The sequence below is a fragment of the Notolabrus celidotus genome, chromosome 8 (assembly GCF_009762535.1).
Source record: "Notolabrus celidotus isolate fNotCel1 chromosome 8, fNotCel1.pri, whole genome shotgun sequence".
Taxonomy (NCBI): domain Eukaryota; kingdom Metazoa; phylum Chordata; class Actinopteri; order Labriformes; family Labridae; genus Notolabrus; species Notolabrus celidotus.
This window is the reverse complement of record NC_048279.1, coordinates 1,431,745-1,503,833: the sequence shown is the minus strand read 5'-3', so window position 1 is coordinate 1,503,833 and position 72,089 is coordinate 1,431,745. Positions and strand designations below refer to the sequence as shown.

The 72,089-nt window shown below is 42.2% G+C and overlaps 2 protein-coding genes across 2 annotated transcripts; one reads left to right on the top strand and one right to left on the bottom strand.

Moving 5' to 3' along the window:
* The first annotated feature begins 51,688 nt into the window (after positions 1-51,688).
* Positions 51,689-62,534, top strand: LOC117816935 (G2/M phase-specific E3 ubiquitin-protein ligase). Its single transcript, XM_034689335.1, has 13 exons — positions 51,689-51,733; positions 51,879-52,003; positions 52,088-52,394; positions 52,957-53,054; positions 53,216-53,259; positions 53,401-53,434; positions 53,540-53,610; positions 53,874-53,960; positions 54,346-54,671; positions 54,747-54,928; positions 55,324-55,496; positions 55,827-56,041; positions 62,509-62,534. Exons 2-13 carry the CDS (start codon positions 51,926-51,928, stop codon positions 62,520-62,522), a joined length of 1,629 nt encoding a protein of 542 aa, XP_034545226.1. The 5' UTR covers positions 51,689-51,733; positions 51,879-51,925; the 3' UTR covers positions 62,523-62,534.
* Positions 57,809-61,639, bottom strand: LOC117816936. The gene is made up of 4 exons (XM_034689336.1): positions 61,258-61,639; positions 59,968-60,709; positions 58,724-58,942; positions 57,809-58,301 (listed from the first exon to the last, which is right to left on the bottom strand). The coding sequence occupies exons 1-4, from the start codon at positions 61,358-61,360 to the stop codon at positions 58,091-58,093; spliced, it is 1,275 nt and encodes a 424-aa protein (XP_034545227.1). The 5' UTR covers positions 61,361-61,639; the 3' UTR covers positions 57,809-58,090.
* Positions 62,535-72,089: the final 9,555 nt, after the last annotated feature.

Genomic DNA, 72,089 nt, shown 5'->3' with positions numbered 1-72,089 from the left:
TAAAGAAAACTGAACAAAAATAACTTAACGCTCCAGAAGTTATTGAAACTCTGGGCATTTCTAAAGTTTCCAGACATGCTCCTTTTTCTGCTCATAGTTCAAAGCACTCTGACTGTTTCCTTCCATGTAGAAATATTGTGCCCAAATACCAATCAGGGTCCAGGTCCCATTAAAGTAACTAACCCAACTCAACTCAACTTTATTTAGAAAGCACCTTTCATACATAGAAACATGTAGCCCAAAGTGCTTCACAGAGTAACAGACAGTGAGAAAACAACAGCGATGGTAGAATTATAGAAGGCATGAAAAAAGAAGAAATACTTAAAGAAGAAAAGAAAATCAACACAGTAAAATTAATAAAATAAGTAAGAGTGGAAATAAAAGTTAAAAATAAGGTAGAGTTAACGAGATCAGGTGAACACAATAAATAAATAAGATAAATAAATACATGTTAAAACAATGGTTTAGATAATAATGATGAAAATAATAAAAATGATAATAAAATAATAAAATAATAATAATAATGATACTGATAATGCAGTCCAGGGCTAAAATAAATTACTCCACATTAAAAGCTAGATTAAAAAGGTAAGTCTTAAGTTTACTTTTAAAAACACCCAGAGAGCTCGCTGTTCTAATGTCCAGAGGCAAAGAGTTCCATAGCCTAGGAGCATAAAAACAGAAAGCCCTCTGGCCGGTACCTGTGTGAGACACACGAGGAACATTTAAAAGGGAAGCATTCGAGGACCTCAGTGATCGGGCTGGAACATAAAATGACAGGAGATCAGTGATGTATGGAGGAGCAAGGCTGTTAAGAGCTTTAAAAACAAGTAAAAGGACTTTAAAATCAATTCTAAAAGAAACAGGGAACCAGTGCAGAGTTTTTAAAAGAGGAGTTATGCGGTCAGTTTTCTTTCTCCTCGTTAAAACTCTAGCTGCAGCGTTCTGAACAAGCTGCAGCTTCCTGAGAGATTTTTTGGGCAGGCCCGTAAAAAGGGAGTTGCAGTAATCAATGCGGCTTGTAATAAAAGCATGAATTAAAATTTCGGCATCTTTCTGCGTTAAAAAAGGTCTGACTTTTGCAATATTTCTAAGATGATAAAATGAAGTACTTACGACCTTGTTAAAATGAGCATTAAAATTAAAATCTGGATCTAAAACCACTCCCAGGTTTGTGACCTTTGGTTTAATTTGACTGTTAAAATCTCTCAGTGTAGTCTGGAGTTGTTCTCGGGCTGCTTTGGGTCCTATTAAAAGAATTTCAGTTTTGTCTTCGTTTAATTTTAAAAAGTTCTTGCTCATCCATACATTGATGTCAGAAAGGCAGGCGGTGAGGGAGTGAAGAGCATTTGGGTCATTGGGTGAGACAGAGATGTATAGTTGGGTGTCATCTGCGTAGAAATGGTAATTGATGTGATGACTTGAGATAATGTGTCCAAGGGGTAAAATGTATAAGGAGAATAAAATAGGCCCAAGAATGCTTCCTTGAGGAATCCCATAGTTAAAATTGTGCGTCTGAGACACACAGGCACCGAGGCTGGTAAAAAACTGTCTGTTAAAAAGATAAGAACTAAACCAGGATTAAACATGGTCAGAGAGACCATAGACCTTTCTGGAGTCCCTGAGCTCCCTTGTCTCGTAGGTTCCTCTGGATCTCTGCTGCTGTGGACGTGCCAGACTCCAGCTGCTACAACTACTACTATCCGTCTCACCACTATTATCTCTCTCTCTCTCTCTCTCTTCACCTCCCTCTATCCCCCTTTCCAACTCGGTCTCAGCAGATGTGTGTCTAACATGAGTCTGGTCCTGCTGGAGCTTTCTACCTGTTAAAGGAAGTTTGTCCTTGCCACTGTAACTTGCTAAATGCTGCAAAGTCCTGTCTGTAAGATGGGACTGGATCTGATCCTGTCTTGATGTTGGGTCTTTGTTAATAATAGGACATAGAGTACAGTCTAGCCTGCTCTGTTTGGAAAGAGTCTGAGGAGAACATTTGTTGGAATTTGGAGATATATAAATAAAGATTGATTGATTGACATGTCTTGAAACCAACAGATAGAAGCCACCATATTGGCAAAGTTGACTTGAACTAACACTGGTTCAGGAGTTTAAGTATAACCACCTGGCAAAAGCTATGACACAGCAGTCTTCCAGTTTAATCATCCATGCCTCTATTTATGCCTCATTTTACGTATATACAAGTCTTAATATGTAATAAAATAATCACCCTCCTCATCCGTTATCACAAAGAGACCCAAACAAACTCAGCGTTCATGTTGTCTTCACGTCCTCTGGTGTCTGCTTCTCCATGAAGACAGAAGTTGATCTGCCTCTATGGACTCAGATCATTTCTGGTGCACAGTAACACCATGTGAGCACGCAGCTGCAGGCAGATGGTTCTACACGGTTAATTAGTACAATGATAGAAATAAACAATTAAGAAAAATGTTTAGTGAAGCTGCCATATGTTTGCATTAATCTGAAGCTGTTATACTCATGATTTTACTCTGAAAGTTCCATGTCCAAGTTCTTTATCAGATCTTAACTCAGTAAGGTTCCTCTTAAACTTATTCAGTGAACCTCACTCACATGGAAGGGTGTGATAGAAGGAATAAGTCACTGATCTGATTAATGTAAAGGTATGATTTCAAACATCCCACAGTTGTTTGCATGTGCAGTTTACAGTGTATTCAGTTCATTAGATCTCTGCAGACTTCTGAAACAACTGAAAGCAGAAAGGTAGAGCTTCTTTTGGAGGGTTGAGACTTGATACAGCAGACTGTCATCTCTACCGTCTTGAGCGGGTTCAGCTCCAGATGGTTCTGACTACACCAGAGAGCCAGCTGTTCCACCTCCTGTCTGTAAGCAGACTCGTCTCCGTCCTGGATGAGACCGATGACAGTGGTGTCGTCTGCGAACTTCAGGAGTTTCACCGAGGGGTCCCCTGAGCTGCAGTCATTGGTGTAGAGGGAGAAGAGCAGTGGGGAGAGAACACATCCCTGTGGGGCGCCAGTGCTGATGGTCCGGGTGCTGGATTTGATGCTCCCCAGCCTCACCTGCTGTCTCCTGTCCGTCAGGAAGTTGGTGATCCACTTACAGATGGAGGGCGGCACTGTGAGCTGGGTGAGTTTCTGGTGCAGGATGTCTGGTATGATGGTGTTGAACGCAGAGCTGAAGTCCACAAACAGGATCCTAGCGTAGGTCCTGGGGGAGTCCAGGTGATGCAGGATGTAGTTCAGACCCATGTTGACTGCATCCTCCACCGACCTGTTTGCCCGGTAGGCAAATGTAGGTTTAGTTACCTGGAGTGAAGGCATTACATTGAAACATAGGTGTGAGATATCCATTCACTATTGTTAACCCTGGGATTATCTACAGTTTTCATCTTAAAGGATTAATGCTGTTCTTATGTTCTATAGGTCCAGGTGGGAAATAAAGACACATATACAATTTATTCTGTGTCCATTCCAAGCAGCAACCTCCGGTCTCAAAATATGAAGCCCATGCAGAAGTGTTTTAAACTGCAATTCATCAAGCGTCCACTTGAGGCTGGCTGCAGAAACACAGGAAACCACATACACACCCATTCAAAGAGACGATCTTTACAGCAGAAATAAACATGTTTTACAGCCTGGTTCAAAAAGCATCTTGGCTCTACATAGTTAATTTCTCTATCAGCACACACTGTATGGGGGGTGAATTTATTTCTAACGACGGTTCAGAAGATATTGAGATTATGAGTTTTGCCCAAATAAGGACATGAAGGACACTGTAGCTGTTGGCTAGGAGGCTCAAACCCCGCCTCTTTACCTCACACTAAAGGCTGATTTATACTTCTGCGTCGAATCGACGGCGTAACCTACGCCGTAGGTCCGCGTAGCTCCCGTACCTACGCAGAGGCCTACGCACGTAGCTGACGTGCACCTCCTCCAAAATGTAACTACGCGTAGAGCCGACGCGGACCGCAAGCTCTGTGATTGGTCCGCTCGACGGCTTTGTCTTTCCCGCATTCACAGCACTCCCGGGGTCCCGGACATCGGCCACACATCGGCCGTGTATTTCATCTCCTCCTCTCTATTCTTCATGTAATCATGTCTGTATGATAAACAGCAACATGTATCAGCTGTAGATTAACAGAACACGCTCTGAATCGATGTGGAAAAGTAAACAGAGATCGTAGCGGGACCGGAAGCAGGCGACCGGCTATCAGAGAGACCGCACTGCCCTCAGGCGTTTCGGCGGAGAATTGCTGCGCGACACAGACACACCGACGCAGAAGTATGAGGGGCTCATGTCCGCGTCAGCCCCTGCTGCGTAGGGCGACGCAGAAGTATAAATCAGCCTTTAGTTTGGTCGAGTTCAGCATTTCCAATATGGCTCCCGTCAATGATCGGCTTCAAAACAGCACTCAGGAACAGATGGGTGACGTCATGGAGACTACGTCCATTATTTATACAGTCTATGGTCCATTCCTGTCATTTTCCTGTGGTTTCTGGACTTTTGGAGACCCCCTCCAGTCAATCCTGGAGGAACTGCAGTCCCTTGCACTGGCTTAATTTTTCAACACCTGAGGTTGCTGCTTGTTTTTTATTTATTTATATATATATATATATATTTTATTCTCAAATAGACTACCTTACCCTATAAACCTGTCCTCAGGCACTGTACAGGAATAGATACACCATCTGAGCTCTGTCTCCTGTGATTGGTCCAGTCGATCAATCCGTCGATCATCCGTCAGCCTGTCAGAGCGTCAGTCTGCGGCTGCTGCTCACTGATGTGGACCTGATCAGAGCCAGTCCCTGCGGACGCTCAGAAAAACACCAGTGTTACTGCAATCATTCCAACAGTGTGAACTTGGCTCCACAGACCACAGCCTGGCCACAGGGGCACCCAGCAGAGAGCGGGCCGGGTGGGAAGGAGGGAGGGGCGGGGTGGTGCAGAGAGGAAGTGACTTGTGCCTGAGGTGGTGCCATTCTGGGAGCAGCTGGTGCCCTGGCAGGATTAGATACAGAGGAGAAGCCATGCTGACAGAGAAAGATGGAGGGCATCATCCGCCCACACAGTCATTCCTCCCTCCACCTCCTCCATCCCTCGCTCTCCCAGGGTAAACAATTCAATAAAAGCTGTGCCAGAGATAGCACTGATGCCCACTGTGATGCCAAGCCCTGGGCCCTCCAACCATCTGATCCTGACAAACAGCCGGCTCCACACCAAGGAGCAGATTTCATGGAGCTGCTGGGCTGTTGGCTCAGTGTAAACGCACACCGCGGGGGACACTCACAGGGTGGAGGGTGAGACAGACAAATACTGTATGTTTCTTTTATTAACTTCTCCACATCGACGTTCAAACAACCGCTTTAACATGAGCCATCCAAGACCGAGCCACACAAACACAACCGTTCTGACACCTGTACTCTGAAGTGTATGCAGTCTGCGGGGAAATGTGCAGTATGTACGCCAACGTCATCAGCAGGGCTATGTTTTTATTATTATTCTGTTTGCTGTTGAGAAGCTCCACTCTGTACATTTATGTTTCTGTGGAATTCCAAGAGATTAATGAAGGCTGACTGAAGTAACATTTTTGGGAAAATATTGAAAATTAAAGCGTCAATGACCCAAAATATAAGTACATTTAAAATACATGTAGAGGACTTGATATGGAAACAAACAGCTATTAGCATTTAGCATTCTTTTTTTTTTTTTTTTTTTTTTTTCTCTTGTCTGCATATATATTTCTGGTTTGTGTCATGTTTGTCACAAACTGTCAAATATTAATGCAATTTATTCTTGCAGCAAAAGAAAAGAAAGAAAACCTTTTTCTTCTGTGCTTGTGACTGTGTGCATGCAACCATCACCATCCCTCTTAGAACTCTGGCCTATCTTTTATTGGCAGCTAATATCATGTTCTGTAAAAGAGGGCGTGCACACCTAGGTGGACCAAAAAAAAAAAATTTAAAAAAAAAGAGAAAGTGAAAGAAAGATTACATAAGGATATACAAAGGGACAGGGAGAGAGAAGGAGAGAGAGACCTAACACACTTAGATGGAGAGGGACCATCTCACCATGATGCCAAAAAAAAAAATCCGTGTGGTGATACTAATGATTAAGCAACCCTTAGTGTCCACAATCATTACTGAAGCTTGGGTCGCAGAGGGTTGCCGCCGTGCTGTGTTCTATTTGTGTAACAAGACCACCACTGGTGCAGATGAAACCACCTGGGTCAGATCAGCCGAGCGGTACGGCTCGGCACCCGGGCCGCGAGAGCAGTCAGACCGAAGGACCCAACCCGCCGCGGGAGACCCAGGCCAGGGGACAAGCCAAGGACCCAGACCGGAAGCAAGCAGGTACCGCCGGAGCACCCAGGGCGACCCCAGGTCACCCAGCAGGAGGAAAGGGGGGCGAGGGGGGAGAGATCCCGCAGCCCCCCCAAGGGACACCCCCACAACACCGCCCCCACAGCCCCCCAAGACGGAGCCAAAGGAGCCACCAGGGCCGAGGGGGCCCGGCACCAGGAGCAGACAGCCAGGCAGACGGGCAGGACCAGGACCAGAGCCCACCAACCGGCGCGCCGGAGCATTTAGCATTCAGTCTTGCTTGCACTGTTGGACTTGGAGTTTTCCTTTTGGCTCAACTCTTTTCAGGCCAGTGAAGAGGACACCTGCTGCTGGCTCACCTGTTTGGACGTTCTCCATAAGGAGTATCCAGAAATTCCACATCTATCCAGAACCTCAACCCCGGCCGGCAACACCGTCTTTGATATCGGATTCATTTGAAGTGCAGGCATTTGGTAACGTTATAGTGTGGGCACACATCTTTCTGGGGCGCATTTAGCATGTTTTGAATGACCTTCATTGGCCACTGTGTTCATAATATCAGATGCTAGTGTAGTTCATTTACAGTCAGAACCTGATGGAGCTGGGGTTGGATACACACAGACGTGTCAACACGTGTGACAGCATGCAGCCACAGACGCCATGGTTCTGTCAGGATTTTGTAGAACTTGAGCTGGAGTATGAGTTCTGACAAGTGACCACGCATGAAGCAGACGTTTTGATACTGGTCACAGTTTCAGTTCATTGTTTAAAGCTTTGTAACTCGTGTGGGTGGATTGAGTTAAACCTCATTTCCTTTGTTGCAGTTCTGAAGCGTCCTCTAAAGAAACATCTGTCTGGAAGAATGAATCTGTTGTCATTTTAATCACATGAGACCCTCTAATTAAAACTAATAGAATCATGTTGTTGATACAGCTCCTTCAGTTATCAGTGGGGATGTCCATTATGGGATTAAAAGATTTGTACACTACCAGTCAAAAGTTTGGACACACCTTCTCATTCAATGGTTTTTATTTATTTTATTATTTTCAACATTGTAGATTAATACTGAAGACATCAAAACTATGAAATAATCTGGTTTTACCATAATCTGGATTACAGCAGTAGTCAAATAGGGCTATCCATTGTGTACTAACCCTACCTCTGAACAACACAACTGATGGTCTCAAACACATTAAGAAGGCAAGTCATTCTACAAATGAACTCTTGACAAGGCTCATGTTCATTAGAAACCATTCCAGGAGACCACTTCATGAAGCAGACTGAGAGAATACCAAGAGTGTGCAAAGCTGTCATGAAGGAAAAAGGGGGCTACTTTACAGAATCTAAAATATAAAACAGATTCTGCTTTGTTTAACACTTTTTGGTTCATTCAATAATTCCATATATGTTCTTTCATAGTTTGGATGTCTTCAGTATTAATCTACAGTGTTTACAATCATTACAATAAATACAAACCATTGAATGAGAAGGTGTTTCCAAACTTTTGACTGGTAGTGTATATGAACATGAAAAATATGTATCTGCGTTTACAACCTTTGATTATGGCAACCAAGTGCTTTTGAAATTTGGACATTGCAGACATTCAAAGAAATATGCACAACCCAAGCTCAAGTGCAAAACCCAATAGTACAGTTCTAAACCCCATGCACTTACTGGCAATGAACCATTAAGTGTTACAGTGTCGTCTACAGAGGGGCATTTCTGGATCTTGAAAACGTTAGTGCAAACTCAACATAATACAAGTTCAGACAATTTTTCCACATCAACACTTAAACAGAGGCATGAATTAAACCAGGACTCTGCTCCATAAACATGAAGTGGATTCAAAAAGGCCTGAGATCAGCTGCAACTTACATGGTTTTCAGCAGAAGTCTGTTTCTAAGACCATGCACCAGAGAGGAACACTGCCCTGCACCGATGTTCATGAGGACTTTTTGAAAGGCCTCAAAGGTGAACCTGAGACACATCAATCAATCAATCAATCAATCAATCAATCAATCAATCAATCAATCAATCAATCAATCAATCAATCAATCAATCCTTTAACAGGCAGAAACCTCGAGCAGAACCAGACTCATGTTAGGCAGCCATCTGCCTCGACCGAGTTGGGTCTGGAAAGAGGGATAGAGGAGAATAAGAGAGAGAGGGAGCGGTGATAGTGATGAGACGAGTAGTAGTAGCTGTTGCTGCTGGAGTCCAGCACGTCCGTATCAGCTGGAGTCTGGAACGTCCACAGCAGGAGGACGTCTACGGCAGCTCAGAGGAACCTACGAGACAAGGGAGCTCAGGGACTCAAGAAAGGTCTATGCTTAGTAACTTTAATGGGACAGGGAGAGTTAAAGGAAGTGATGAGGGGGTTGGGGGGAAGGGGGTGAGATAGGATCCCAGTGTGTCAGTGTGCCAATTCCCCCAGCAGTCTAAGCCTATAGCAGCATAACTAAGAGCTGGTCCAAGCCTGATCCAGCTCTAACTATAAGCTTTATCAAAAAGGAAAGTTTGAAGCCTACTCTTAAAAGTGGAGACACAGCAGCATAATTATTATTTCAACTCAGGACATGTGGACAGTATCTGAGGATCTAAGAGATTACTCCTCTGCACTTTACATCAAAGAAAGGTAAGATGTGATTCACTTTGCTGCTGGATGACCTGGCTGTATTTTGTAGGATGCTGTCTGTGTAATGGATATATTTCACTCTTTATCAATATCTGTGGCGTCGTGATCCATGGCACCAGGAGAGATGTTTAGGGATTATAAAAATGACTGCTTAGTTGTGAGTGTGTGTGATTGTGTGTGTCTGTTTCTGCATGAGATGATGGGGAGCTTGGCGACGTCTCTGTAGTTTTGGTCCGTGCAGGGCCGGGGATCAGGCAGGTGTGTGAAGAGATAGCAGTGAGGGTGTCCTCGTCTGGCATCTATAGATCAGCCCAGACTGTGAGCTGTGTTAGGATTCATAGAGAGGAGGGGGGATACTTCTGTCTCAGTTATTTCACTGTATCAGCAAAGCCACTGATACTTTATTGAGTGTGAGCACTGCTGTGTATCTGTTTGTGTGTAAAAAGCCAAAGACTGTGTGTTGTGAACACTAATGGCTGTCTTACTGTCCTTCTGATGTGCCCTCTAAGTACTAGGTGAGGACCGCGCCACTCCCTCCAGAGCTATGGCTTAGACCAGGTTTTTGTACGTCTCAGGCACAGATGCTTTCTGTGTCACTAAGTTAGCAACATGCACCTAACCACGCCTCATTTCAAGACCAACACACCGATGGGTGCTAATGTTTCAGCAAGTTCACTTTCTATTTACACAACCTGAGTGCTGGGCGTTAAAATGAGGAGTGCTTCAGGTAGAAAATAATGACACTTGGGCTGCATGCCAACATGCTGCACCAGCTATACGATAGGGCACAATAACTTTTCTCCTCTCTAGATACTTACAGCACATGTTTTGTAAAGTGCATCCACAATTGATCCGCTGTGGATGAAAATGCTAGACTTCCACCAGAGTCCGTCTCTGGGGTCCGTCAACACCCACCGGTTGCATTTTCAGAATACAGCATGGAGCAGGACCTCCGGACAGCTGGAGTCATGTGACCGAGGTTTTCCCGTGGTAATCACTGAATCAAGACCTGCCGGATCAGAGACGCAGCCAGAACGCAACGGAGCGGATCCAGTGGAAGTTAACACTTTGACTAGAATAGAAACCTATCAGATCTGGTGCTGTGACGGATCAGAGATGGACCAGACACGGATCTGGTGGAATTTTCAGAACATTTTTGTAACCAACTCCTCGTTTTTGGGATATTTAGTTAGTATTTGTAATTATGTGTCCATATATTATCAGTGTTGTGACTTTGTGGATTCTGGTGGTAAACATGGAAACTGGAGAACTTGTCTAACATCTGGGTGTTGAGGTTTCTTTAAATATGTGGTCCATGTAAGTTCTGACCTGAAGTCTAAACTGTGTTCCTTGGACTTGCAAGGAGGAGCTTTCCTGCTCTAGTTGAAATCCATCCAGATGCTGTCCTTTCTGTTGATTACCACAATTTCACAGTTCATGTGAAAGTCATCTAAAAACCAATTAAAACAGGTTCACGCTACATTCCTCCTCATTTCCACAGATCACAGGGAGCTGCCAGCAGAATTAAAAAGTAAGATCTGGTAATTACCTCCAAACCGGCCAAAAATGTTCAGATCTATTATGTGATTTCTCCAGTGGGCTTATCGCTGTCTTATCAGACTGCAGGCTGATTACTGAGCACAACCTGCAGATGAAAAATGAGGGAGAAATAGCTAAATGGAGTGTAAAATAACAGAAAACATCTCTCTCTCTCTCTCTCTCTCTCTCTCTCTCTCTCTCTCTCACTCACACACACACAATCACACACACACACACATACCAGCACCCCCCAGGTGCCGAGGTGATTGTGGATTCTGGATAAAAACTCCCCAGGCGCCCTGCTTCTCCTGGCAGCAACAGACGGATAGAAAGATGAAAGGACGGATGGATGTGTGGTGAAATGAAAGGGAGGAAGAGTAGATGAAAGAGAGGGGGTCAAGTGTGAGAGATGGAGTGACAGGTTTTCATCATCCCTTTTTCTTTTTTTGGGGGGGGGGATTAATGGCCTGTCACCTCGCAGCCCTAATTAGCCCGGTTTACTCTGCTCATTTACAGCGTGTGATGGCTCTTTACGGGTGAGTCGGCTCACATCTGGTGGCCACAGAGAGATAAAGGGAGAGAGAGCGCACCGCTGAGCGAGATGAAAAGACTGAATCAGCAGCTCGCTAACAAACATGAGGCTGACCAGTCAACGTCTAAAGATCGCTCTCTGCTGAGTGTTTAGGAACGCTGGATGTGGAGAGGTGACATGTTGTTCAGGCCGGTTCACCTTGAACAGACGCAGATAATTACCACAGTCACCAGAACCATGTTTATCTGACGTCGCTTCACAGTTTAAAGATGCTGAGGTTTAGTTTTGTTAATCATATTAAGAGGATGAATTGATATAATTTTATGATGTCTTAGTTGAGAAGCATCCAAAACCCAACAGGGAGTACAAACCTATCAGGCTATATTTCAATTAAGAACAACATATGTGACAACCAAGAGTACATAAACACCTAATGTTAGCGCTCAGCCAAATGCTAGCTAACATTAACCTCAGCTAGTTGCTAGGATATGCTTAGCTTGGATATCTCTGAGCTCTTATATGTTGCTTGGAAGAACAGAGCTTTGATAAGAGTGTGGCTCCAATCGCAAACTCTGGATGAGAATGATACTTTCACAGACCTGCCAACACTCCTGATTTAGGCGGGACTCTACCACTTCTTAACTTATTCTCCAGCTGTACTCAATAAAATAAGTTTCCCTCAACTTCTGTGGCTCGTGCCCCAACAGATATTTTAATACCTTCATTTCTTTAAAACCTTAATTTAATTTATATGCTATATTTTTTATTAGGGTCTTCTAATCTCTAACCATTTTTCAAGAAGTCCTCTACTTGAGCCTTATATTCAAACCCCGAAAACCTCCCCCCCTCCTCTCCCTGTAGATGGTTTGATCCAAAAGACGCTGCATGAGATGGTTTCTGTCAGCAGGTAAACACAGACACAGAGGGACAGGTAGATCTGTGACACCGGTAGCTGAAGTGTTCATTAGACGTATTGTTATTGTTCAACAATCTTCTGCTCTGTTTAAAGATTTGATCCATCCCTCATTAAAGTGGTTCAGCCCTGTTCTTAAGTTGTGACGTGCAATAATGCAGCATCCTCTTTAAAGTTCATCAGGAGAGTTTAGAGCTGTGTGAATCTGATGACAGAGTGCTGACAGTGTCACTATCACAATATCACAGGTGAAGTTATGACATCACTAAACTCTACCTAGACGGCATTAGTCTGGCATCCAGCACCTCTGCTAGGAATCTAGGAGTCCTATTTGATCAAGATTTATCCTTCAATTCCCAAATTCAGCAAATCTCAAGGTCAGCCTATTTTCACTTGCGCAATATTTCTAAAATTAGACACTTCCTGTCTCAGAGCGACGCAGAAAAACTAGTCCATGCATTTGTTACCTCCAGGTTAGATTACTGTAACTCCCTCTTATCAGGCTGCCCCAATAAGTCTCTAAAGGTTCTTCAGCTAGTTCAAAACGCCGCAGCTCGAGTACTGACTAGAACTAGGAAGAGGGAGCACATCTCTCCAGTGTTAGCTTCTCTACACTGACTCCCAATAAAATGTAGAATAGAATTTAAAATCCTTCTTTTAACCTGCAAAGCCCTTAAAAATCAGACACCCTCGTATCTTAAAGAGCTCATAGTGCCCTATTACCCCTCTAGAACTCTACACTCCCAACATGCAGGCTTGCTAGTTATACCTAAAATCTCTAAAAGTAGTATGGGAGGTAGAACCTTCAGTTATCAGGCCCCTCTCCTTTGGAATCATCTACCAGTCAGGGTCCGGGAGGCAGACACCCTCTCCACTTTTAAGAGTAGACTTAAAACTTTCCTTTTTGATAAAGCTTATAGTTAGTGCTGGATCAGGCTTGGACCAGCTTTTGTCATGCTGCTATAGGCCTAGACTGCCGGGGGAACTGGCACACTGACACACTGGGATCCTATCACACCCTCTTCCCCCCAACCCCTTCATCACTTACTTTAACTCTGCCTGTCCCATTAAAGTTACTAACCATAGACCTTTCTGGAGTCCCTGAGCTCCCTTGTCTCGTAGGTTCCTCTGAGCTGCCGTAGTCGTCCTCCTGCTGTGGACGATCTGGACTCCAGCTGATACGGACGTGCTGGACTCCAGCGGCAACAGCTTCTACGACTCGTCTCATCACTATCACCTCTCTCTCTTACTCCCCTCTCTCCCTCTTTCCAGACCCAACTCAGTCGAGGCATGATGTCTGTCTAACATGAGTCTGGTTCTGCCTGAGGTTTCTGCCTGTTAAAGGAAGTTTTTCCTCACCACTGTAACTAGCTAAATACTGTGATGTGCAATGCTCATGGTGGATTAAGGTGGGGTCAGACTGAGTCTTACCCTGTCTTGGTGTTGGGTCTCTGTTCATAATTTGACATAGAGTGGTCTAGACCTGCTCTGTTTGTAAAAGCGTCTTGAGATAACGTTTGTTGTGATTTGGCGCTATACAAATAAAGATTGATTGATTGATTGATTGATTGATTGATACCTGATAACCTCAGGTGGAGATGCAGAGGAAATCTCTTCCTTCTTTAAATAAAGAGCAGAAAGCAGCAGAGGCTGAGGATGCAGAGGTTACTGTAGGTCAGATCACATTTAGCTGTAGGTAATAAATAGGATTTAAAGGACCCAGATAAATGACTTTAAAAAGCACATAGAGATGTAGATTCATGTTACAGAGACTCCTTCATTCAAATAATACTATAATGGTGTTAACATCAAAATATGGTGTCAGCACAAACCACTACCTGGAACATGTGTGTGTTACTCCTCACTGCAGTGGCTCACTCTACTCTCACTCTAAAACATGTTGATGAATTTTGTCATATTTGTAAGAAAATTTTTAAATGTTGTATGTTTTCATTATTTCATTTTACTGCAAACCTTGAAATGAAGAGACATTTAAAGTATATCCGTTTATTTAATGTATTAATCTGCAGTTCAGGGTTATTTATGGACAGGGTTGCTGGGTATAGGCTGATTTTACTATACTCCAGAAAATCTCCCTATTTATCACAGTCCAATGTTGGCAGGTATGCATTGATTTTGTGTACGGTTAGAAACAATTAGAGAAGAGGAGGCAGGAGAGTTTTAAGACAAAAAAACTGACAAAAAAATCTCAAAAACAAGACCTCAAACAACCCTCTTCAGCATAAAATCATCCCTTCAGTTACTATTCATTCATCTTTAATGCTTTATACTTCTAATATTATATCTGTTCAGTAATCACATGCACAGAGCTGCCTGCAGAGATGCTCTATGTTTAGACATGAGCAAAGCACTTGTTCCATTTATCAGAGTATCACCAACATTTCTCAAGCGAACAGATGAACCAGAGCTCTTAATCACTGAGAGGAACCACTGACAACACGGCCTCATCCACAGAGACTACACATCGGAGCCACACTCTGCATACATCTGCTAATTAGCTGCATACAAACCCCACATATACATATGCTATGTGAAGACGAGGGTGCTGACGTGGAAATATTTTCACATAAATGCATTCTTTTTCTTAATTAAGGCGCTCATTTTCAGAAAATATCTTTCATAAGTTATGGTTAATGAGGCAGGACAACAGGAGGTTCAACTTTATACATTTTACTGATACACATTCTGGACAAAAATACTAAGTAAGTAAGTCAGTAACGTTTATTTAGTATAGCACCTTTCATAGAATAAAATCACAAAGTGCTTCACAGGAAAATATCAAACACATTAAAAGAAACAGACCATAGCATAATTAAAACATTACTCTGAACACTGTGAGTCGAAGGCCTGTTTAAATAAATGTGTCTTCACAAGTTTTTTAAAGGCGACAACAGAGACAGTTAAACACATTTACAGGAAGAGCGTTCCACAATGTTGGTGCCACAACTTCAAAAGCACAGTCACCTTTTGTTCTTAGACGAGCTCGAGGGACAACCAGCAAGCCCTGGTCAGAAGACCTAAGGGAACTGTGGTTGATTTGTTTGCATAATGCACTGAATGTATAATTAAACTTTAAAAATGACACAACAAGAGGTAACTCAAATGTTGCTGCACAACCAAATTCATATAACAGAACCCAAACTAACCAATGTTTCTGTTTATATCACATAAAAGAGTTGTTGTTGGTACACAATCAAAACACTTTGTTCATAAACTCTGTCAAAATCAAGAATGAAATAAATGAATACAACAAGATTCAATAAGCTAAGGTATGATACATGCAATACAAGTTGATACAAGAGCTTCAAATTGAACAGCATGCTTTGAGTATACGCACTTATTTATGTATGTATAGGAAGAGGAAACCCAAATAAAGCTGGGCTGGGTCAAGATATGATATAATAGGATACAACATGATATGATACATTTCACTACAAGACACATTGAATTGTCTTTGTAACTTTGATTTTTTTGCTGCACATATTTCTTTCTCTCCACAGTTTAATAAATGAATACAAATCAATAAAAACAAACACATGCAGAGAAGCTTTACCAGTGACAACACAAATACCATATAATGCACATGATCCTTCTTGCACAGGTTGTGCAACACACACAACATAAAATACGTACACAGATGAGTTTTTAGCACAGTTGAGTTTGCATTGGGAAACCAATCAATCAATCAATCTTTATTTGTACAGTGCAAAATCACAACAAACATTATCTCAAGACGCTTTTACACACAGAGTAGGTCTACAGTAGATCACTCTATTTAACAGGCAGAAACCTCGAGCAGGACCAGACTCATGTTAGACAGCCATCTGCCTCGACAGAGTTGGGTCTGGAAAGAGGGATAGAGGAGAAGAAGAGAGAGAGGGAGCGGTGATAGTGATGAGACGAGTAGTAGTAGCTGTTGCCGCTGGAGTCCAGCACGTCCGTACCAGCTGGAGTCTGGAACGTCCACAGCAGGAGGACGTCTACGGCAGCTCAGAGGAACCTACGAGACAAGGGAGCTCAGGGACTCCAGAAAGGTCTATGGTTAGTAACTTTAATGGGACAGGGAGAGTTAAAGTAAAGGCTGATTTATACTTCTGCGTCGAATCGACGGCGTACCCTACGCCGTAGGTCCGCGTAGCTCCCGTACCTACGCAGAGGCCTACGCACGTAGCTGACGTGCACCTCCTCCAAAATGTAACTACGCGTAGAGCCGACGCGGACCGCAAGCTCTGTGATTGGTCCGCTCGACGGCTTTGTCTTTCCCGCATTCACAGCACTTCCGGGATCCCGGACATCGGCCACACATCGTCCGTGTATTTCATCTCCTCCTCTCTATTCTTCATGTAATCATGTCTGTATGATAAACAGCAACATGTATCAGCTGTAGATTAACAGAACACGCTCTGAATCGATGAGGAAAAGTAAACAGAGATCGTAGCAGGACCGGAAGCAGGCGACCGACTATCAGAGAGACCACACTGCCCTCTGCGACACGGACACATCGACGCAGAAGTATGTGGGGCTCATGTCCGCGTCAGCCCCTGCTGCGTAGGGGCGACGCAGAAGTATAAATCAGCCTTAAGTGATGAGGGGGTTGGGGGGAAGGGGGTGAGATGGGATCCCAGTGTGTCAGTGTGTCAGTTCTCCCATTCATCACTTTACTGTGTTAGTGTAATGGTAATATAAGCGACTAAAATAACTAAACCATCAGGTCTGAGTTGTTGGTTAGTTAAATTCTGATTAACAGTGTTAGGGCTGAGTTTATTGGACACCAGCAGTGATCCCAGTGCAGCAGAATCTCTGAGAGTGTCCCCTCATCAACAGAAGCTCAGCACACATTTACTCACGTCACACAACGCTGTGACTTCATTCATAAATCAATCTCCAGACACTCCGGTTTCGTTAGAATCTCACTGCAGTGGCAGTTAGACCTCGTCAATTTACTGAAATCAAAACTGAAAATCAAATCAGTTAGGCGCAGGTGGAGAGCGGATCGTAAAGAGGATCAAACACTTTTTAAATGTCCAGGAATCAAACTTCAGTTTCTCTGAAGTCTTAAATTAAAAAGGTTTCTCAGTAAACAGTCTGCAGGGTCCTCATGCTCTAACATCTTATGGTAAACACATTCACCTTCCCGCTGTCGGCCCCTTACCTGCCCATCAGGAGCAAAACCATCAAACTATCAGAATGAGACTAAAATCAATAATAATAATAATAATAATAATAATAATAATAATAATAATAATAATAATAATAATAATAATAATAATAATGCACATAACATTGATCTTAATATAGACAACAAGAAATAAATAACTTCAAGTCAAATGATTATGTCCAAAAAATGATGGAAATAGCTCCAACACTAATGTTAATGAAACAAATCCAAAAGGTCCCACACAGTCAGTCCAGGTCCCCACAGTCAGTCCAGGTTCACACAGTCAGTCCAGGTTCACACAGTCAGTCCAGGTCCACACAGTCAGTCCAGGTCCCCACAGTCAGTCCAGGTTCACACAGTCAGTAGTCTGGATTGAAAGAGCCGCCCTCCTTGTAATAAATAATAACACTTATGAGGACTCGACTCAGATTCTTCTCTGGTGACCCAGACTCCACTCGAACTCGAACACAGAGGACTCGGGACTCGACTCAGACTCGAGGTTTGTTGACTCGACTACAACACTGTCATCTCCTGCATCAGTTCAGAATACAGATATTTACACTTAATCTGAATGAAAACATTCAGTTTAATGTTGATTCAACCTGCAAATAGGCAATAATATACCATTGAAATTGAAGAGCTGCCATCAGTGCAATCTGAGAGACTGATCTTTTCTGGTCTGGATAATGAAATCATCATTAAACCAACATTTTGTGACAGAAAATGATGTTTAGTTAGTGAGATGATAGAGAGCAGGATCCGCTCACACTGTCGGGTTTACAATCCACTATAACCTGAAATACTCTACATAGACATCATCTTCATGCTGGACCAAACATACGACTAAATGGACTTCCAGAAACTTGTTAAAGTCAGACTGAGGGAGAAAGATGCTCATGGAATATAATGAGGATCTCATTTGTTGAAGAACGACTGGCCTGATAAGAAAAAGAATCACAACAATGAGAGAAAGTGGAGATTAAGCAGCAAGAGAGACAGAGACAGAGGGAGAGATTTAGAGACAGAATATTCAGAGCATCTGTTGTCGGGCTGATCATAATGCCTCATTATTGTTGTCATTAGGGAAGCAGAGAAGGACGGGGAAGGAGAGAAAAGGGATAGAGAGAGGGAGAGAAATGATGGTATGAAAGGAAAAGAAGAAAGCAGTTCAGGCTGAGAGTCCACCTACCTTTTTATTTGGAGAATGGAGTTCACAGTTTTAAAGATAAGATAAAACTTTATTAATCTCTGGAGGGAAATTGGCTTTCTGCTGCAGGTTAGAGGGTTCAACAGGGAAATAGAAAAGCATAATAAGAGCACTGAACAAAGTTCAAAGTAAGCAATAAAAACAAACAGTAAAAGCAAAGCAAACGAAACATTAGACGTAATTGTACGCCGTAAAAATACAGTGTTTACACTTTACGGCCAAACACAGAGATCTGTGCAAAGAGGGAAAGAAGCAGAGACACTCATGGAAATACTTTATTATAAGAAGCAGATTTTAGGATGGCTTCAAATGTATTCAGCCTGAGCAGCTGAGGACACAGCACACACCCATGTGATATTAGCATAGACTGCATAAAATATGGACGTAGTATCCGTGACATCACCCATCTGTTTCTGAAGCGCTGTTTTGAGGCCAATCGTCGGCGGGAGACATATTGCTGCTGTCGAGCGATTGTGACGTAAAGAGGCGGGCTTTGAGCCTCCTAGCCAACAGCTACAGTGTTCCCGCCTGTCAATCAAGTCAGCTGTGCCTCTCATTGGAAGACTCGTAATCTCAATATCTTCCCCGTACAGTGTGAGCCGATCGAGACATGATCTATCCAGACTACACTCGTCTTTTGAACCAGGCTGTAAACATGTTTATTTCTGCTGTAAAGATCGTCTTCTTTGAATTGGTGTGTATGTGGTTTCCTGTACTTCCGGAGCCAGCCTCAAGTGGATCCTCGATGAACTGCAGTTTTTAGCACTTACGCGTTGGACTCATATTTTTAGACCGGAGGTTGCCGCTTGGATATTTGTGAGGATACAGAAAAATGACAAGTCAAGCACACAGTTATGAGACCTGGGTTATATCCACCCCTCTGTATGATACCAAGGTTATATCCACCCCTCTGTATGAGACCTGGGTTATATCCACCCCTCTGTATGAGACCTGGGTTATATCCACCCCTCTGTATGAGACCTGGGTTATATCCACCCCTCTGTATGAGACCTGGGTTATTCCCACCCCTCTGTATGAGACCTGGGTTATTCCCACCCCTCTGTATGAGACCTGGGTTATTCCCACCCCACTGTATGAGACCTGGGTTATATCCACCCCTCTGTATGAGACCTGGGTTATATCCACCCCTCTGTATGAGACCTGGGTTATATCCACCCCTCTGTATGAGACCTGGGTTATATCCACCCCTCTGTATGAGACCTGGGTTATATCCACCCCTCTGTATGAGACCTGGGTTATTCCCACCCCTCTGTATGAGACCTGGGTTATATCCATGAGACAGATAACTACGTCCAAACAGCTAACAGCACTGGCATATAGTAAGTAAGATTTATTTATAGAGCACCTCTCAAGAACAGAGGTCCCAAGGTGCTTTAAAACAACAACAACAATAGAGTAGAGATGACAGTGGACTTCAGGAGAAGCCCCCCCCCCCACCCCTCACCATCCTGAACAGCACTGTGTCTACTGTTCTTTCAGGTTCCTGGGATCCACTATTTCCCGGGACCTGAGGTGGACCTCCCACATCGACACTATCAGAAAAAAGACCCAGCAGAGGATGTACTTCCTGCATCAGCTCAGGAAGTTCAACCTGCTCCAGGAGCTGCTGATCATGTTCTACATCTCCATCATCCAGTCTGTTCTGTGTACCTCCATCACTGTCTGGTTTGGCTCTGCAACCAAACTAGACAAACACAGACTGCAGCGGACTATAAGGACTGCAGAAAAAATCATCGGTGTCGACCTGCCCCCCATCCAGGTCTTGTACCGGTCCCGGGCCAGGAAACGGGCAGGTAGCCTCACCGCTGACCCCTCACACCCTGGACACAAATTCTTCAAACTCCTCCCCTCCGGCAGGCGCTACAGATCACTGTGCGCCAAAACAACCCGCCATAAGAACAGTTTCTTCCCCCAGGCTGTCACTCTGATGAACACTAAACCATAACAGTGTCATACCTGTCAGATAAATACTCTCTGTAAATATACATGTAGATACACAATGCAACAATTCTCAAGCAGAATTCCATATTTCTATTTATTGTACTATTTAACTTCTATTTTATAATGTAAAACTACCTCTGCAACTCACCACTGCACTTTATCATATTATTTTAGCCTGTACATATTAGTCATGCCTATATGATGTTCTTTTGTATTTATAGCTGATGTTATTGTTATTATATTTTTATTTTATGTTTTATTGTAGTTCTTATTCTTATTCTTATTCTTATGCCTTGTACAAAGAGAGCACAGTTTACTAAAGTCAAATTCCTTGTGTGTTCAAGCATACTTGGCGAATAAAGCTGATTCTGATTCTGAACAACAACAATAGAAAAACATTAAAAGGCAAAACAGAGATTACAATTAAATACAAAAACATGACATCAAAACAGACAGATTAAACAAAGTCTGAATAGATACTGTAGGTCTTCAACTGCTTTTTGAATCTGTCCACAGTGTCCACAGTTCTGAGTTCCAAAGAAATACTGTTCCAGAGTTTAGGACCAACAACCTGGAAAGCACAGTCTCGTTTAGTTTTTATCCTGGTACGAACAATCTTTATTCTATTCTATTTTATCTTTATCTAATTCTGTTTTATTCTATTCTATTTGATATTTATTCTATTGTAGTTTATCTTTATTTTATTCTATTATATTTGATCTTTACTCTTTTTTATTTTAATTTATCTTTATTTTATTATATTTTATTTGATATTCATTTTATTATATTTTATTTGATATTCATTTTATTATATTTTATTTGACCTTTATTTTATTTTATTATATTTTATTTGATCTTTACTCTATTTTATTTTATGTGATCTTTATTTTATTATATTTTTATTTGATATTCATTTTATTAAATTTTATTTTACCTTTATTTTATTATATTTTATTTGATCTTTATTTTATTTGATCTTATTTTATTTCTTCTATTAATATTTTGACTTTCTTACATACTGTTTATACGAGCTCTGTAATGACTGAATTTCCCTCCCTGGGATGAATAAAGTGTTTCTGATTCTGATTCTGTTTCTGACAATGGTTTAATTCAGTACTGAAGTTGTCTTACTCATCATGGTGGATGGAGCCAAACACTCGTGTTGCTGCGATTCTTCTCATGTTTTTGATCATGTTGGCTGTAAACAGAGGATGCTGTATTGTCGTGACATGTTTTCAAGTTTCAAGTCAGGCTGATCCTTGTTGCTCATAAAGTCATGATGAGGTTATGTGTGTTGCTAAGAGTACAGGTAATCATACATTTCTCCAACCAGGTCGGACAAACCTTGAACCCTTGGAGCGTGGTTTGTGATGTTTTACACACTCTAAAGCTGAGTAACTCTTGGTCTGTGGGGATTTAACAATCATAATAATAATGCATTTTATTTATAGGCGCCTTTCTTGGCACTCAAGGTCACCTTACAACATTAAAAACAAACAGAGTTTAAATAGCAGACAGTAAATAAAACACAATTAAAAAGTTTGAAGTGAATGGACAGTGGAGTTGTGGTCAGGTGGAGTAAGCCAGTTTAAACAGATGGGTTTTGAGTTTGGATTTAAAATGTGGGAGTGAGTCAGTGTTACGGAGGTCAGGTGGGAGAGAGTTCCAGAGCTGGGGAGCAGAGCGGCTGAAGGCTCTGCTCCCCATGGTAACAAGGCGAGCAGGGGGGACAATGAGGTGGATGGAGGAGGAGGATCTGAGGGTACGGACGGGTGTGGCAGTATGGAGGAGGTCAGAGAGATATGGAGGGGCGAGGTTGTGTATGGATTTGAAGGTGAGGAGAAGTACTTTGTAGTTGATCCGGTGTGTGATGGGGAGCCAGTGGAGCTGTTGCAGGGTGGGTGTGATGTGGTGGATGGAGGCGGTGCGTGTGATGATACGGGCGGCTGAATTTTGAACCAGTTGAAGTTTATGGAGGGTTTTGTGGGGGAGACCAAACAGAAGGGAGTTGCAACAGTCCAAACGGGAGCTGACGAGGCTGTGAACAAGAATGGCCTTGTTGACAATGCAGTACACAGTCCTTAACTGAGTTTTCCCTGTAGATGTTTCAGTCGTGTATTTTAACAAAACCCATTTTTGCTTTCTTGAAATAGTTGAGTATATCTCTCATCAATAATCTGAGGGTCGGGCAGTGTGCAGTGAATCACCTGATCTGACATCTGAGGTTTAAGAATCAGTCTTAATGCTGATGGTGGTGGTTGGTTTTGTAGCTCATAAACAGTCACAAGTAATAATTTGACTGTTTCACATCCAGCTAAGAACTCTCCACAGGAGCTTTAAATTACTCGATAAGCTGTCACACTTGAGATCAAGGATCAGATTTCATACTTTTTAAAAGAAACTTCTTGAGATAATCTCACTTGCTGCACTGGCATGTTTTGACTCGTTAGTCCTTATTTTAGCTTGTTATATCTTGAGGTAAGATTCACTGTCAAGTGTAATGAGATACTTTGACTCTTCATTAAACACATTGTTTGATTTGAGTGTTTGCAGTGAAGTTGTTTTCAGTCGTTTGGTTTGCGCCATGTTGATATGGATGTTGTATGTGACAGGGTCAGAAATGAAGATTTGTGTGTTTGTACTTAAAGTTTTATTTCCATGTGGTTTAGTAATAGTTTAATGGATTGCTGTGTTTTCATGTGTTTGTGTAATGTTTTTTATGAACTGATTTTTAGATGTTTTAGATGTTTGAATCAGTGGACTGTGTCTAAAAGACTCTGAACTGGGACCTGATGATGTCACACCTCCACCTTTAGTTAGGTCATCAGTAGCAGGTAAGGCAGAGGCTGCAGACAAGGAGAACAATACAAGAGGAGCTTCCACTCGGTCACAAAGGGGAACGAAACAGGACGCTGGGTGAATAGAGAGAGACGGTGCAAACTGAGAGAAGGACGAGATGCAACGGGTTCACAAGGATGCAGAAAAGGAAACAGGTGACAGTGTGTGGAGACAGATCCATGTGATCGGCAGCACGGAGAAACGCAGCACGGAGACGAGGGAGCGTCAGCAGAGCAGCTAATGTCTGCTAACACTACTTCACGCAGGCCTGGATCGGTACTCCGACCAGGGAAAACCTTGAGGATCCCAACCAGATTGTAGGCGGCACCAGGGCATATTACAGGGCTGGAGTGACATTACTTTCTACCTGCCTGACTTTTATTTGACTTTGCTAAGTAGTATTTTATTGTTGCAGCTTGTTATTACACCTGTCACTTGTTCTGGAGTCTAGTTATGAACCTTTTATGGTCATAAATGAGATCATTGTGCATTTTAGTTTCTGTTTTTTAACTCTGCTCCCCCTGATTTTAAAAACCTGTGTTTTTTTAAAGGTGACATATCATGCAAAATGGACTTTTTAATGGTTCTCTACCTGAAATATGTGTCCCTGGCATGTCTACAAACCCCCCAGAAATGAAAAAAATCCATTCTGCCCCTGTTCTGATTTCTCCACCTTTCTGTAAATGTGTGTGAAACGAGCCGTTTCAGACTTCAGTGTTTTTGTTACGTAACAACAATATCCGGTCCGTCATGGAGTCAGAGCTCGGAGCTTGTTCAGCCCATAGACTGTATAAAATACAACTCAACCCCTCCTCTGTTTTTCATTCCCTGCACACATGTGTGCTAACAAGGAGCTTAGGAGGGAGGCATGCTGGTTGTAGGCTGTCTTAATAAACACAAAGGTCGGTTTTACTCCCCACGTCTGCAGATTTGAAGATCTAGTGGAGGATTTTTATATGTCATGGATAAGTGCTAGCGCTAGTTAGCATAGCCACATAGCTACATGTTAGTAGCTGTGTACCAAGACACACGTCTACATACTGATAAATAAAACAACAAGAAACACTAAATCTGTGACCAATGGTTCAGAAAGGTCCTGCTGCAGGCACATCTCCGTCAGGATCAGATTCTGGATCAGATTCAGAGGGTTGAAGTAACACGGGTCTGTGAGCAGCCGTGCATATTCAGCCAACATGTAAACATTAGATCAACGTGCTGGAGAGCTGAGGCCACATCCACTTCCTGAGGGGGCGTGGTCAGAGAGAAAACAGACTGTTCTGAGGAGGACTGAAGAAGAGGGCATTTCAGGCAGACCAAAATCTGATTTCAAAGTGTTTTTTTGAGCATAAACTTTAAAGACATGTTTTGGGGACCTCTTAAACCAATATATATTGATGAAAAAGAGCGTGATATGTCACCTTTAAAGAGTCCTAGGCTCCACATTTTAAATCCTTGGTGGTGTTGTTGGAATCTTTTATTGTTAACGGTGCTTTTAACTTTAAACGTTTTTTAGCCCGGCTACATATATCCTTACTTCGTCACCATCATGCAGCTGGTAGAATCACTGAAGAAGTTATCTTAATGATGGAGGACTGAAGAAGAACAGGGGTGATTTGGATTATAGTTCAGATAGTGAATTGCTGTTTTGGTGCATATTGTCATCAAAGTGTTTAAATCAATGTTGGTCTGAAAAACACAACCAGGCCAGGAGACAGCAACACAGACACAAAGCTGTCAGAGCTTCTGATTGCTGTGGAGTGAAAAACAGCCTTCCAGTTGGAGCGATAAGGCGACCTGTGCCGGTCCGTCTCCAAAGCTGCCTGATGGGGAGAGAGAAAAGACACAGTCTGAAATCAATAAGCAGCTCTCTGGCCCTTTCCATTAATGGCTCCCAGAGGGGAGATAAGAGGAGCTGTGTCTCCCACTGAGGGAAGATGGGGTGGTGGGCAGCGGACCGGTCCAACAACATCCATCAGAACAAATCCCTAGGACTGGACCCAGGACAAAGACTGTAAAGTGGATGAAGCTCCGGGTCCTGCAGAGTGAAAGTCACTGGACCTGTTTTCTGTCTTATGTCAAGCATGGGGAGACTCCACTGTTTGCAAAAAGCAATCTGATTGTGTGGAAACATAGATAAAGGTCCTACGTCTTTATTTGTTGATTTGTTCCCTCAATAAACATTTTCCTAAAGAGTTCATGGTCTCAATCTCTACTTTCATATGCTCATAGTCAGTGAGAGATCTACCATGGCTATCTGAAAAAAACGTCAGTGTGAATCAAAGACTGTATAAATAATGGACATAGTGTCTGTGACGTCACTCATCTGTCTCTGAAGTGCTGTTTGGTTGCCGCTTGGTTCAGAGCTAGTTTTAGAGTAAGAGAAACAATATGAGTCTAACTAACACAGATTAAATCACATCAATTATTCAACATCCATTTTTCTATGATATTGAAGTTATGTCTGTGTATTATTCAGGAAGTGTAACTATCAGAGCTAACTGTCTGCCTGTGCTGCTGAAATCATGAGTATCATTGTTAAAGTGGTTGTTGAATAAGAAATGAACAGGAATAATAGTGTATCAGAGCTTAAAAATCAATATATCATGTCTCAAAATAACAATTTCCTGCAGGCTTTGCTTTGTGTTCTTCCTTAACTTATAAATCAGGTCCATATTAACATCAAGAAACCTGATTTCGTTCCACATGTTGATGTTGAACATTGATCACTGTGTCTTTGGTAAACTGAGGGATCTCTGCCAAGTCCAACAGACCTTATGTTCTACAAAGCTCTTAATGATCAGACACCTTCATATCTTAAAGAGCTCATAGTTGTCTAATACCTCTCTAGAACACTACGCTCCCAACATGCAGGCCTGCTGGTCGTACCTAAAGTCTCTAAAAGTAGTATGGGAGGTAGAACCTTCAGTTATCAGGCCCCTCTCCTTTGGAATCATCTACCAGTCAGGGTCCAGAAGGCAGACACCCTCTCTACTTTTAAGAGTAGGCTTCAAACTTTCCTTTTAGATAAAGCTTATAGTTAGAGCTGGATCAGGCTTGGACCAGCTCTTAGTTATGCTGCTATACTTTATACTTAGACTGACACACTGGGATCCTATCTCACCCCCTCATCACTTACTTTAACTCTGCCTGTCCCATTGAAGTTTCTAATCATAGACCTTTCTGGAGTCCCTGAGCTCCCTTGTCTCGTAGACGTCCTCCTGCTGTGGACGTTCCAGACTCCAGCTGATACGGACGTGCTGGACTCCAGCGACAACAGCTTCTACTACTCGTCTCAACACTATCACCGATCCCTCTCTCTCTTATTCTCCTCTATCCCTCTTTCCAGACCCAACTCAGTCGAGGCAGATGGCTGTCTAACATGAGTCTGGTTCTGCTCGAGGTTTCTGCCTGTTAAAGGAAGTTTGTCCTCTCCACTGTAACTAGCTAAATACTGTGAGGTGCAATGCTCATGGTGGATTAAGGTGGGGTCAGACTGAGTCTTATCCTGTCTTGGTGTTGGGTCTCTGTTCATAATTTGACATAGAGTGGTCTAGACCTGCTCTGTTTGTAAGAGCGTCTTGAGATAATGTTTGTTGTGATTTGGTGCTATACATTGTGCGATCATTGCACATGCATCCCTCTCTTGCTGAAGGATTCTGCACTGACTGTTTTACTGATGTGACAAAGAAAATGACCAGGAAGGCGAATATCCTGGAAAAGAACACATTTTTATACAACCAATGCTTCATGCCATGTGCACCAGGGAATCATCTTTTCATCCCTATAGAAGTACTCTAACAAAATGTGTTTCCATCAGCAATAAAAAAACAGGTTTGTATACACCAGTACTGCTGTCTTCTAATTTTACCTGTGGTTCCAACCAGCTATTAGACATGTTTGTAGGTTCTGTGCATGTTTCTGCTGTATGTCTCTATGTAAGTATGAAGTGAATGAATGAATAAAGTGTGTTGTTTTATATTTTAGGGATGCTGTTGTAGGGAACAGTGCAGTCTTTGTTCAGGGTGATGTTTTTGCCTGAGCAGAGCAAACTGTCACTGTTTGAGACTGTGCTCATGTTGTGACCGAGCCGCCACGAGCATGTGGCAGGCCGGGCTGTCATCATGCTGCTCTGAGACATTTTGACATTTTAACACTGTAAACAATCTCCCATCAGGTGTTGTACACGGGGGCAAAGCGACAGCAGTGTGGAAATGCTTGGCAGTCAGAGGATGCTTCAGGCAACGAGTTCAGCTTGATCTGGATGGAAAAGTTGCCCTCGCTGTCACCTTTTACATCTTCCTCAGTCACGGGGAGCAGAGATTTAGCAGACCGAAGCAGCGGCTGGGGGAAGGCTTTATCAGCGCGACACATTGCACAGACACAGGGACAGAACCTGTCAAAGCGGTCACAAGGCCTGGACGTCAGGTTGTACCACAGCTGTACCTCTGACAGTCCAGAGAGTCTCGCTCTGCTGCATCAACTAAACAGTACTAACACTGTGCAGCATTTCGTTTACACCCCCCTGAGATTCATGGAGAGTAATATTTCATAAGTTATAGTGATGCACCTGCAAGCTGTGTCCAAAATGCCAATTCTGATTTTTCCAGTTGTTTTTCTGCATCCATTTTACAGTAAATATGAAGTTTATCGTTATAGTGTTTAATGTAAATCCAGCAAACCCATGCAATCACTTTAATGAGCACACCCTCAGGGAGGCTCATCACTTTCCTCTCCACTAAAGGGTTCCTCTGACACGGCAGCAGTGGATCCTCAGTGTAGGCATGGCGTGTTCTTGTGGTGGATTCAGTATCTGACTTTAAAACAAAAGCCTTTCAATAATTGCATAATGTGAGCTGGATTACCTGTGATAATCCAATATGCCGAGCGTCTGACAGCTGTGACGGAGCTCACAGGCTGTAATGTGATCAGCGGCTGTAATTGGTGCAATCATGAAAACAAATCTCTGCGTACATTAAAGCTCGCAGGAGAAATCCTCCACTCGTCTTTCCTTCTGAAAGCAAATCAGTGTCTTTGTGAAGCTCTGATTATCTGACGCCCGAGGCCTGATCCTGATCTAAAGAAGTTCAGATATGTTTTAATGTGGATTTCATGTCACAGAACTGTCAATTATTTATTCAGATTACAAGTTGTGATCAATGTGTAAATTAACCCTGACAAACAGAATATCAGTTCAGACTCCTGCAGGCAAACGCACATGAGCACAGACCGCACTGTACAGACTGAAACATGGATTAGACACCACAGGGCTGTTAGCACTAATACACTGAAATCAAGACCTGGGATATTGCACAGAGCATAAACACTTTTTAAAAGCAAACTCAAGACTGACCTTTTTAGTCTCACTTTTAACTGAGTTTTATTCTTTCAACCGTTTTATTTCACCTTACTTTATTTATTATTCATTTATTGATTTATTATCTTTCCTGGTTCGAATCCCCGGCCGGGCGGGTGCCTTTCTGTGTGGAGTTTGCATGTTCTCCCTGTGCATGCGTGGGTTCTCTCCGGGTTCTCCGGCTTCCTCCCACAATCCAAATACATGCTCAGGTTGATTGATCACTCTAAATTGCCCGTAGGTGTGAGTGTGTGCATGAATGGTTGTCTGTCTCTCTGTGTTGGCCCTGTGATAGGTTGGCGACCTGTCCAGGGTGTACCCTGCCTTCCGCCGAAGCCAGCTGGGATAGGCTCCAGCCCCCCGTGACCCCTAACGGGATAAGCGGTCAAGATAATGGATGGATGGATGGATTTATTATCTAGTTCAAATTTTCGTCACTTTTTATCTTATTTTATTCATTCCATTTATTTATTTCAAGTATAGCATCTTATTTTCTTTTAATGTTTTAATATTTTAGTGTTTTATTTTCTTATGAATGTATTTTATTTTGGTGAGTTTAACTTCCTGTGTTGAGTTTTAACATCTTATGTTTCCTCCAATGTTTCCTCATTAAGATATCATGAGAGCGTTTCCTCAGTTCGTTCAGCAACTTCTTTTTTATTTTTCATTTATTATTTATTTTATTTTATTGTTATTGTTAATATTATTAATGTTACATATATTGTGTTTTTAACCTTAGGATTGTGGGGTGGGTTTGGAGTCAGAGATTAGGATGGGGGGGTCTTTTTATTTTTTATTTATACATATCTTTCTTTTTTTGTGTGTTAAAATGTCATTGTATGAAGAGCGCTTTAAAAATAAAGACTGATTGATTGATTGATTTCCTTGAGGTCCAAGCTCAGCCTGCGGTCCTTTTTCTCCTTAGTTTAACTTCTTTTCGGAGTGATAGATCCTTTAAGATCCTTTAAGATCCTCCTCTTCTTTTCCTTTCTTTTCTCTTTAATTGTACTAGTTCTTATGTGGGAAATAAGAAATGTGTTCAGTCTGGTCTGGTTTGTCCGATACTTTAAATGCATTTCTCCTGAGTTGAGCACAGATAAGGTGCTTGGTCTTCTTTAAATGACGTCACCTGATTGAGGTGATGGGCTGCAGCTGTGATGTGATGAGTACACCGACTGAGATAACCACGACGAGACTGAACCACCGATACACCCATAAACTTTGGGTGTATTGGTGGGTCTTTTAAAATCCAACCCAATCAAAAAACAAAAAAGAAACTTGAACTCATGAATGAAGCTTGGTCACGCAACTCACCGCCATGCTATCCAGAATGACCCAGCACGTGAGCTGACCGAGTGTCCTGTGTTTCAGTTCATGAGGACCAGTACAGTCCTTTCAGAGTTCAGCCTTTCTACTTCATCAGACCGGGATCTAGCTGGCATGTTCATGTCATGTTGATGCACAGGTTGATGTTATATCCACTGAAACAATCCCTCTGTATCCATCAGTGACTTCCAGAGTAAGAGAAAAATGTATTTACACACGACGCATAGCAGCATAACTTAACTCATTATCTAAAACTCAGCGCATGTTAATCAGACAGGATCAATCAATAATCAATCAATCAATCAATCAATCAATCAATCAATCAATCAATCAATCAATCAATCAATCAATCAATCAATCAGTCAATCAATCAATCAATCAGTCAATCAATCAGTCATTCAATCAATCAGTCAATCAATCAATCAGTCCATCAATCAATCAGTCAATCAATCAATCAATCAATTAATCAATCAATCAGTCAATCAATCATTCTGTAAATCAATCAATCAACCAGTCAATCAGTCAATCAATCAGTCAATCAATCAGTCAATCAATCAGTCAATCATTCAATCAATCAGTCAGTCAATAAGTCAATCAATCAGTCAATCAGTAAGTCAGTCAATAAGTCAATCCATCAATCAATCAATCAATCAATCAATCCTGCAATCTTTTTTTGTATAGCACTAAATCACAACAAACATTATCTCAAGACTCTTTTACAAACAGAGCAGGTCTAGACCACTCTATGTTAAATTATGAACAGAGACCCAACACCAAGACAGGATAAGACTCAGTCTGACCCCACCTTAATCCACCACGAGCATTACACCTCACAGTATTTAGCTAGTTACAGCAGAGAGGACAAACTTCCTTTAACAGGCAGAAACCTCGAGCAGAACCAGACTCATGTTAGACAGACATCTGCCTCGACCGAGTTGGGTCTGGAAAGAGGGATAGAGGAGAATAAGAGAGAGAGGGTGAGGTGATAGTGATGAGACGAGTAGTAGTAGCTGTTGCTTCTGGAGTCCAGCACATCCATATCAGCTGGAGTCTGGAACGTCCACAGCAGGAGGACGTCTACGGCAGCTCAGAGGAACCTACGAGACAAGGGAGCTCAGGGACTCCAGAAAGGTCTATGGTTAGTAACTTTAATGGGACAGGGAGAGTTAAAGTAAGTGATGAAGGGGTTGGGGGGAAGGGGGTGAGATAGGATCCCAGTGTGTCAGTGCTCCACTTCCCCCGGCAGTCTAAGCCCACACCAGCATAACTAAGAGCTGGTCCAAGCCTGATCCAGCTCTAACTATAAGCTTTATCAAAAAGGAAAGTTTGAAGCCTACTCTTAAAAGTAGAGAGGGGGTCTGACTGGTAGATGATTCCAAAGGAGAGGGGCCTGATAACTGAAGGTTCTACCTCCCATACTACTTTTAGAGATTTTAGTGATGAGTATCGTCTTGTGATCTTTACATAAGAGAAACGTTTGGCTGTTTTCTCATACTGACTTGTTTTTGCTGCTGGGTCACATGACTGCACTCTGTTCTGTGTGTGTAATGGTGGAGATGATTAGCCGAAGCTGGGATGTGATGAGGACGCCGACATATATAACCATGAAAGATTCAACCACACAGAGACCAAAGAACTTTAGAGAACCAGTACATAGCTTTTAAACTTAACCCAACCAAACAAAAAGAAAACTTGAACGCACCGACGAAGCTTGGGTTTGTGAGCTGATCAACTCATTGCCATTACTGAGAACCAGTCCCTTCATGTCCTTCTTTTATATGGTGTCACTCTTCATGCTAAGGCTCATTATTACATTAATTCATACCTCTACTCGGGGCAGTCCGTAACACTTGACACAGGTTTCCGTCATTCCCAGGTACGTTTTTGGACAAGTTGTGCTGGTGATGAAATAAATGATTACATAAATTGAAAAAATACCTGCTATTGTTGCTTATGACTGTTGAGTCCTATACACAACCTAAAAAACTGCTGTGATTATGTACCATCACTCAGAGCATCATGCTGTTTTACTGATAATCAGTCATAAGCATGAGGCAGCATTTCATCAGATACAACCTCAATAAGGTGATGTTACTTGATAATGTGTGTGATGTAACCTGATTTCAAAGTCATGTTGTGTTTTCAAACTCAGCCTCAGTCTGAGTTTCTTGGTGAAGATGTGAAAACCCTGTAGTCTGAGCCTGTCTGTGTGCTGGAGGCTATGCTTACCTGCCTATGTTTGGTTGTCAACTGCAAATGAAGGTGTGACACACAATTTTGTTCCTTAATTTTCAACTGTGTGTATTTTAACAGCAGCACAGGAACCCTGCTCCAATCAGAGTGAACATAAATACTGCAGAACGGAAGGAAACTGAAAATGCATCCAGACACAGAAGCTTAAAACCATTTCCCTGTGCTCTTGTCCTCGTTACCTCCCATAGACATGTAGCTGACCACATGCTAGGATACTCTAAGGCCTGACATTTGACTTCCTGTTGCTGTACGTCTGCAGCGGGAGCAGCAGAATCTTGTTTTTCTGTTGCATTCATGGTGAGTCAGTCAACAGAAGAGGAGCGTCAGCTGAATGTCTACAATGTAAAATGTAAATGTAACCTCAAATCGCGTATTCTCTTCCTCAGTGTCACTGTGCTCCTCTTCATGTTCTTATCATCACCCGACATGTCAGCCTCCCCCGTACACTTCTCCTCTCCTCCCTGCCCTCTCCACCTCCTCCCCCGCTCTCTCGCTCCGGTAGAACAACAGAAACGCAGTGGATGGCGGTGACAGGTGACGCCGTGGATGAAAGCCCCTGACTCCAGCGGCTGTCAGAGCGCTCGCAGAGACGTGAAGGAACCGGAGGAAGAAAGGTTTGAGTTGGAGGGAGAGAGGGAGTGAGGGAGGGAGGAGCGGAGGTGGAGATGTGAACTAAAGTCGTGGAGTGTCGCCCCCGGGGCTCTGAGCCTCTAATTGACTGCAGCGGGTTGACGGAGGCTTTTTGCGACTGTCAAAACACACACACAAACACACACCCACACCCACGCACACGCACACACACACACACGCACACACACCTAAACACACACACACACACACACACACACACACACACACACACACAGTTCACACTTCTATAGCTGTAAGGGCCCTCTGTGACACTGGCTCCCTCCAGCCTCTAACCTTTAACCAAACCTGATCTGGTTTCTAATTTTAGAGCTCCTCAGCAGCTCGTCAAAACTCATGTGAATGTTTCAGGAGCAATCATTGAGCAGGAATTGCAGGAGCAGTGTTATCTCTTATCTGAAATGCTGCTTACAGTGCAGAACCTTTGACACAGAGAACACTCAGGTTTGATTAGGGTTTGTAGTCTGTGTGATTCAGTCTAATAGTGTTCAAACTAGCTGTGACTGTGTGCAGGGAAACAGTCGGCATGGAAAGGAAGCAGAACAAATCTGCAGCAATACAATCTGGGCTACAGTCCACAGAGGAGTAGTAGGTACGGTGGCTGGGAAGTGCAATGTAAATCTACAAAGTTGGAGACAAAATTAATTTTTGGAAAACATTTTTACAAAATCAGAAACACTTTTACAACCGGTCAGACAATTTCACAAGCGATGGAACATGCTTAACCAGTCCCAAAACAAATTTACAAACAGCAGATTCCACTGGAAAAGAAAAGTACCAAATACAGGAAGTGATCCGGTGATGATTGATGGAGCAGTTTATGGGTTTTCAAAATAAAACACGCCTGTAATATGAAAATGTGCAACAGCCGGGGCAATTAGTATATATTTGACATTCAAATATTTCAACTAAAATATTTTGATTCAGACCAGTTTTAATTTTGTTACTGAGTGTTATGACGCTAATTTTTTCATGACGAAAACGAGACTATGACGTGCTAAAGTGCACCACTGATAATAAAAACTCTGACGAAACTATGTTTTGTATTTGTTGACAAGACGAAAACTTTAGTGGTGGACCGTCGGACATCAAGAATCCATGTTTCCCCCTCTGTGCGTCTGATCTTTAGAAATAAAAGCAATGCATTCCTGACAGGCTGAGTTCTTATCTGAGGGGCTCAGTGTTAGCTTGGTCTCTACCTGCAGCAGGTGTGCTTTATGAACCAGCTCTCCTCACCTCCATGCATCTGTCTCATCTTCATTATTGATTTTCAAATTACATATCAGATCAAGCTGTGATTGGTTGGATTACATTATGAGGTTGTCCCCCATTAAAGTGATACTTTTGAAGTGGGGTCCTGTGAGTTACATTGAATTAGTGCTCCTGGTAGCCACAATGCATGCCAGTGAGCTCTTCCCCTTTAATGAGAAAATTCCCAGAGGACCGGCCAGCAGGCTAAGCTACAATTCTCTGTGGACGGGGCCGCCTATATGGTCCAGGCCCTCATCACGGTGCAAATGCATGCGCCCGCAGAAAAAATTTGAGCTATTCAGTCTGCCGTTGGACCCCCCTTTGTTTTGGCACTATTTTCGGCTGCACCTTGAAGACCGATGTTCTTCCGCTGCATGAGCACGGATACACACCGATCAGCTGTTTGGATCACAACTAGGGACTTCACCCCTGAACTACGTCAGTACGAGATAATCTCCCCTGTAAAAAGCCCCTGCTAGGGAGGTAGTACTTTTCAAAAAGCCCCGGGACTTTCAGGGGGCGGGGCCTGCTATGCTGAAAGTGTCTGATTGGTAGATTAACCGCAGTGTTTTTATTCCGCCCGCCTTCCACAACTTTTCAAAAGAAGAAGCTGTGATTCTCTTGATTTCTCTTTCTTTCATTAGTTTTTATTCGTTCTATCTTTTTTGTATGTGTGTGTACTTTTCAAAAGAAGAAGCTGTGATTCTCTTGATTTAGCAGCTTGTAACAGTAGTCTTCTCTCAGCCCACCGTGAATGCGTCTCTCCCGGTGTTACGGTTTTAAAAGTGACCCTGTAAACTGGTTACCTTCAGCTGAACGTGTCAGTGTTTGTGGAGTTTACACAGCTGTTGAAACACAGAGGGAGTTCCTGGGAATGCAAACTAGTTTAGTTTTTATTAAGATTTCAAAATATCCTCATCAGATATTTAATGATCGTCTAAAGACGTTTATGAGGGATGCATCCGGCTGAAAGTCTCCAGCTAACAGGGTCGCCGTTTAAACCAGAACACCGGCCGATCTCTGCCACGGCTTTTTGAGTTCAAAAGGATTTTAAAGCCGTGTTGAAACGTCTTTGCAACTCGCGCTTATCTCCTCTCACGTGTTGATTCAGTGAATCCATCTGTGATGAAATATAGCACCATCTAAAACAGACCAGCTGAGTCTCTTCATGCTAACAGGCTAACTGTTGTGTTGCTCATAATGATACCTGCCTGTCCGTCTGCTTCTATGGTGTCATCTGTGATGAATGGCATTCCTCTTTGTGTTACTGCCCTCTACTGGTCTGGTGGTGTAGTGCATTTACTTATTTGTTCTCCATACGTCACTGGCCTGATTTGAACAATCTACCCGGGACTTCAGCCCGCGGTCAAAACGTAGACAACAATGGGGGCACAGGAACCTTTTAGTTCAGGGGAAAGTAGTTCTGGGGACTAAAAGACCCCGGAACTCTTTGTCGAAATGCACCTTTAGTCTGAACTATAATGAGTCAGTGGAAACTGAGATTTCTTCATAAAAACTGTGAACCAGCAGATAAGTGGTGACGTCACACCTCTGCATTAAACCATCTCCAGGTCCAACCTGCTGCTGTGTCCTGTATTTCAATATACTGTAATCCTGCGTTATTGCCACTTTGAACAGATCAGACTCTTAAAGGACCTCATTGGTAGACTTGACTTTTTTCTCAGAGTGCATAATGAATAAAAATCTCCCTCCTCATAAAGTCCCTGGCTCTAACCTGATACTCTTCTGTACCAATCAGCTATCACTGAGGATGATCAACCTTTTAAAGTAAGGATCATGTTAGCAGATTGATACAGGAGATTAAGACCTCAACATGGTAGATTTATAACAGTGTTCTTTCAGGTCAAACATTAAACTCAACATCTTCATTCAGGGTGAAGTCGAACATTAGAGTAGCACCTGATTAATGTCTTTTTAGACTTTTATAGTCTGTTGATATTTAACTCAACCAGTCTGTTATCATACTAAAGCCCAGACCCTGTTCTCCTCTGTGTTGCTTCAGTTCTTCAGGTTGGCTGACGTCTCTTTCTGCTCCTTGTATCTTTAAACCACCCTCACTAGTGTCTGCACTCTTCCCCTCTTCTCTTCCTCTTCCTGGTCAGACATTAAACACTAATGTCTGACCAGGAAGAGGAAGGTTAAGACATTTTCTGTGTCTGTTTTGTGCTTGTGCAGATCTGTGGACATGCGTTTTGATCATGCATGTCCACTTAAGGGTCCCATACAGACAGACCTCTTCTATGTAGTTATGTTTAATGCCAACGCCACCCAGTATGTTCCCCGTGCAGCTATTCACAGCCAACTGCCAGTTTAAACCCTGTGTAGTGTACATTGCACTCTGCTTACTTCACTTTGCAGGCTCTTTATTTCAGCACACTGTATTACATTTAGAACCAAGGTTTTTTGTCAGATACCTTCAAACTAGAATTGAAGTAAATCACATAAATAACTTAGATCAGTTTCTTTAATCTGTCAGTGCCAGGATCTGAAATTCACTTTTTTCACTGCCTGCCACTGTGGCAGGCTAGTACATTTTTTTTCTGCTCCTCAGATTTTCTATTTGCCATTATTTTAAATATATGCGCCAATTGAAAGAAAAAGTATTTAGACATCATCTCATGTTAATAATATTGTCATTTAATGTTTGATATTTTCGCACAAGAAACATTACATGTAATTATACAGTGTGATGATAATGCATTAAAGCATTGTATACTCAACACCAAAACAGAATGTTCTGAATGTACAGACTTCAACTAATAGTGATATATCTACATGAAATGAATGCTATAGATCTGATGCCGACACCAATTTCAACCAATGACTTTCAGAGTTGTCTGGAAAGGCTGATGAGACCCCTTGAAAACTCTCAGCTACCAGTGTGGTTTTGAGCATGGGGCCAGGTCTGGAATACATGAGATATAATGAGAAAACATGTTTATAATCACATATGACAACAATAGTAACACAATGATAACAACAAAATAAGAACAACAGAAAGGTGTTATTTTGTATTTCTGTTATATGTATTTTTCTAAATAGTAACATGAGCACAATCTCCCTCTTTACCTGGTCTTGTACTTGGCCTGCACAGCTTTGGTGGAGGACATTGCAGTGTAGATGTCAGCCACAGTCACAGTGTTGCTCTGCATCAAAGCTGAGAGCTTGCTGAGATGAGTGAGGCTGTCATGAAGGAAACAGCTACATTTCACCACCATCCCATTTGTAGCGATGTTGTAGAGCCTCCTGGCTTTGGACTGTGTGGAAGGATTCCCGCAAGCATCAGGGGACTTAGCCTGGTATACATACAAACACACATAAATTAGAAGTGGCACATTTTACCAGTGTGGATTAGAATATAAATGCTTTATACTACCAGTCTGAGGATCACATTTACTATCACTAGATTCCCTACCTGCTCTAGGTGCTTTACAATGGCCTGGTATCCCATCAGAAAATGGTCTAAGGCCCTGAAGAGATGAGCCATCCATCGTGTGCCACCAACTTGGGTAGGAAATGAGAACAGGTTGATCACATGATCTTAAGGCAGTCTTAAGATTTTCTCTGTTCAGGTGGCTGCTATGATATAGTGTGTATAATGTTATGAGCAGTTCCTCCACTTTCAAAGACAGATTACTGCCTTTAACTGTATCTTTGTAGGCCAGTTCAAGTCTGTGCGCCCTGCAAAGGATGCCCATGACGTAGGGCCGGTCTTTACGCATTCTTGTCACTACCCCTGTCTTCACCCCAACCATTACTTCCACACCATCGTTTGCACAAGCCACTAGCCTCTCTCTCCACTGTCCTGGCTTCTCTCTGCTGCAAACACTGGTCATCATGGAGCTGATGGCGTTGGCGATGTGTTCAGCATCTGCTTTTTCAACTGACTGGACCACGACAAAGTTCAGAATCAGAAGAATCAGAATCAAAATCAGAAAGTTAATGTTTATTAGCCCTGCCTGACAGATGCGCACATACAGCAGCTCCTGCTCTTCAACGCCACTGTCCACTGAGCCGTTACTCATAATAGACAGGAACCTGGACCCTGAGATGACCTGCCTGATCTTCTCCCTCTCCTGTTCCGCGATGAAGTGAACGAACGTGCCTGGCACTGATTGGCGTTTCGGTACGTCATGCCGACGTCTATTCCCTTTCCTCTCATCAACTCTATCAAACAAGAAAGCACGTTTCTTAAAATCATGGAGATAAGTTAGCTAGCTTCCTGCCTAGTTGACTGTGCTAATGATATCACACATAACGCTAGCTCATCCCTTTTGCTCTCCTTTCCTCTTATCAACAAGCTAATGTTAGCTAGCTAGTTAGCCAACTTAATTGTGTACTAGTAACATTGAAGTCAACTATATATAACGTAAGGTGTTCACAAAGGGAAAGTGAACTAGGGTACTTACTCACACATCCAGGTGTAGTCTGAAAACGGCCGCTCCTTTTCCTCTGTATTAGTTGTTTGTGTCTTTTACGGCATCCAGCTTCATATTTTTTGTCCCACAAACAAAAGAACCTTCTCGTCTGTCCAGCGGTAATGTTAACTCCTTACAGACTGAGCAGTGCATAAGCCCTTCCTGCTCATCGTACACCAGCTAGTCGCGTCGCTCTCCTGTTTCACCAACCATTCATTTAAGGTTGAAATTCCTTTTTGTCTGGTGATTTCTGCCCGTGTTTAGTCGGCTTGTCAACATTTGAAAGATAACGCCACATTGCAAGCTAAAAAACGCTATCAGACAACTTTGACATGCAAGCCAACGAAGGCAGCTAGTGAAGTTGATACAGTGATACGGAGTGGGCGTGTATGTGTGGACGCATCTGTTTCTTTGTTTTAATTCAGTGAACTTTGACTGTCAATCAAAAGGAAAACTGTTCTACAGCCAATAACATTGTGCTTATAGAGCCTAGTAGGTTTGAGTCACTGTCAAATGTGTGTCTCTATCCAATCGTACTGTTATATTTCTAAATGTGTCATTCTGTCCTACAATTTCCCTGCCTGCCAAAGTGGGGAACGGCCTGACGATTTTACTCGCCCTCACTCGCCGAAGACTCGCATTTGGCGGGTGGGGGGTGCTAATTTCAGACCCTGGTCAGTGTTCATTGAAACGCTGCAGCTCTACATTAGCCTTCACTGTTTCAAATGTATTTAATTATCAAGTAAAGGTGGAGTTGTGAGAGTCAAAGTATTCATGTTGGAGGAAACCCTCTCTACCACAGTAACCATACATAGGAGTTCATCTTTGACTGTGATATTTACATCCTGCAGCTTAGCTGATTGAGTTTCTGAAGGGTTTTTATCTTGGTTTCTTGTGCTTAGCAGAAATACATTCATCGTTCTGCAGATATCTGCACGCTGACAGAGTCATAGAGGAAACAAATGCACAGAAAGAGCCTGCACCCAAGGGCATGTCTGCATATAATCACAGCATTCACACACATGCACCAACTCCCAGGATGGCCTCTGTCTTGGATGTACCCCAACAAATTAGACTCTCTCTTTCCTCACTATCTCCTGAAACACACATACACACACACACAAATACACACACACACACACACACACACACACACACACACGCACACGCACACACACACGCACACGCACACGCACACACACAGATCTACTGTAACTCCAGAAATCTGTCAACAGATGTACCCTCAGAGGTTTGGGGAGCCTTTTATCAAGCCAAAGATCCACTGGGATCGTTCAGATGGACTCTCTGACAAAAACATGTTGATAATGGCCGAGCCACATAGAGCCAGGACACGGGATTTTGGGGGAGGGGGGGACTTGGATGACTGGATGGAGGAATGGATGGATGGATAGATGGATGATAGTTAAATGGCTTGATTGCAAAGTGGCTTGGTACTTGAGTGGTGAGGGGGGACAGAGGGGGCTGAGGTCCCAAGAGGGGCGGTCACCACCAGATGGCTTTAGTCTGTGGATCTGTGACCCACTCTGACAGAAGGGCATACACACACACACACACACACACACACACACACACACACACACACACACACACACAGACATAGAGCTGAACTTTAGGTGAAATGCACTGACAACAGACTTTGTTCATGTTCGGTGTGAGATGTTGTTGAATGAACTTTTAACTGTAACTACATTTTTCTAACCTTTCTTGGAAAGCCTGTTTAGAGATCATGTTTCAGGGATTCTTTCCCTCTGAGTGAAGACCTGTCAGCAGAGAGGTATCAACATATGAAGGATGGGACATCCAGGGAAGTGCTGATCTGGGTGATTGGAAATTAAACCTCCTCTTTGCAGCAACAAAACATACAAGAAACAACTCATCAACACAGTGAGCTGAACATGAAAATCAAAAAGTGGAATGCAACTGTGACAGGGTCAGAAATGAGGATTATTTGTGTGTTTGTATTAAAGTTTTATTTGCATGTATGTTTTAGTAATAGTTTAATGGATTGCTGTGTTTTTATGCATTAGTGTAATGTTTTTGATGAACTGATTTTATGATGTTTTAGATGTTTTAATCAGTTGACTGAAGACTCTGAACTGGGACCTGGTGTGTCACACCTCCACCTTTAATTATGTCATCAGTAGCAGGTGAGGCAGAGGCTGCAGACAAGGAGAACAATACAAGAGGAGCTTTCACTCGACCGCAAAGGGGAACGAAACAGGACGCTGGGTGAATAGAGAGAGACGGTGCAAACTGAGAGAAGGACGAGATGCAACGGGTTCACAACGGTGCAGAAAAGGAAACAGGCGACGGTGTGCGGAGATGGAGATCCATGTGATCGGCAGCTGACATGCAAGAAGGAACGCAGCACGAAGACGAGGGATCCCCCAACTAGGAGCGTCAGCAGAGCAGCTAGTGTCCGCCAACGTTACTTCACGCAGGCCTGAGTCGGTAGTTGTCAAACTCCGACCCGGGAAAACCGTCTCCTTAAAGGAGTCAACGTGAGGCGGGCCGCGTTGAGTACAAGCTGCAACATCCGGTCTAAAAGTATGAGTCCAATGCGTAAGTGCTAAAAACTGGAGTTCATCAAGGATCCGCTTGAGGCTGGCTCCAGAAGTACAGGAAACCACATACACACCCATTCAAAGAAGCCGATCTTTACAGCAGAAATAAAACAGACACAGAAACCTTCCTCTTCCTGGTCAGACATTAGTGTTTAATGTCTGACCAGGAAGAGGAAGAGAAGAGGGAAAGAGTGTAGACACTAGTGAGGGTGGTTTAAAGATACAAGGAGCAGAAAGAGACGTCAGCCAACCTGAAGAACTGAAGCAACACAGAGGAGAACTGGGTCTGGGCTTTAGTATGATAACAGACTGGTTGAGTTAAATATCAACAGACTATAAAAGTCTAAAAAGACATTAATCAGGTGCTACTCTAATGTTCGACTTCACCCTGAATGAAGATGTTGAGTTTAATGTTTGACCTGAAAGAACACTGTTATAAATCTACCATGTTGAGGTCTTAATCTCCTGTATCAATCTGCTAACATGATCCTTACTTTAAAAGGTTGATCATCCTCAGTGATAGCTGATTGGTACAGAAGAGTATCAGGTTAGAGCCAGGGACACAGCAGCAGGTTGGACCTGGAGATGGTTTAATGCAGAGGTGTAACGTCACCACTTATCAGCCGGTTCACAGTTTTTATGAAGAAATCTCAGTTTCCACTGACTCATTATAGTTCAGACTAAAGGTGCATTTCAACAAAGAGTTCCGGGGTCTTTTAGCCCCCAGAACTACTTTCCCCTGAACTAAAAGGTTCCTGTGCCCCCATTGTTGTCTGCGTTTCGACCGCGGGCTGAAGTCCCGGGTAGATTGTTCAAATCAGGCCAGTGACGTATGGAGAAAAAAAGAGTAAATGCACTACACCACCAGACCAGTAGAGGGCAGTAAAACAAAGAGGAATGCCATTCATCACAGATGACACCATAGAAGCAGACGGACAGGCAGGTATCATTATGAGCAACACAACAGTTAGCCTGTTAGCATGAAGAGACTCAGCTGTGAATCACAGATGTGTGTGATGTTATTGTGGACAGAGGGTGGAATAAAAACACTGAGGTTAATCTACCAATCAGACACGTTCAGCATTGCAGGCCCTGCCCCCCTAAAGTCCCGGGACCTTTGAAAAGTACTACCCCCCAGGCAGGGGCTTTTTAGGGGGAGATTATCTACCCCTGAACTAAATTTAGACCCTGGGTCCACCGGTCGAAATGCACGTAGTTCAGGGGTAAAGTCCCTCTGGTCGAAAAACGCCTTAGGACACTAACAATGACACACCACAAAGCTGCTAAGCTAGCTGCGTAAGCTGCACCTGTTCCTCCAAGAGGATAGGTGGAAATGTTGGAAAGGAGAGGAGGAAGAAGGGAAGAAGGTACATCAAGAGCTGTACATGATTATTCAATGATTTGCAAGTTTATGTTTAAACATTGATGAAGATGCATGATTCATTTATGATATTTCTATATATATGTATTAAAAATTAATAAAATTAGATTTATGAAATTATTTAGTGTTCAAATCCTTGCAGTCTAATAGCTCACCGTATGTACAGAGCTTTGGTCATCACTGCGGTGGTTGCAGGTTTGACTCCCGCTCATGACCTATGCTGCATGTCTTCCCTCGCTCTCTGCTCCCCACACTTCCTGTCTCTCTTCAGCTGTCCTATTAATAAAGATATAAACATCCAGAAACATAACTTTTAAAAAGAATTTGAATCCTTATGATTCATATTTTTGCTGCATTGACTCTCTTAATCTTTTATCTCAGGGTGTGTAGGTTCCAGGGAGGTGAAGCTTTGAAAATAATCCATGGATGGCATCATAATAAGAACAGCTTTAAAGGGGACATATCATGCTTTTTTCATCCATATATATTGGTCTAAGAGGTCCCAAAAACATGTATTTAAAGTTTATGCTCAAAAAAACACTTTGAAATCAGATTTTGGCATGCCTGAAAAGTCCTTTTCTTCATTCCTCATCAGAACACTCTGTTTTCTCTCTGACCACGCCCCCTCCGGAAGTGGATGTGCCTCGGCTCTCCAGCACGTTGATCTAATGTTTACATGTTGGCTGAATATACACGGCTGCTCAGAGATCGCGTTACTTCAACCCTCTGAATCTGATCCTGACGGAGAGGCGCCTGTAGCAGGACCTTTCTGAAGGATTGGTCATAGATTTAGTGTTTCTTGTTGTTTTATTTATCAGTATGTAGACGTGTGTCTTGGTACACAGCTACGAGCATGTAGCTATGTGGCTATGCTAACTAGCGCTAGCACTTATCCATGATAAATCATCCACTAGATCTTCAAATCTGCAGACGTGGGGAGTAAACCCGACCTCTGCCAGAAAGGCAGCAGGACCTTTCTGAAGGATTGGTCACAGATTTAGTGTTTCTTGTTGTTTTATTTGTCAGTATGTCGACGTGTGTCTTGGTACACAGCTACAGCTACAGCTATGAACATATAGCTATGTGGCTATGCTAATTAGCGCTAGCACTTATCCATGACAAATAAAAATCATCCACTATATCTTCAAATCTGCAGACGTGGGGAGTAAAACCGACCTTTGCGTTTATTAAGAAAGCCTACAACTAGCATGCCTCCCTCCTAAGCTCCTTGTTGGCACATATTTGTGCAGGTAATGAAAAACGGGGGAGGGATTCAGTATTATTTTATACAGTCTATGGGCTGAACAAGCTCCGAGCTCTGACTCCGTGACAGACCGGATATTGTTGTTACGTAACAAAAACACGGAAGTCTGAAACGGCTCGTTTCACACACATTTACAGAAAGGTGGAGAAATCAAAACAGGGGCAGAATGGATTTTTTTCATTCTTGGGGGGTTTGTAGACATGCCAGGGACACATATTTCAGGTAAAGAACCATTAAAAAGTCAATTTTGCATGATATGTCACCTTTAAATGTGTGCACTGGAGATCTCTCTCTGCAGTGCTCAGGTTCACATGTTAATGCTTCTAAGTGCAAGCGGTTTCACTCTCTGCTTTATAACTGTATTTTGATTCTGGAGGCATTGACTCTTACTCTCTCTTGCTGCTGTGAAGGAAACATCTCTGCATGAAATGCTCTCACCTGTGGGAATAAGAAGAAGAAAAGCCCTGGCAGACCGCAAAACAGACCCTGAAATGTGAGCTACTTTACTTACTGTTAGTGTTTCCTTGATGCTGCTCTGCCTCACACACTTCCATTAAATATTCCTGATAAATAAATCAGTGCTCACACACACACACCCCCACACACACGCTCACACACACACACACACACACACTTGCATACACAGAGAGAGAGAAACAGGGAAGACACACTGTCAACATCCTGAGTCGGTTGCCCTCTGGACTGATTTCATTCTCATGCATAATGTATCATCTAAATGCTTAAGTTGAATTATTAGGATGTTTTATTCAGGAAGATGCCGGAGCTGCCTCCTCTCCGCCCGCCAAGCATTGGTGGTCGGGAGGAGGCGAGGCGTCTGGGCGCTTGGGCACTGTGGAACATGATTTGGATTAATTAGTAATGGTGAGTGTAAGGTGCTGCAGATGTAACATTAATGCAGACATGCTGAAGGCAACGCCGCTTACAGCTGCTTCCTCTAATCTGCACAGAGGAGACAACGCCAGGGTTCAGAGTTTAATCCTCGGGTCAGCGGAGCACCGAGCAGCCGCCCGGCCTGGTGTCCCCTCAGAGACACCGTACAGATTGGACAGTCTTTAATCAAAATGGACGTTTAATGGAGCTTTCATTAAGCAGTCTGATTCTGACTCTGCCTTTAAACAAAGTGCACTCTATATTTTAGCATTATCTTCCCTTTGTCAGCAAAACACGTGTAATGTCCTGTGGGTTTGATGCTGCTGTTTTTAAGCCTGTGAGGAAATGTTACAATTTTAATGAGACTGAATACTCTACAGATTTGCAGCCACCGAGTGTGCAGGAATAACAGTTTGATAACATTAAGCGGAGTGTAGCTAAAGTTAGTGTTCCTTAATGAATGTCCCAATTTAAATACTGCCCTTATTTATGATTAACATAAGATGTTAACTCAGATGATACAGATTCAGAGAGGGGGCCTGTGTCTACCAACGGTGGTTCTAGTGTTTGCAGTGTATGTTACCTACTTCAGCTTTTTCAGCTGTTTCTTGTCCCCACACTCACAGCTCTCAGTTTAAAGCAGCAGAGAACTGTGACTCCAAAATCTTGGCCCTCTGCACCCCCAACCTCTTGGGTTTGCTTTTAGTTTATATCTGAAGACTCTTTTACAAACAGAGCAGGTCTAGACCACTCTATGTCAAATTATGAACAGAGACCCAACACCAAGACAGGATAAGACTCAGTCTGACCCCACCTTAATCCACCATGAGCATTGCACCTCACAGTATTTAGCTAGTTACAGTGGCGAGGAAAAACTTCCTTTAACAGGCAGAAACCTCGAGCAGAACCAGACTCATGTTAGACAGACATCTGCCTCGACTGAGTTGGGTCTGGAAAGAGGGATAGAGGAGAATAAGAGAGAGAGGGAGTGGTGATAGTGATGAGACGAGTAGTAGCAGCTGTTGCCGCTGGAGTCCAGCACGTCCGTATCAGCTGGAGTCTGGAACGTCCACAGCAGGAGGACGTTTACGGCAGCTCAGAGGAACCTACGAGACAAGGGAGCTCAGGGACTCCAGAAAGGTCTATGGTTAGTAACTTTAATGGGACAGGGAGAGTTAGGGGTGAGATAGGATCCCAGTGTGTCAGACAGTGTGGTTCTGTTGGCTTGTACAGGCTGGGACCTTCACCCTGAAGAGGCAGCTGGGATAAGGGCCTGCACCTCTGAGTCCAAGGCTGTAAAAAAGTGGATTGCTCACTCTGGGGGGAGGGTGAGTCTTTGCCCAAAGTGAAGCAGTTAAAGTATCTTGAGGTATTGTTCATGAGTGAGGGTAAAATTAATCGTTTGGACCTTTGAAAAGTACTACCCCCCTAGCAGGGGCTTTTCAGGGGGAGATTATCTACCCCTGAACTAAATTTAGACCCTGGGTCCACCGGTCAAAACACATGTAGTTCAGGGGTAAAGTTCCTGCGGTTGAAAAACGCCTATATTTTAACATTGCTGATGGCCTCAGTAAAGTCCTGGTCTAATTTTAAAACTGGTCAAAATAACATTTAAAGAAAGTTCCGGCTTGGGAAAGTAGCACAACAAGAACATGATTAAGTAATGTGATCATTTTCTTCATCAGGCGTCACGTAAATCCATTTAATCTGCAGGAGAGATATTCATGAGCTCTTTTTCAACTGTCTTCTCCAACTCTGCTGAAATCCAGTGTTGAAGTCAAATCCTGAATTATTCAGCTGTTGTCAAAGCTTTCTGCAGCGTTATCTTTGTGTGTGTGTGTGTGTGTGTGTGTGTGTGTGTGTGTGTGTGTGTGTGTGTGTGTGTGTGTGTGACAACAAACTGTGAGAGGAGTGTGTGATGTCATTACTTCACTGCAAACGCAGCTAATGGCTCATGAGGTGCTTCTATTCATATCCATAATCATTTCTTTATGGTTCCCCGTGGACGGATTACTCAGCAGATAATGATTGTTCTGTTATCAATCCACCAAATTACAATCAAGGTGTGTGTGTGTTTGTGTCTTCATTTCAGAGTGTGTGTGTGTGTGTGTGTGTGTGTGTCACTGAAAGTCCTCAGGGGTCAGTTTAATGGGCTGCACTCATCACTGCACAATATGTCACAATTAGAAGATTAACCTAGTGGAGTCTGACCACACCTGAACACACACACACACACACACACACACACACACACAATCTGTTGTACCTATGGTTTGCGGGAAAGCACCCTCAGTGTGTGTGTGTGTGTGTGTGTGTGTGTGTGTGTGTCCAACAGATGGTCAGATCAGTGCTGCATATGTTCCGCCCCCGCTCCTCCAGGAGGGACGATTAAAACACACGACTCTATTTACGACTTTATTTACGCTGCAGACACATGGCGTACCTGAGGGCATACACTTCTCTTCACGGCAGACATTTTTTAATCACAGCAGTAATGATCTCTTCCAGTGAGACAGACATTGAAGCCATGTTACACAGAAATGGAGAAATTATTGAATTTGTTAAGACTTTTTCAGATGCTCAGTTATTTCTGAGCTCTGAGACATGAACTAACTCTGCGTCTACACAAACACATCAAAAATGAAACTTTCAAACCAGATCCATCTTCTTATTTAGCAGCCTTTATGTGACTTAAAGGGGTGGTTCAGCTTCTTGAAGTGTGGGTGTACAGTATGAGTACTTGTCAATAGTTAGTGTATTACCCACAGGGGATCCGGCTCAGCACCAGATCAGTGTCCAGTCCGTCTCTGATCCGTCACAGCACCGGATAGGTGATAGGTTTCTATTCTAGTCAATGTGTTAACTTCCACTGGATCCGTTCCGTTGTGTTCCGGCTGCGTCTCTGATCCAGCAGGTCTGAGTCCTCCGGACGACGCATCAATCTCAACAGAGCAGATGGAGCACAGCTGATCGGAGACGGACCGGACACGGATCCAGGACTTCCACCAGATCCGTGTCTGGTCCGTCTCCAATCCGTTGCGGTCCGGCTCTCTCGTCCATCAACACCCACCGGTTGTGTTTTCAGAACGCAACACAGAGCAGGACCTCCGGACAGCTGGAGTCATGTGACCGAGGTTTCCCTGCTGTAATCACTGAATCAAAGATTCTCCTCCTCCTCTCCTCATCCATGTTGTCTTTCTGGTCCTCTGAAAACCTCTGACCTGTTGACTCCAGGCCTGGCTCTGCTCATCATGACTTTGGTTTGTTGTTGTAGTTAAGTGAAATACGATCTGGTGATAACACAGAGTGTTTGATTCTGAAAATTAACCGGATGTTTTCATTTTGTTTTGGTGAAACCTGACTTCCTGTCCCGCTCCATCTGCTCTGTTGAGATTGATGCGTCGTGCTCCGGCATCCTGCACAAATAGAAGTCTTGTGTATCTGATCAGGAGGACTCAGACCTGCAGGATCAGAGACACAGCCGGAATGCAACGGAACGGATCCAGTGGAAGTTAACACACTGACTAGAATAGAATCCTATCAGATCCGGTGCCGTAACGGATGGGAGAGGGACTGGACACGGATCTGGTGGAATTTGGCCGTTAGTCAAAGCTAAATCCTCAAGAAGGCATGGTGGTAGGATGAAACGACTCCAACAACGTGAACACTTTCTGGATTTTCAAATGAAGAGCAAACTAAGCCGTGGCCAGCTCAGCCTCCAGCCCCCCTGATGTCACTTTAAAGCCTCTGTACCTTTTTAACTTCAAACTGCTCTTCTTCTTAATGTGTCACTCGTTAAAGAAGACTGGAAAGTATCAGGAAAAATCATTTTAAGACTCGGTTTGTAAAGTTCCCAGCCTGCCATGCTGCTGTGCCTGCTCTGCTTTGTGTACAGTGAAAACTAAAGTGGTGAACTTCAACTCAGAAATAAAACGTGACTCAGATCCATGAGTGTGAGCTTTATTTGGGTTATGGATAATGGCATCAAAGAATCAAAGATAACACGTACACATCAAAAGACCTTCACAGCACCACCGTCTGTGTGTGTGTGTGTGTGTGTGTGTGTGTGTGTGTGTGTGTGTATGTGTGTGTGTGTGTTACAGTATATAGGAAGTGGAAGTGTGTGTCCCTTCAATCAGTGAATGCAGCAGATCAGAGGAAACTTCTGAGCCAATTTCAAACGTCAGCTCTGATTCTCTCTATCATTCCTTCCTCTTGTCCTCTTCTACCTCCTCTGCTTTCTTTCTGTTTCCTCTTGACCTTTTTTTTCACTCACCTCCACACACACACACAAAAACACACACACACACACACACACACACACACACACACACACACACACACACTCCTCTTTCTCCTGAAGCCAAAAAATGTGTTTATCCGTGAGTTCAAAACCCGTCAGTCTGGGATCACAGCACAGTGAGGACGGGAATCTGTCAAACCTTGGTGTGGCACGCCATTTCACCCCACCTTAAAGAGACACTCTTTTTCGAGACAGAGGGAGGAAGAGGAGAGGAGGGATGGTTACGAGCGCGAGAAAAGAGAATATGGTGAACTGAGAAGTTTTCTTGATCAACATGTTTTCTGAGTACTAAGTGGGACAGAGCGAGTTGAGCCAAAGTGGCCCAAAAAGAAATGGAGGAGGAGGAGGAGGAAGAGGATTCTCCAGGATTATTATCCAATCACAGCAACACAACAATCCAACAGCAGACCTGAAGACACTGCTGCATTCAGAGCTCCAGGGGTGAAGAAGAGAGGAGGACAGTTGTCTGAAGTTTGTATACAGTCAAAGTCAGAAGAAATCACACCTGAAATATTGGCATGCATGAGACTGATATATCCTCACATGTAGCCAGGAGAAACAAAGAGAAACAAATGGCCACAGATCAAACAATATTACATAACTGGTGGTTATGGTTATGACTTTAGATATCAAAGCATCTTCATACAGTGACAGTCATTTTAAATTTAGGTTGAAACTGAGTTGATGAGACTAAAAACAGACTGTGATTCAAAAAGTCAAATCTCTGTAATCAGACATAAGACAGCAGGTAAAAGTCCCATCTGATGAAACATCACAAAGTCAGCTTCTCTTACCCCTTTTCCACCAAGGCAGTTTCAGGGCCGGTTTGGAGCCGGTGCCCGACTAAGAACCGGTTTTTCGTGTTTGTGAGTGAACCAGCTCCCAGCCTGGAAAACTGGTTCCAGAGCAGCTCCAACTCTTTGCTGGACCAGAACTGCGAACCGCTTACGTCATGGGCGGGGGGCGGGGTTACCGTGACAAAAAACACAAACAAAACAATGCGTTGCTAGATGACAGACCGTCATGCTGACACACCAGGGCCTATAACTCCATAGCCATCCTGGAGTCGTTCAACATCCAGAGCTCTAACGATAATGGTAAGTTGTGTTGCTGTTTGTCTTGTTTACAGATATGATATGTGCTACTCACTGTATATGATCAATGTTACGTTAAACCATGTAGTTATGTTTGGGTAAAGTTAGCTCACCAACAGCTCATAAGCTAACTTGCTAGCATGGTGCTAGCAATAGCAATAGCTGGTGCTAGCATGCTACGTTTTGCTACTGGCTTACTCAACATATGGCTGCTAGGCCAGCATTGTATAAAGTGTAATAGAAGAGTTTTGTTCATTGTGTTCTCATTTTGTTGTTTACAGAGTTGTAGAGAGGAGACATCTAGACTAGAATTTAAAATCTTTCTTTTAACCTACAAAGCCCTTAAAAATCAGGTACCCTCATATCTTAAAGAGCTCATAGTGTCCTATTACCCCTCTAGAACTCTACGCTCCCAACATGCAGGCATGCTGGTCCTACCTAAAGTCTCTAAAAGTAGTATGGGACGTAGAACCTTCAGTTATCTGGCCCTTCTCCTTTGGAATCATCTACCAGTCAGGGTCCGGGAGGCAGACACGCTCTCTACTTTTAAGAGTAGGCTTCAAACTTTCCTTTTTGATAAGGCTTATAGTTAGAGCTGGATCAGGCTTGGACCAGCTCTTAGTGATGCTGCTATAGGCCTAGACTGCCTGGGGAAGTGGCGCACTGTGATCCTATCTCGCCCTCTTCCCCCCAACCCCCTCATCACTTCCTTTAACTCTCCCTGTCCCATTAAAGTTACTAACCATAGACCTTTCTGGAGTCCCTGAGCTCCCTTGTCTCGTAGGTTCCTCTGAGCTGCCGTAGACGTCCTCCTGCTGTGGACGTTCAGACTCCAGCTGATACAGACGTGCTGGACTCCAGCGGCAACAGCTACTACTACTCGTCTCATCACTATCACCGCTCCCTCTCTCTCTTATTCTCCTCTATCCCTCTTTCCAGACCCAAATCGGTCGAGGCAGATGTCTGTCTAACATGAGTCTGGTTCTGCTCGAGGTTTCTGCCTGTTACAGGAAGTTTTTTACGGTGGCCCTGAGAGCTCACAGCACTGCAACTTAAGAAAACACATGCAAAAAGACAAAGCACAAGCATATTAAGAAAACATCTTCATCAACTTGACAACGCATGTGCAGCATTTACAAAAACGCGCTGCAAAGACCACAACACAACACATTACAAAAACGCGCTGCAAATAGACCACAACACAACAGAAGTGTTTCCAGAGGACACTTACAAGTGATGCACACTTCCGGATATGCTTGTTGACGCGGGTTTTGAATCGGAGTGCTAGTTCTCTTACCGTCAGTGGTGTTGGAAGTGAGATACAATAAGTAAGTGTTTTTGATTTATTGTAACATTGTGACCGCATGATTTACTCTATTGCAGTGATCACTGTTAAACTATCGTTAGCCTTTTGTTTGTAATTAGCCTGCCAATTCTAATAACCTGATAAAATAAATACACACGGTTAATTCATTGTGAAACCATAGATTTGAAGTGGGGTATTGAGTCAATGTTCCTGATGTCTGTCTGTTATTTACTATAGTTACTCATGACTGTCACCAAGTAACGTTCAAGGACGAAAACGAATTCCAAAGATGCAGTTTGACAGCATGAATAATATTTTATGATGTATTCTGACCCATTCTACAAAGAAAGAACGGACAGCAGAAGACAATGTAACATGGTATCTAAACGTCTTTTTCAGATCAAAATGTATTGTCCTTTCTGTGGCGTCGGATTGGATAACTCGCCAAAATTTTGCCATTCCTGTGGGTGAGATATCGGCTTTATAAACGATGCAGCTTCTACAGTATCTGGGACTGCAGGTGAAGAACATTAGTCATCTCAAATTGTGCCCAAAGCTAATATTATCTTATCGAACTGCCTGTATGGGTTATTATTTACTGTACCGCATTGTAATGTGGGATGTTTTTATCTCGGAGCTACTTTTAATAAGTCTCTCTCTCTTAGGGACCAGTGAATGTTCCATCCCAGCGAAGTCAGCTGTGCATCAGTTCATGAGATACAGAGAACTAAAAGAAATTGAGAGGAAGACATTTTCAAAAGCCAAAAAGAAATCAATGAAAACAGTCAAGGTAAGTTAATATTGCTGTTTGATACTGTTAAGTTGCATTGTCTGACACAATAGTCTTATCTTCTGCCTCTGATTTCTCATCTAGATTTCTGTTGGGATGATGGGCAAGACCAAGCATGGCTTTAAGCCCATACGAGGGAAAACTCTACCTCTACATGTTGAACCTCAGTGGTCATCAGAGAAACTTTTGGCAGCTGCATGGAAAAAATTAAAAGATTTCAACCAAGACATGAAAGATGGAGAATATGTCTTGCTCTATCCTGATGGCTCGCAGGTACAACATATCCCTGGGACTCAGACACCCTTTACAATTGAGAAGTACAAAGAGGCCATTGGAAAAGCTTATCAACGGATCACATTGTACATCTGCACCCTTGAGGACTTGTCAGAGAGTAAGTATTGAAAGACAATACATATACAGTTCTGGAAAAAATTAAGAGACTACTGCAAATTTTTCGATTTCTCTGATTTAACTATTTAAAGGTATGTGTTTGAGTAAAATGAACATTTTTATTATACTCTATAAACTACTGACGTTTTCTCCCAAATTTCAAATACAAATATTAACATTTAGCATAGCATTTATTTGCAGAAATTGACATATAAAGATGTTTTCAGACCTCAAATAATGCAAAGAAACCGAGTTCATATTTATTTTTAACAACACAATACTAATGTTGTAACTTAGTAGAGTTCAGAAATCAATATTTGGTGGAATAACTCTGGTTTTTAACAACAGCTTTCATGCGTCTCCACCAGTCTTTCACATTGTTGTTGGGTGACCTTATGCCAGTGGTCTCTTAATTTTTTCCAGAGCTGTACATGTAAAACAAATCAGATTCTTTTTGTGATTAGTGGTTTGAGTTTGTTGGATTCCAGCTACAGTTAAGTTGCTTAGCATGTTATTTGGGCATATATTTGTAAATGAGGAGTGATCACAAAATCTTTTGGAAGGTGACGGAGATGAGGAGGAGGAGGATGCTGATGATGAGGAGGATGATGAGGTTGTTGTTAGGGTGTCCCCCAGTATGTCACTTCTTTCTGACACAGTGGTAGGTACATCTCAGGGATTGATTTGTTCAAGATGTCTGTGCAGTACAGTTCAGCTACAGTAAAATGTTCTGGACAACAGTTATGAGAATAAGCATATACATTGGTTAGATTCAGTGTTAAGGCTATGAATAAGTTCGAGTTTGATGTTTACACTTGGCAGCTATGGACAAGTCCTGAGTGCAGTACACCAGAGTGTAGTCAGTGGTAAGTAAAATTTCTGCTAGCACGTTGTTTTGGTCCCTTTTCCAGTGATATGAATGTCAGTAGGTTTCAGAAAGGATTTTATGTTCTATACAACACAATGACAATTTCTACTAAGTAATTTTTAATTACTTGTATTTTTAGGTCAACCACAACATCCCATTCATCTAATGGAGAGGTATGTAATGTTCTATATTAAACTTGCACTTGTTGTGTTTGTTCTCTGGTTATGTATGCGATGTTCTAACTTTTATTGTGATGTGTAATGTGATCAATGATACAGGCCAAGAGTGTGACAAGGCCCCAACAGACAACCACCTCAGAAGATCAGCATACTTCAAGTGACTTCTACAAGTCAGTCATAAAACATTACTTTAAGAGTTTTTATTCTGACATCTTCAGTATAGTAAGAAAGTATTGGGATAGTGACATCATTTTTCATTGTTATGGCTATATACTTTAGAACAGTGGATTTGAAATTAAACATTAACTATTAGGTTAAATGACTGCACTACAGAGCTAAAGCAACAAAACATCTGTATCAGAATACTTTATAGATTACATGTATCCTATTGTTTAATTCCAAAGGCAATTATTCGTGTACCTTCCTTCCACAGCACATACACCAGTATCTATGCACCTGTCATCATTGACAGCAGTTCTTCAGATTGTGAGGAAGTAGAGAAATTGCCAAAGGAACACAGGTACTATCAGCACCTAGTTGTTTACCTTAAGCCTTTCTTGTTTTTCTAACCCTCAGATAAGATTTATATTGTCTCAAACCAACTTAGACATTTGGAGTTGCTTTCAGTATAGTCCTATGATTTATTAAATCTTGAAAGAACTGTCAAGCTGCTTCTCCTCTGCAGAAGAATATGGTCATGTGGATCTCTTAAAATCTATTACTTAATAAAGATTGTCCTGTCTGAATTATGCTTATCATTTTCGAGTGATGCCGGATAGTTTACTAACAATAAAAAGCCTATACATTTAAAAAAAAGTTCACAGTCACAGTTTAAATAATCCACACAACAACAAAGAGGCAGAGCTTTTCTTGCCTTTAACTGACTGTTTGCTTGTCTTCTACAGTGACGGACCGACAGCTGCAGATGAACTGACAGCTGCAGATGTGGTGTCCAATTTGTCTCTGAAGCTTAACACAAGCTCCTGCAGCAGATTTAACATTAACCGGGCCAATGTCTGGGATGGTGCCTTAAGAGGGTTCAAGCGATCCACATATGACCCTACCCATGCCATGATGGTGAGATTCACAGATGATGTTGGGCAGACGGAAGAGGCTTTGGACACCGGGGGGCCCACTCGAGAATTTCTTACTCTTTTGATGGACGCCATGAAGACAAGACGAGTATTTGAAGGCAAAGATAATGCCAAATACCTCTCATTCGATAGTAAAGGTAATCCTTTTTTGCCACGTTTTTACAATGTTGTAAATTGATTTGTCCTGATATTGCAATATTTGCATTTTCTAGCTTTGGAAGATGATGAATACTTCCACGTTGGAAGAATGATTGCGGTCTCTACTGTCCATGGCGGTCCAGGGCCTCGTTGTCTCCCCCCAAACTTCTTCCTGTACCTCGTTGGTAAAGTAAAGGCATTTGAGGCTACAATTGAGGATATCCCTGATGATGAAGTAAGGAAGGCCCTCCTTGAGGTATGTTGTTGGGTTGGGATGATGAGCAATTTCAAGAAATCATAAAAAAAACACAAAACTTTCCATAAATATTGATACCTTAGTATATGTACAAACATACTGTTGCTACTACTGTACAGACACTGCACTATTAGTCAGTGTTGCATTATATCTAATCTGACATTACAGTTATATGCTGCTCTTATGTGTTGGGAAAAGGCCTGTAGATAATCTCATCTTCCTTTTTACTGATGTGTTAATCTGGCCAGCAGAGAGACATCCAAACTAATGCCTCACCAACCACTGTTTAAGAATTGATGAGTGGTCCCAGCCTCAGTCATTTGTATGAATATAATGTGGTGTTTAACTGTTGTAGTGAAAATAAATAAATGTCATTGCTTTATTTTTTACACTAGATAGTAAATAGTACATCACTAAAGGAACTCCAGAGACTCACAGACAAACACTCCAGCATGCTTCAAACAGCAGGCTGTTACCGCTTCATGAGGACACTGGACGACAAGAAGAAAGTCAAAGATGATTACCTTCAGTGGTATTTCATCTACCGGAACCATTTTTCCATCCAGAGGTGTAACATATTCTGTCTATTTGGTGGGCCTTTAACAATTTTTTTTACAGTTAATGATTCTACAAATGCAAAACTTAGTCTGTGGAAAAACTGTTATGATGATAATCTTAAGGTGGTGTCAGATTTTAAATAATAGGGAATTATTGTAGACTCATTGTCCCTATAAAATAACTCTAACTTGTTATAAATTATTCTAATAACTATAAGTTGTGAATATGTCAATAACTTTTACATGGAAAATGTATATATCCTCCAGTAATTGTTTACATATTCACAATGATTATGCATTTTTTTTCTTTTGAATTGTCTGTCAATCTGTATGTTTTGTAGGTTCAAGGAGGGACTTGCAACTCTGGATTTTCTCAATGCCCTGGAACAGCATCCTGCACTGTTCATGCCATTCATGTGCTACAGTGAGAACAAACTGACAGCTGATGCTTTGGAGAGCTTGTTTCATGTGCAGCTCAGTCCACCTGGTAGCACCATGCGTCAGGAGGAGAACAGAGCACTGAACTACTGGCAAGACTATCTACTCTACATTGAAGGTACTAACTATTATTATAATTCGAAGAAATATTCAGAATCATCCCTGCAACTATCAGTGAGATATAAAGTAACTAAGTTCTTACAGCTGATTGCCAATGTCTACACTGATTCAAAAGTAGCCATAAGATAGATAGATAGATAGATACACCTTTAATCGTCCCACGACGGGGAAATTTGAGTGTTACAGCAGCAAAGAAGATATAGCAAACAGAAGAAAATACTAAACAAAAGAAATACTAAGTGAAAAAGTACAGTGATACAGTAAAAAACAATGAAAAAAGTGCACAGATGAACTAATTATTGCACATTAATAAATAGATAGATGGAGGGGTTATTGCCCTTAGTCCGATTAGATGAGGTTATTGTTGTTGGTTATAAAGTCTGACCACTGCAGGAAGAAAGGACCTGCGGTATCTCTCCGTGAGACACCGCGGGTGAAGAAGTCTGTCACTGAATGAGCTTCCCAGTGTTGTTAGGGTCTCCTGCAGGGGGTGAGACGTGTTGTCCATCAGAGAAGATAGCTTAGCTATCATCCTCCTGTCAGCCACCACCTCCACAGGGTCCAGCGGACAGCCCAGGACAGAGCTGGCCTTCTTCACCAGCTTGTTCAGTCTCTTCCTGTCAGCAGCAGAGATGCTGCTGCCCCAGCAGACTACTCCAAAAAAGATGGCTGATGCCACCACAGAGTCAAAGAAGGACTTCAGAAGAGCCCCCTCCACACCAAAAGACCTGAGTCTCCTGAGCAAAAAGAGTCTGCTTTGTCCCTTCTTGTAGAGTGCAGTAGAATTGTGTGACCAGTCCAGTTTATTGTTCAGGTGAACACCCAGGTACTTGTAAGATTTCACAATCTCAATGTCCGTTCCCTGGATGTTTACCGGTGTGGGTGGAGGGAGCTTGCGTCTTTTGAAATCCACCACCAGCTCCTTGGTCTTTCCTGCGTTGAGCTGGAGGTGGTTTCTCTGGCACCAGACTGCAAAATCCTGGGTCAGTTCTCTGTACTCCATGTCGTCCCCATGGGTGATGAGGCCAACAATGGCAGAGTCGTCAGAGAACTTTTGCAGCTAGCACTTCGCTGTGTTGTGTGTGAAGTCTGCAGTGTAGAGGGTGAACAGGAACGGGGCCAGAACCGTTCCCTGGGGGGCCCCCATGCTGCAGATGATGGTATCAGACTGATAAGGATAAGTTTCAGAAATTGCTGTCTACCAAAACCTGTTCTTAAAAACAAAAGCCTAACATCTTCTTTATCTTGCCTCCCCCTCCTCTCTCCCAGAAAAAGAGGCAAGCCTGTCATTGGAAGACGTCCTCATGTTTGGAACTGGGCTGAGGGAAGTTCCCTCTACGTCAATAAAGCCACAGCCACAAATAGCTTTCCAGAAGGGCTCGCGCTATCCTGTGGCAAATGTGTGTGCCAATACAATCAAACTTCCAATTTCACATACCTATGAAGCCTTTCAAGAAGCCATGGATTTTGGCATACAAAATGCCCCTGGCTTTGGGATTCCTTAACTCTTGTGCCCTCCTTGACCATTAATTTGGTAATTTGAGCTGTACATTGATGTGACCACTTTCTTTGTTAAATCTCCCTGAAAACAAGGTTAATAAAGGGTATTCTCAATTCTATCCCCTTGCCATTATTATATGTCCGCACACGTACGTGCTTGCAATTCTCGTTGCTCTGATTTGTACATGTAAGTGCTTACACATGCATTGCACCTGTCCACATGAAATAATAACAAAATATAATACAAAAAAATCCTATGCCAGCAAAGATGGTACTGAGTTTATTGCAGAGCCTAAAAAAGTGCCTATTTTTCCTCAAAGGTCATATATAAATGTGTTCTTAGGTCTGTGTTCCCCTTGCCCAACAACAACATAATCAGCTTTCCCATAACAATATTTATTGCAGATAATTGCAAAGTGCAAAACAAAAAAAATGCTTGATACAGTTCTTACAGCATGAATATTCCCTGCACATGGCAGCTCAAGCTACCCAGTGGCAGAGGTAACAAAGGCAAGTATGCCGCAGGACCATGCAGGAATGGATATTTCTAAAGTAAGGACATGTTTTTAAGTGATATATAATTTTGAACAGCAGTTGTCCAGTTGACTGGTGGAACCAGCGCACTCTGTCTCTCCAAGTCTGCAAAGTGAATCTGGAGATTGTCATCACCACATAGACTATGTTGAGCTGGCAGAATGCCATCAAACTGGTGAAGGGCTTCCTGGGGCACTGGGAATCCACACTCCCTTCCACCAAACCTAAGGCCAGTCAGAGATGAAAACATTCAATGAAATCCTCACAAATTAAAATCATTTAAGCCTTCAAAGGTAGGTAAAAAAAAATGCTGAATAAGTATTTGAACTAAAACTACAATAAATCGGCTGTAATGCATTTTAAACAAAGACTTTAACTTCTAACAGAAATCAGTCACAGTTTGACAGCAGCTCTTTTAGTCAAACATGGTCATCATATTTGCTACTACAACAAGGCCCCTTTTAGTGTTGAAGCCGATAAATCCACCCTTCTGCTTTGTACATTTACAATGTAGCTTTGGTGTGGAATGGAGCTTGTGTTGTTTAATATATGAATTCCATTCTAATCACGTCTTTAAACTTACATGAGTGAAAATGCAATCTGATATTTACTGAACATGGTCACATCGCATGGGTTAAATACAAACCTGTGAGCGAGGTGGTACATGGCTTCTGGTTTGCCAGATGGACAACGAGATTGACGAACAGGTCGGATAGTGTGGTTGTTCCAAAGTTGTTTGTACTCATCAAGCTCTTTCTGCAAGATGTCCAGGAAAACATACCGCAGTAAGCACTTGTGCTCACGAGTGCCGTTGAAAAGGTGCCCCTCTCTCAGGTCACTGAAGACATCAATCCAGAAGTGAGTCCTAATGGTGGAATGACAACATACACAATGTTTTACCACAGTGCTGAACATTTTTCATATGGAAATGAATTCTAAAACGAATGCTTTCTAAATGTATTAATTTAAACAGCAAGCCTGGTTCTAATCCAGTATGTTTGCATTGGTTCCATTCTTTGAGATTGTCTCCCTTCTAGTTTCTACAACAAACATTTTTCTAATATTAAAATGCTGATTTCTACAACAATAATCTCACATAGCAAAATAGGAGCAAATAAAAACACCTGACCACAGGTGTTAAAAAAATAGAAATCTAATGAAAAATGATGTTGCTTAAGGGCCAAATCCTTGAAAGGACAGGTTCATGATTTTTCAAGTCTGTCAGGTGCCAATATGAACATTAAAACAGGTTTCAATTGCTGTAATCATTACAACTGTATAATACTGGCCATTTAAACATCCCTTCCAAATGTGATTCCGATGTAAGTGATGGGGGACAAAATCCACAGCTAACTTCTGTTAAAAAAAAAAAAAAACACCCCAAAGGTATCTTATGTTAATATGCAGTTTGAGCTAGACAAATCAAGTGTATATCTTCCAAAATTACAGTCTTTAGTATGAAATTCCCCATCTGTTACTATACCTCTGCCACTGCTCAGGAAGGAAATGCTCTCTGGGGAGACGTAAAGAGGGAATTTTGTACTAAAAACACTAATTCTGGAACATACACACTTGATTTCATTAATTCAGAATGCTGAAACCTCAGATAAGCAACAGATAAACTTTGGAGTCTTTTTGTACAAAAGAGTACCCCATACATTAGAGGCATGTTAGCAAGGGGTCTCTTTTGTGGCCAGTATGAACAGGAGAAATGATATGAAAAAACAAACAAACAAAAAATCTATTTTAATAGTATTTTTGTATTTAACTGTCTTTCTAGTGTTGTTTTTCTTACAGACTGTAGACACAGCTGAAAAAAACAAATACAGGACTGACTACATAGCATTACATATAAATATGTTCTTGGAAAAGACTTTAAAAGGCCTGTACCTTTGCTTTCTAAAGAAAGACCACCAACTCTCAATTCTTTGGTTTGCAGTTGAGGTACCATACATGTGACTGAGGGCTCCTGCAAAGTCATCAGTATGTTGGGATCTTAATGCACAGTGAATGGCTGCCATAGTGCCATTTTCAGTTCCACAGTCTGTGCGAAGGCGGGCTGGAAGTTGTCCAAACTCTGATAGACACTGCATATAATGCTGCGCAATGATCCCTGGATCATTATTTGTGCTGCCACTTTTGAGCCACATAACTTTCCTTGAAAAGCCATCGATGCAGCCACTGATGGCAATACCGAAGGGTTTCAGTTTATCATAGCCATCAACATGCCACACTTGGTTTGGTCCCGCTGTGACGTATCCTCTCCGGACAAACCTGCGTCGAGAGCAAAGTTGAACTCCAGATGGATCCAGTCTGGAAAGCGTCTTTCTTACATCATCTCTTTTAACTGTCAGGTGATGCTTTTGTTGCAATGTCTGCCACATAGCTCTGTAACCCAACAGTTGACCTGAGCCACTCAATTCATGGGCAACAGTTGCTTGCACAGTGGCAATGGGAGTATAGTCTATCCTCCTAGTTAGGCCTGCTTCCTTTAGCCTCCTCTTTATGGTGCTCAGACTCACAACAATGTTGTGCCTTTTCTCAAGAAAATCAAGGATAACCTCATATGTGTGGCCCTCTGAGAAGTACTTATGGATGAGCCCTGCTTCTGTGACTTCATCAGATACTGGTTCTGAAGGGAAAAGAGAACAGGGTCGTTAGAAATGAAATTAGAAAATCTACAGAAAAAAATAAATAATAAAGAAAAAAACAGTGAACTGTTCATTGCATAAAAGTGTAGATATTGAATATGCTCAATGTGTGAACAACTTCAGCACGAAGAACAAAAAGAAAAACTTGAACTGGCATTTAACACTCAAGAAAAAATTATCAAGTTGGACCAGGTGCATACAGGATATGCAGATCATGATTACCAAACTTTTACCAAACATATAACATACCCTACATGCAATATATGTGTTTAATTCTGTATATCATGTGAAATCACCTGGTTCAACTTGTTGATGTATTTGAGCTCAATTATATATATATATTATAATTAATTATTATTATTAATTAATTAATTAATTATTATTATTAATTATTAATTATTAATTAATTATTATTAATTATAATTATATATGATTATACATTTATTTGTCTATGCTACCACATCATGCACAAATAAGACATTAAAACTCAAGTCCTAGTGAAATACTTCACTTTTAGGGAAGAGCATACCATCTTCTTGAAAAGGTGCCAAAAACTGAATGTTGCTGCCACAGGAGCCACAAAAACATCCAATATGTCCTGCCAGCTCGATTCCACAATATGGACAATACATTACCTGGGGAAAGGGGAAAAGGAACCATATGAATGCTAAGTGTGGCTTATAACATATCAAAAGTTTAAACCTAAAGTTACACACTTTTACCTTAACTGCATTGGAATTCCAGTACAGCACTCATAAGAAACAGTCATAGGGACAGAGATGTATTTCCTCTCACTGCATGCCAATATTATGCCCAATCTTACTTTATCTCCATAGGGAAGTTATCCAGTGTTAACCAGTGTTAGTAGCCTTCAATTTGCAATTAGTTATTTTAAAGATCGCCAGTCATGTTTCAAAGTCATTTAGTTTGCCATGTTAGCAAAACCCACCGGTAGTATAACTTGCTTGTCCCCTATTAATGGTTCTGGTAGTAACTATAACCAGTTAACATGGTGTTTCACACTATAGTGTGAAGTCTATGGTTTCACAATGAATTAACCGTGTGTATTTATTTTATCAGGTTATTAGAATTGGCAGGCTAATTACAAACAAAAGGCTAACGATAGTTTAACAGTGATCACTGCAATAGAGTAAATCATGCGGTCACAATGTTAAAATAAATCAAAAACACTTACTTATTTAATCTCACTTCCAACACCACTGACGGTAAGAGAACTAGCACTCCGATTCAAAACCTGCGTCAACAAGCATATCCGGAAGTGTGCATCACTTGTAAGTGTCCTCTGGAAACACTTCTGTTGTGTTGTGGTCTATTTGCAGCGCGTTTTTGTAATGTGTTGTGTTGTGGTCTATTTGCAGCGCGTTTTTGTAATGTGTTGTGTTGTGGTCTATTTGCAGCGCGTTTTTGTAATGTGTTGTGTTGTGGTCTTTGCAGCGCGTTTTTGTAATGTGTTGTGTTGTGGTCTATTTGCAGCGCGTTTTTGTAATGTGTTGTGTTGTGGTCTTTGCAGCGCGTTTTTGTAATGTGTTGTGTTGTGGTCTATTTGCAGCGCGTTTTTGTAATGTGTTGTGTTGTGGTCTTTGCAGCGCGTTTTTGTAATGTGTTGTGTTGTGGTCTATTTGCAGCGCGTTTTTGTAATGTGTTGTGTTGTGGTCTATTTGCAGCGCGTTTTTGTAAATGCTGCACATGCGTTGTCAAGTTGATGAAGATGTTTTCTTAATATGCTTGTGCTTTGTCTTTTTGCATGTGTTTTCTTAAGTTGCAGTGCTGTGAGCTCTCAGGGCCACCGTAGTTTTTCCTCTCTGCTGTAACTAGCTAAATACTGTGAGGTGCAATGCTCATGGTGGATTAAGGTGGGGTCAGACTGAGTCTTATCCTGTCTTGGTGTTGGGTCTCTGTTCATAATTTGACATAGAGTGGTCTACACCTGCTCTGTTTGTAAAAGAGTCTTGAGATAACGTTTGTTGTGATTTGGCGCTATACAAATAAAGATTGATTGATTGATTGATTGATTGATTGATTGATTGATTGATTGATTGATTGATTGATTGATTGAGAGACAGATGCAGTGGGGGGAGAGAATGATGCAGCAGAGTGAGGAGATTCATGCTTTGTTGCTGCTACGGATGGAGAGGGTGGAGGCTGAGTCTGAGACCCTCCTTGGGCTAATGAGTCGAATGGTTGCAGTGATGGAAGCCCAGGGAAGACCAACGTGATTTATGTATATATATTTTTTCACTTTTCAATAAAAATCAAAAAAGAGATCTGTCTGAAGTGTTCTTTTTTTAATCAATAGAGAAATGAGTAATAGGTTTGCCAGGCTGTTAATAATAGAATTAGACTATACCGGTTGCTATTTGTGGTTGATTCGTATAGAAATGAGAATAAATATAATGAATGAAAGATGAATTGTTCAATGGTTTAAAATATCACTAGGCGGCCCAACATTATTATCACAGTTAACATCAATGCAGTATAAAGCTTGTACATGTGTATAGAAGTTTTTTATGAACAAATGAAACAAGAGGACTGTGTGTGATTCAATCAAAACTAGGAACATTGACAAACTTGCTTTAAGGAACGTGATCGTGGATGTGCCCAGACAACAGGCGACCTCTGCCTCGCCATCATCATGAAGACTATCTATAAATACAGAAATTGAAATACTGATTACTGATTTGTTCAATAGACACCAGTTTAGTCTACGCTAAACAACAAGCTACATTGGGCTAGCAGGCTAGCAGAGAGGCTAACAACAGTTTACGTTCAGACTTATAGAGAATAAAAACCATTACCTTTCTTCTCGTATGAAGTGGGCGTCCATGCAGAGAACACAGAGTAGCACAGAACTGTTGATACAGTTGGGTCAGTTCTCTCTGGGCCCTCATCTGATTTTGAAAAGCCAGGAGCAACACCAGCAAGCATGCTACGTTGTCTGCCATCATTGTTGTTGTGAGGGAAAGTTCCCGCTAGCGCTGCTGGGAAAAGCGGACACGTAAATCTGATGTAATGGCGTGCCTCCTTCACTCCTTCGAGCCAGTGGAAAAACAAACGGGTGCCATGTTGGTTTGCGATTTGAACCAGCTCCGAACCGGCGCGAGCACCAGACCGGAACCAGAACCCGGTTCCCGTTGGTCGAAATGGGATATGTGAGGATCTGCTGCCTCTCAGTTTCTAACCTCCATGAAGGGATCAGTATGCCCAGGTCTTATAACCAGACTGCCCCCGGGCCTCCTTTGCACCCAACCCCCATGCCTACCCCTGCAAGTGGTGGGCCCACAGGGTAGCCTCTCCATGTTGATCTTTTGGGAGGAAAGCCTGTCCACCAGACGCTCACATTCCAGCGTTGTTGTTTTTTTATGGCTCAGAGAGAGCCTCATTCAAACAGCTCTCACCTGTGCTGCTGGCTGGAGGAGCCAATCAGAACTTAGATCAGGCTGCACGTCCACATCCACACTGTAAAAAGTGAAATCTAAGTAAGATTGAATATCTCAGATCAGGGTGAAATGTTCTTATTTTTTGCATGATAAGATTGTTTTTCTCACTAAGCAGTTTTTATAGTGTTTCACTGGTTTTGAGTGTTTTGGTCCTAAATGATCTCAGTAAGATGTTACAGCTTGTTACTGAGATTTGATGACCTATATTGAGTAATACATGCTTGAAACTAGAATATCAACTGTTCCAAAGCTGTTTCATCAACACTCACAAGTATAACACGGTCATCATTTCTGATTTCATGACTTTGACACAATTGTATCTCTTCACACAATTCAAACAAGTGACAGCCAAATGTAATCCACTGTTTTATTTTCAATGAAACTATAGAAAATATGTACCACTATATATTAGTACAGTTGGCACAGTACTGTAAACTGACACTTCATATTTAAACATTTAACCATTTCAAACCATTTCAAACAGAAATTATTACATTCAGATAAGTTCTTCCAAATTACAAGGCATTAATATGATTTATGAATTCCACAGCTTTTGGCTCATTTAACAATTTTAAGACAACGATCCTACATAATGATAAATACATTCTTAACTTTTGTCTTTCCATCAAGAAAAGTAAATTAGTTTTTAGTATAACTGCTGGTTTCAAGAAATGTAATGCCTAGTGCATATCATTAAGTCAAGATAATGGCATTAGCATTTACTTAATTTAAGAATATTTTTCAACATATTGAGAGAAGAAGTCTCATTTTTAATTTCTATCATGAAAAATACACTTGTTATTAGTGAAAATACACTTATTTTAGAGTACAGTTGTATGAAAAAGTTTGGGCACCCCTGACAATTTACATTATTTTCATTTATAAATCATTGGGTGTTTTTATCAGCAACTTCATTTTGATATATCAAATAACTGATGGACACAGTAATATTTCAGCCGTGAAATTATGTTTTTTTGATTAACCATAAATGTGCAATATGCATCAAAGCAAAATTAGACAAGTGCATACATTTGGGCTCTCCAACAGAAAAATCACATCAATATTTAGTAGAGCCTCCTTTTGCAAAAAATAACAGCCACTAGACACTTTCTATAGCCTGTAATGAGTCTCTGGATTCTGGTTGAAGTTATTTTGGACAATTCTTTGTAACAAAACATCTCCAGTTTAGTTAGGCTTGATGGTTTCCGAGCATGGACAGCCCACTTCAAATCATCTCACAGATTTTCAGTGATATTCAAGTCTGGGGACTGGGATGGCCATTCTAGAACATTATACTTGTTCCTCTGCATGAATGCCTAAGAACATTTTGAGCAGTGTTTTGGGTCGTTGTCTTGTTGAAATATCCAGCCCTGGCGTAACTTCGACTTTGGGACAGATTATTGAACATTATTCTTAAGAATTTGCTGATATTCAGTGGAATCCATGCGACCCTCAACTTTAACAAGATTCCCAGTATCAGCACTAGCCACACAGCACCACAGCACCTCCATGGAACCTCCACCAAATTGGACTGTGGGTAGCAAGTGTTTTTCTTGAAATGTTGTGTTCTTTTGCCGCCATCCATAACGGCGCTTGTAATGCCCTAATAATTTAATCTTTGTTCATCAGTCCACAGCACCTTATTCCAAAATGAAGCTAGCTTGTCCAAATGTGCTTTTGCATACCTCAAGTGACTCTGTTTCTGTCCGTGTGCTCAGAAAAGGCTTCTTATGCATCACTCTCCCGTACAGCTTTTCCTTCTGCAAAGTGTGCTGAATTGTTGAACGATGGACATTGACACCATCTGCTGCAGGATGATCTTGTAGGTCTTTGGAGGTGGTCTGTGGATTGTTTTTGACCATTTTCACCTTCCTTCGCCTTTGCCTCTCAAATATTTCCCTTGGCCTGCCACTTCTGGCCTTAACAAGAACTGTGCCTGTAGCCTTCCATTTCCTCACTATGTTCCTCACAGTGGAAACTGACAGCTGAAATCTCTGAGATAGCTTTTTGTAGCCTTCCCCTAAACCATAATGCTAAACAATCTTTGTTTTCAGGTCATTTGAGAGTTGTTTTGAAGTCCCCATGTCGCCACTCTTCAGAGGAGAGTCAAAGAGAAGAACAACTTGAAATTGGCCACCTTAAATACCTTTTCTCATGATTGGATGCACCTGTCTATGAAGTTCAATGCTAAATGAGCTCATCAAACCAATTTTGTGTTCCAATAAATCAGTGTTAAGTAGTTATAGGTATTCAAATCAATAAAATGACAAGGGTGCCCAAACTTTTGCACAGCCTATTTTTGAAATCTAATTTAATTTCATACAATTTAGTATTGTTACACTCAAAGTTTTTGTCTGGAAAACACCCCAGTACTCAGCTTTGATTAGACAATGAATGACATGCCACTTTGATCATTTTCTGTGAAGACAGACTAAATTATTATGCAGCCTCAGAGGGGTGCCCAAACTTTTTCATACAACTGTATATGTGGGTTCATTGAGGTTAGATATCTTTACTGTATTGTTCTGTTGGCAGATATTTTTGCTCAGTTTAAGTGATATACCCCCAATTTTTATATATTTTTCTTGTTTTCACTTGGGGTCAGGGGTGCTGTTCTTTGGTTTGGTTTGGTTTGGTTTGGTTAGTTAGTGTAGATAGTTAGGGCAGGTTTTGTACTTTTCACCTTTTAGAAAGTGAAGTTAGTCCTCCTGTTGTTAGATCCTTATATTGATTTGTTCAGCACCCACATGTCCCCACACTATGAAGATGTTATTATTGCCATCATCAGTTTAACTTCCTGTAATAATTAACTCTGAGTCACCACCTACATCTGGTTTTATGTTGCTCCCCTTTTCCCCAACGAGCTGGGACGTAACAATGGACTGAGGCGCTTTCTCGTCTGTGCTATTGAGAAGTGTTGATCTGTTTGGGTGTATGAATTATTAACAGCACAGCTCAAGAAGTAGCTCATGGTTTACAAGTTTTAGTCAGCACATAATGAAGTTTGCATGGCCTGGATAAAGTTACAGAACCTCTGTCATTAAGCTGGAGAGAGGGCCACAGGACGACTTAAAGTTCCCTCAGAGGGGACGAGCGCTCTGCAGCAGAGACCCCGTCACAACGCTCACACATCCCACCGACAAACAGCTCCAGTGTCGGGGAAACAAACTGCAAAAATGATGAGTCTGCTTCAACTGATATGCTAAATTTGTCCTGAGGGTGATGTTGAACACAATAAAAGTAATTTGTCACATATTTATTTGTTAAGAGTCGTCAGCCTGAACAGAAATATAAAATCATCTCTGTGAAAAACTGAACAATACGCTCATTTCTCTGGTGGTGCAGAGATTATTACAAATGTGATTCTAAGATAAATGATTCATGTAGGAGTGGAAATTCAATTCACACACACACACACACACACACACACACACACACACACACACACACACACACACACACACACACAGAACATACATAAGTTAATCAACAGCACACAAACAGAGATCATAGGCGTGTTGAATATGCAGTGATGCTTCTGTTTCATCCGTCACCCACTGCTTTCAGCTCAACTGGCACAACTTCAAAAACCAGCAGAACTCAGATTCAGCTCTTTTTGTCTTCACTCGATCTGTCCCTGATTGTCATCGTTAGCAGGAACAGAATCTAGTTTGTCCCAAACTAGAGGAAAGTTCATGTAAGGAAGGCTCTAACACTTCACTGCAGATGTTTCCATCCTGCAGAGTGAGGACGACTCTGGAGTTCAGAACAAACCAAAGCAGAAGTTATGTAAACATAAATATGAGGTCAATGCAGAGAGCGGGCTGAGCAAGACGGATCACACTCTGCACATCAGCAAGAAATTCATTTAGTTCAGAGATATGGAAATCTATCAGCACTGAAAATCTCCTGACATCACAAGCTTGCATCAGAACTCTTCAGACTCCATAAGAAAACATTTCAGCCCTGACATGAATGTATTTATTCTACAGATCTGGAACATGATGCTGTCATTTCAGCATCCTCTTCAACTACTTTATTGCACTTAAATCACAGTGAGTGTATCACACACAGGGCACGCCGGTTAGCTCGGCTCCTTTGTTGAGAAGCCAACCAGGGAAACAGTCCGGACGCTAAGCTATCAACCACTGCAGACGGGTCAGCTCTTCCTCCTCATGGCCAAATTCCACCAGATCCATGTTCGGATCAGAAAGGTTTCTATTCTAGTCAATGTGTTAACTTCCACTGGATCTGTTCCGTAGCGTTCTGGCTGCGTCTCTGATCCAGCAGGTCGGAGTCAGATACACAAGACTTCTATTTATGCCGGAGCACGACGCATCAATCTCAAGAGAGCAGGTGGAGTGGGACAGGAAGTCAGGCACCAAAACAAAATGAAAACATCCGGTTAATTTTCAGAATAGAACACTCTGTATTATCACCAGATCGTATTTCACTTAACTACAACAACAAACCATTGAAACCTCGAGCAGAACCAGACTCATGTTAGACAGCCATCTGCCTCGACCGAGTTGGGTCTGGAAAGAGGGATAGAGGAGAATAAGAGAGAGAGGGAGCGGTGATAGTGATGAGACGAGTAGTAGAAGCTGTTGCCGCTGGAGTCCAGCACGTCTGTATCAGCTGGAGTCTGGAACGTCCACAGCTGGAGGACGTCTACGGCAGCTCAGAGGAACCTACGAGACAAGGGAGCTCAGGGACTCCAGAAAGGTCTATGGTTAGTAACTTTAATGGGACAGGGAGAGTTAAAGTAAGTGATGAGGGGGGAAGGGGGTGAGCTAGGATCCCAGTGCACCAATTCATCTCTCTCTCTCCTCATCTCCCTCTATCTCTCTCTCCAACACGGTCTCAACAGATGTGTGTCTAACATGAGTCTGGTCCTGCTGGAGGTTTCTGCCTGTTAAAGGAAGTTTGTCCTTGCCACTGTAACTTGCTAAATGCTGCAAAGTGCTCTGCTCATGGTGGATTAAGATGAGATCAAACTGAGTCCTATCTGTAAGATGGGACTGGATCTGATCCGGTCTTGATGTTGGGTCTTTGTTAATAATAGAACATAGAGTGGTCTAGACCTGCTCTGTTTGGAAAGAGTCTGAGGATAATGTTTGTTGTGATTTGGCGCTATACAAATAAAGATAGATTGATTGATTGATTGATTGATTGATTGATTGATTGATTGATTGATTGATTGATTGATTGATTGATTGATTGATTGATTGATTGATTGATTGATTGATTGATTGATTGATTGAAGTATGAGAATTATTAATTTCCTTCACAGCAGCAGGAAGCATGAAGAAACTCTTGCAGCTTAACTACGGTGTGCCAAAAAGGACAAAATTGCAATTCCCCTGCACTATACTTTTGACCCTTAACTGCATGGTAATTAACACATTAACACTGACAGTCCTGTTTTAAGGTGTTTCTGTCAGACCTGAATCATCAGCAGACGAGTCAACATGAGTCTGGTTTGGAGTGATCTGATTGGATTGCAGTGGTTGCATTGTGTGAAATCATGAAATAGATACTTCAAAAGAGAAAAAGGTTCCTTTTGTTAAATCTGGATGAAATCTGTATTAGGTGCTTTTTTTAAAACTCTTGAGTAGGATTGGTATAACTTTGATCTAAGACATCAGGATTATCCTGATCCCAGCAGAGGGCTGGATTCCGGCTGGTTTCATAAACTGTTACAACCCGGTATGAGTCCACAGATAAAGGGAGGTATTCTCAAGCAAACAAGCTTTTTATTTGAAAACACAAATCAAAAGAGTGGAAGTTTGTTAAGCTCTAGTCTGCTAACATCAAACCACAGAGAGGAGGCAGACATCACAAAGGGAAGTGCTGTGGGTGACACCAAATCACTAAACACAACACAGCAGCTTCTTATCTCATTGAAACGCCTTGACTCTGAAATAAAAGACATGAACATAAAATAACATACACACATAAACACAAGCTTTACTCCAGTTGTTGTCTCCCAACGGGTGAGCTGAGAACTTCTGAACCATGGGGGGAAAGAGAGCAGGTGGTTGGTGGATGGCAGTAAAACTAGGTGGAGATGCAGGACTGGGGAAAGCTGGATGATGGACACCAATCAATCAATCAATCAATCTTTATTTGTATAGCGCCAAATCACAACAAACGCTATCTTAAGACTCTTTTACAAACAGAGCAGGTCTAGACCACTCTATGTCAAATTATGAACAGAGACCCAACACCAAGACAGGACATGACTCAGTCTGACCCCACCTTAATCCACCATGAGCATTGCACCTCACAGTATTTAGCTAGTTACAGCGGAGAGGAAAAACTTCCTTTAACAGGCAGAAACCTCGAGCAGGACCAGACTCATGTTAGACAGACATCTTCCTCCACCGATTTGGGTCTGGAAAGAGGGATAGAGGAGAATAAGAGAGAGAGAGAGGGATGAGACGTGTAGTAGTAGCTGTTGCCGCTGGGGTCCAGCACGTCCGTATCAGCTGGAGTCTGGAACGTCCACAGCAGGAGGACGTCTATGGCAGCTCAGAGGAACCTACGAGACAAGGGAGCTCAGGGACTCCAGAAAGGTCTATGGTTAGTAACTTTAATGGGACAGGTAGAACCACTGATGACATCACATAATGGAGTCCACTGAAGATCTATTTACCTGGCACAAAGCCTACACTGAAGAACGAACAAACAAACAAAACATAAACACACCTCGAAACTGGTGAATAATACATTTTTGTTTGGTATGTCTGGCATTGATGTTCAAGTAAAAGTTTTCTGCATGCAAAAACGTGTAGTGTTATTTGCACAAAAAAATCTGTGTGCTTTTATTTTGAAGTCTGTAAAGACACAGGAAGCAGGACTTATAAGTAGAGAGACTGTAAAGAGAAAAATAGCATGGCTACATCTGTATGTGGCCCGTGTATCTGTTTCATATTTGTACATTTGGATGTGTATTTTAATGAAGACTGTTCACATTTACTTGTTGCTGTCATATCAGTTTATTAGGTGCAGTATATGTCCTCATCTTTATTAAAGGAGCTCACTTCCTGGCCTTTGAGAGGAGTTTGGCTGGATTTTTTTGTTCAGTGGTGACAATAGTGAAGTAAAACAGAGAGATCAGTACAATATAGTATATGATGTAGATTTTTGAGCTGTTAGAGTGGCAGTAGTGAGTAAGATTAAAGATAAGCATTATGTTTTTATTTAAGACCCATTAACCACAACTACATCACATGAGAATCTGTTTCTTTGGTATGTTGGACCCAGAAGCAGACTCGCACACAGGACAGAGTTTACTAGAAAAAAACAAAAGCTGTACAAAACTAAAATCCCTCTAGAAGCAAAGTAATAATAAACTCAAAAAACTGAGAGACTTCACCTTAACTATCACTCAAACAGCAAAGACAGTCAATTACAGCTTCCTAGTTGCCGTGACGCTCTGGCAGCAGCTTGCTGACAGCACCCAACCTATAACCTGCCGATTACCGATCTGCCTCAACTGTGAACTCAGCAGGAGCCTGATGGTGACAGAGAGCAGGTGTGCTGCTCCTGTGGCAGCTGAGGAGGGGAGAATACAAAACCAAAACACAGCAGGCATCATATACTCATAAGAAATAAAAAAACAGTCCAACATTCACAGAGGAGAGATCGTGACAGAAGTAAGCCAGAGTGAAGCCTTTGCTTAACTTAGTATTTACAGTGAAACTGAGACTCACCACAAACACATAAACTACTGCTCCTCTAGGGGATGGAATGATGAAGAATCACTGCATTCATTTGTGGCTCAGCGGTAGAGTCGCTTGTGTCCCAACCAGTATGTCGGAGGTTCGATCCTCTGACAAGCTGTCCACATACTGAAGTGTCCTTTGGCAAGACATGTAACCAGAACTACCCCCAGTGC

What these genes read in the sequence shown, in the direction of transcription:
- LOC117816935 (XM_034689335.1), top strand. Translation starts at nt 51,926, where the DNA reads ATGAGATACAGAGAACTAAAAGAAATTGAGAGGAAGACATTTTCAAAA. An exon ending in CCTTGAGGACTTGTCAGAGA is followed by an intron (nt 52,395 to 52,956) that starts GTAAGTATTGAA and finishes ATCTTTTGGAAG; the next exon opens with GTGACGGAGATGAGGAGGAG. An exon ending in TAAGGAAGGCCCTCCTTGAG is followed by an intron (nt 54,929 to 55,323) that starts GTATGTTGTTGG and finishes TTTTTACACTAG; the next exon opens with ATAGTAAATAGTACATCACT.
- LOC117816936 (XM_034689336.1), bottom strand. Translation starts at nt 61,360, where the DNA reads ATGTATTGTCCATATTGTGGAATCGAGCTGGCAGGACATATTGGATGT. An exon ending in GGCACCTTTTCAAGAAGATG is followed by an intron (nt 60,710 to 61,257) that starts GTATGCTCTTCC and finishes TTTTCCCTTCAG; the next exon opens with AACCAGTATCTGATGAAGTC. An exon ending in TCTTTCTTTAGAAAGCAAAG is followed by an intron (nt 58,943 to 59,967) that starts GTACAGGCCTTT and finishes TTCCACCATTAG; the next exon opens with GACTCACTTCTGGATTGATG.